This window comes from Dermacentor andersoni, chromosome 4 (genome assembly GCF_023375885.2).
Source record: "Dermacentor andersoni chromosome 4, qqDerAnde1_hic_scaffold, whole genome shotgun sequence".
NCBI classification, from domain to species: Eukaryota; Metazoa; Arthropoda; class Arachnida; order Ixodida; family Ixodidae; genus Dermacentor; species Dermacentor andersoni.
The window spans coordinates 115,058,742-115,129,902 of NC_092817.1; the positions used below are offsets into that span (position 1 = coordinate 115,058,742).

The 71,161-nt window shown below is 48.0% G+C and overlaps 2 protein-coding genes and 1 long non-coding RNA gene across 6 annotated transcripts; 1 reads left to right on the top strand and 2 right to left on the bottom strand.

Moving 5' to 3' along the window:
- Positions 1-14,043: 14,043 nt before the first annotated feature.
- Positions 14,044-27,788, bottom strand: LOC129380202 (uncharacterized). Its single transcript, XM_055074313.2, has 4 exons — positions 27,690-27,788; positions 27,450-27,568; positions 14,516-14,655; positions 14,044-14,368 (listed from the first exon to the last, which is right to left on the bottom strand). Exons 1-3 carry the CDS (start codon positions 27,784-27,786, stop codon positions 14,524-14,526), a joined length of 348 nt encoding a protein of 115 aa, XP_054930288.2. The 5' UTR covers positions 27,787-27,788; the 3' UTR covers positions 14,044-14,368; positions 14,516-14,523.
- Positions 27,789-39,806: 12,018 nt separating this feature from the next.
- Positions 39,807-43,086, top strand: LOC126537508 (uncharacterized). 4 transcript variants are annotated; one of them, XM_055074314.2, is made up of 5 exons: positions 39,807-40,633; positions 41,373-41,473; positions 41,608-41,726; positions 42,648-42,802; positions 42,961-43,086. In XM_055074314.2, the coding sequence occupies exons 1-5, from the start codon at positions 40,074-40,076 to the stop codon at positions 43,004-43,006; spliced, it is 981 nt and encodes a 326-aa protein (XP_054930289.1). In that variant the 5' UTR covers positions 39,807-40,073; the 3' UTR covers positions 43,007-43,086. The 4 variants fall into 4 exon arrangements, with proteins under 4 accessions (XP_054930289.1, XP_050040541.2, XP_072144006.1 ...); XM_050184584.3 differs by having other exon boundaries at positions 42,648-42,793; XM_072287905.1 differs by having other exon boundaries at positions 39,808-40,633; positions 42,899-43,086.
- A 12,642-nt stretch (positions 43,087-55,728) lies between these two features.
- Positions 55,729-56,153, bottom strand: LOC140217127 (uncharacterized). The gene is made up of 2 exons (XR_011893627.1): positions 56,006-56,153; positions 55,729-55,902 (listed from the first exon to the last, which is right to left on the bottom strand). It is a non-coding gene; the product is annotated as an uncharacterized lncRNA (long non-coding RNA).
- Positions 56,154-71,161: the final 15,008 nt, after the last annotated feature.

The window sequence follows — 71,161 nt, forward strand, 5'->3', positions numbered from 1 at the left end:
AATTTATTCCAAATGGATACGCCTTGCTACAATCCGTAAATTGCAATTATGTGCCGTTAAGTTATTAATTAAGACGCTAACTTGTGAATTCTTTAATTAGCTGAATATCTGTTTCGCTTTCAGCAGCGACTATGTCCGCCTCTCTGAATAATCCGGCTAAGGCACTACAATAATGTCAACTGCGACAGGCGAAAAAAAAAATTCCAGAAAACCTAAATATGACCATACCGTACGTTTGGTATGTGCTAGTTGTTGAGTAGCTTTAATGAGTGTGTCAGGTTTTCTATTTATACCATCTAATGCCAACAATACTTTTGGGAGCGTAAGCAACAGTAATGTCCAATTCGCAAAACTCATTTCTCGGAAGGATATAGAGATAATTTTGTATTTCTTTATGGATACGAATTTTGTCCCTCGTCGTTATGCTTAAGCCAATGGGTGATATTTCATGCTCGGTAGCCGGATAAAGAGGAGAGACATTTTCCTGAAGTTCTCCGGACTGGAAACGGTGATTCGCGAGCCTCGCTAATAAAAAGGCAGCTAGAAGTCGGGCGAGGAACTCCTATATGCGAAGACCTCTCGCTCACAGTCTTTGGAGCCGCGGGCTCTTCCCAAGTTCGGGAAAGTCCACGCTTTCATCATGGTGACCTCGAATGGAGACAGAAGAAATTTGATCCAGCGCGACTGTTGAGTGTGCAAGTGATGAGTGAGAATCATTTGTACTACATCGCGGCATCGACTCTGTCAACAATTGAACTCCTTCGTTTTTTGTTTCTTGAAGTGACATATGCCGGTAATGTGCAGGGATTCCTTTTACTATATTCTGTGACTTTCTTCTCATATTCACCACCGAAGACCGGCCGATCGTGGTGATAATGCAGGCGGATCGAAATAAGCAATGTAATTGGAATAGAATCATTGCTATAATTGGAATTATCATATATATGGAACAGAATCAAATTGCTAAAAGGAAATGCGATAACGGCAGAGATGTGGCGACTTAGCGCACGCACTGTCGAGATATCCAGAACGCTCCCTGTCCTCGTGTCGGTGTACGATATCTTTTTTGTCTGACAATGGATGACGAGCACATGCCCGACCCCAACGTGTGAAAGTGATCCGTCGCCGGCCGTCTGCGGCGGATGCTGACCACTGTTAGGGCTGGCGTCAAGCACCTCGTGCAGAAAGGAATTTCACCCGACCTTCACCCACCATACCTCGTGAAAATGAAGCGTGTCTTCCTAATTCGCCATGACCATCTCGAGCGTCTGCCGGTCTGCGGCGCAAGCTCCGCAGTGTTTACAGGCCTCTTTTGTGTGTTTGTGCGTGTGTGTGCGTGTGTGCGCGTGTGCGCGTGTGTGTTTGTGTGTGTGGGTGTGCATGCGTGTGTGCGCATGCGCGCGTGCGTGCGTGCGTGCGACGTTAGCGGGAGCCTTTATTCGAACGGTCAAACTCTACAGGAGAACTTCCACGAACCAGCAACGCGCAAAAGAGAAGGACCAGCGTCTACAATTCCAGGAGGCTCGGTATAAACCGAGGCGGGTATAACCGGAGGCGGGCCCCTCTTTCCGCCAATCAGACTCTGTTCCGGTCACGTGACGTCGACGGAAGCAAGATCCATTCCGCGATTGTAGATAGCCTATTTAAGGGGCTCTGAAATCTAACTTTTAAATCCCTTCATTCTCTTCTCATCATCTTTCATCAACCTTTGAATAAACCATGCAAGTTTCGCACTAGAAATCGTCTCGTCCTCGTTGGTCGCCGTGGTCTACCGCACGGGCCGTATGTTGAGAACGATCTGCGATGCAGACAGAGAGTGCTGACTACTAATCGCTCTCTGCGCTTGATTTCCGCAGATGCGCGCTAATGGGAACGTGCGGGTCCACGTCTTGAAAGTGATTTGCGAAAGGCGCAGGTTGCGGATTGTGCCGGGAGCTTCGCGAGCGCTGTGTTCTCGCCGTCTTGTTGACGTTGAAGCGACAGGCGGCTTGAAGATGCAATCGCTCGCTGCTGTGAGCTCTATCTTGAAAGCGGTCGTCAATTGATGCAAGGGAGGGACATTTTTCTCCTTGGGCAAGCATAGAAATGCTTACGCATTTAGAACATAATGGTACTTCTGCGCAGTTACTACTTCAATTGAATCAGATTAGGTTCGACGGCGACAGCGAATTCGCAGCCTTACCGACAGCTTCTTCGTGTTACAGGAAGCCAGTCTCGTAGGCCGTGCATTTGTGCGCTGCAATGGGCAACAGCTCTATAAGCAAGAAATAAATCATAGTGGCCATGTTTTAACGTCACTATCACTGGCGGCTGTCATCGGGGTGTCGCAGCTCGAGAATCAAACGTCTGTGCACATGAAATTTTGCCGATATTGTGTATGCTCGTGTAGAACAAGAAAGAAAGTAGTATGCACTAACCGTTTGGTATGTACTGAGCGACTACGGCTTAAGCGGTCAGCCAATACATGGGGTTCAATGGGTCTGGGTGGGAGAATCTTCGAGACTACGTCTAAACCTCAATTACGTATTAAGCAGGTACATACCGTATTTACTCGTATAATGATCACACTTTTTTTGTCGGAAAAATCAACGCAAATTCAGGGGTGCGATCATTACGCGGGTTAAATGTCCCGCGAAAAGAACAAACCTTTTTTCATGCCGCCTTTGCTGCGGGAATACAGCAGGTAAACAAACAGGCGGCTGCCGCTGTAACAGTGTGGGACACCAAAACAAGAATGGCAGCCGGCGGGGCAAGCCGAACGCACCCAGCGAGATTTTTTTTTCATCTCGTGAGTACATTAGCTGCATTGAAGTTTCTTCCGTGTCAGTAGTGAATAATATCGTTAATATCGGCAAGTTTGCGGCAATAACGTAGCCATGTCCACCTTGAGGGGACAGAAACGGAGATGGGCGCGCTTAGCTGCCAGTGACATAGAAACACATGGCGGGCATGCTTCGGAAACTGTGGGATTTGTCTGCACTACTATCCTAATAAGGCACATTTCCGCTAAGGGTGGGCGAATATATTAGCTGCGTTACAACTATCGGTGTATGGATAAGGTACACTTCTAACGTATCAGTGTAAACGTGGCTACTATCGTTGCCGCTCGTGATTTGTTGCGCGCCCAGTAGTGCAGCTAGATGAGAAGAATCCAAAGGCACTTTTTTGTTGTTGTTGCTGTTGTTGACCACAACCTTTATAAAGCCTACAAATAATAAAGCCAAGGCAAGTTTGGTTGTAGCTTCTTTTTTTCTTCATGAAACTGCGGAAAGTGACGAAAGGAATTAAATGGGGCATCTGCTTAAGAATGTTTAGTGCGTACAGACCGCTTGGTAGGTCTTGAAGAGTCATTCGCGTAGCACTTGACAGCATTCTACAGATGGTAAGCGCAATGATCATTAGCTAGACGTGGCACACGACATATCACTGCGGCATGTTCGGGGTTCGATCACTACACGGGAAAGAAAAAAAATCGAATTTTGATGACAAAACTCAGTGGTGCGATAATTACGCAAGTGCGATCATTATGCAAGTAAATACGGTATTAACGAGGTTTGACTGTATACAGTACGGTGTACTGTTGTTATTAGGAACTCCTAATTACTCCACCAGCACTGAGTACAGCTCAGTTCTAGCAGGGTGTCTACTAATCGGGAAAACCGGAATTCTCAACGATTTCGAATAGTCTGGAAATGCTCGGGGAAAACTCAGGGAATTAGTGCTTCTATCAGGGAAAATGAGCAGTAATGTTGTTGAAAGGGAACGAAAACCGTGGTAATGCTGGCTCGAGTAACAGAGAGGAATCGTAACGAATCCCCTTTGACGCCGTGTAATCGGCTGGAGTAGCTGCCAGTGTGCCGTCAACGGCAGACTTTTCTGACGCCTAATAATTCTGACGGCTTCGCGGCGCCACCACGTCCCCCTTAGATTCAATGTAGAAGAACGTCAGAAATTACGGATGTGAGAACCCTTCGCCGTCCTAGATTTCAGAATTTTTGCCCTGACCGCCGGTCCGAAACACCATTCATCAAAGCCACCACCATCGCCGCCATTTTGATTACATGAAATTGATTCCATACATTCTGCCTATCCTAGCATAGTGCTGGATATAGAAGTGATAGGTAGGGTAAAGTGCAGTTATCATAGGTTAGTGAGGGCTAGAATTTTCAGTTTCAACCTAAAAGAGTAAAATTGGTTAAGAAAAAACAGGTTAACTTAGAGGCAGTAAGCGTAAGGTAATAGCAGACAAATTTAGGCTCGTACTTGCAAGCAAATATGCAGCCTTAGAACTGAGAGGTGATGATGTTGGCATAGAGGTAATGAATGAAATCGTAACGAGGCTGGCTTCAGAGGCAGCAATTGAAGTGGGAGGCAAGGCACCGAGGCAACCAGTAGCCAAGCTCATCCAAGTAAGAAAGGACATCATAAAGAAACAAGAAAGAAATAAAGCGTCCAACTCAAGAGATAAGATAGAATTCGCGAAACTGTCAAAACTGATCAACAAAGTGAAAATAAGGGATACACGAAATTATAACGTGAGAAAGAGTGAACAAGCCTTAAAAAATGGACGCAGGCTGAAATCAGTGAGAAGGAAACTTGGCATAGGACAAACCAAGATGTATGCTTTAAAAGATAAGCAGGCTTATATCAGCAATCTCGGAGAGCCCGATGTTCGACTCCTGTGGGTGCGAGGAGACCATCGAGCACCTATTGTGTACCTGCCCTCGCTACGATGTCCAACGCCTCTCTCTGCGGGCAACATTACGCAGACTAGACTCGAGACCGTTCACCGAGTCAAAGATACTCGGACCGTGGCCACACCCGTCACTGGCTCGAAAAGCGATTCGTGCAATAGTGCGGTACTTGAAGTGCACGGGCTTAAGAGACCGCTTATAGTGTCATTGTGTACGGTGTCCCTCCCACACGTACTTAGTGCATACTCTCTCCCTTTCTTCCTCTTTCTATTCCCCTTTCCCCCACCCCCAGTGTAGGGTAGCAAACCGGATGCTGTTCTGGTTGACCTCCCTGCCTTTCCTACCCTTGCTTTCTCTCTCTCTCTCTCTCTCTCTCTCTCTCTCGGAGACATAGTAAAAGCAGCGGAAGTATTCTATAATGACATATACAATACCCAGAGGAGTCAGGAGTGCTCTATTCGAAACAATTATGAACAGTATACAGAAACTCTTCCTATAACTAGAGATGAGGTCAGAAGGGCCTTACAAGGCACGAAACTGGAAAAAGTGACAGGAGAGGATGGAATAACAGTCTATTTAATCAAAGATGGAGGAGACATAATGCTAGGAAAACTGGCTGCCCTCAATACGAAGTGTCTATCGACTGCAAGGGTCCCAGTAAACGGGAAGAATGCAACCATTATACTAATCCACAAAAAGGGAGACGTTAACGAAGTGAAAAATTATAGGCCCATTAGCTTACTCCCTGTATTATATAAAATATTTACGAAAATAACCTCCAATAGAATACGGGCGAAACGGGACATTAGTCAACCGAGGGAACAGGCTGGCTTCAGGAAAGGATACTCTACAATGGATCACATCCATGTCATTAATCAGGTTGTCGAGAAATTCGCAGAGTACAATAAGCCTCTCTATATGGCTTTCATAGATCACGAAAAAGCATTTCATTCAGTAGAGATACCAGCAGTCATAGAGGCATTGCGTAATCGAGGAGTACATAGCACAAAGATTCCACAGCCACCTTAATTCTACACAAGAAAATTAGGAAGATACCTATAAAGAAACGGGTCAGACAAGGAGACACAATCTCTCCAATGCTATCCACCGCGTGCTTGGATGAAGTATTCAAGCTATTACGCTGAGAAGGTTTAGGAGTAAGGATCGGTGGTGAATACCTTAGCAACCTTCTGTTTGCCGATGACATTGTTCTATTCGGCAACACTGCGGATGAGTTACAACAAATGGTTGAGAACCTTAAGAGGGAGAGTGTAAGAGTAGACCTGAAGATTAATATGCAGAAGACAAAGATAATGATAAGTAACCGGGCAAGGGAACAATACTTTAAGATCGCAAGTCAGCGTCTAGAATCTGTGAAGAAGTATGTTTACCTAGGTCAACTAATCACAGGGAACCCTGACCGTGAGAAGGAAATTCACAAAATAATAAAGATGGGTTGGATCGCATACGGCAGACATCGTGAGCTCCTGACTGGGAGCTTACCGTTATCATTGAAAAGGAAGGTATACAATCAGTGCATTTTACTGGTACTGACAGATGGGGCAGAGACTTGGAGACTGACAAAGAAGCTTGAGAACAAGTTAGGGACGGCACAAAGAGCGATGGAACGAAGAATGCTCGGCATAACGTTAAGAGACAGAAAGAGAGCGGCTTGGATCAGAGATCAAACGGGTATAGACAGACAGTTTTAGTTTAGCGTGTATTGACAAGCTAAAGCTTTTTACTATTCGTGAAAATGAATATTTCGCACTCAGCGCATAGTTATTGTGTTCTGCAAAGCCCCAATGTTAGCCGCTATCATCATTATCACATTACCGTACGCATCGAGCGGCCCACGCAGCGAAAACGTCTTCGGTCATCGCGTTAAGTTAGTACGGAACGGTTATACCGTACCGTATACCGCACTTACCGTACCGTAATACGGCACTGCTAAAACTATAGCGTACACTAAGCAGCGCACGCTTTCCACAATTTTAGCTGGCCGGCGATATCTCCGAATCTGAGAGGCCATATGCCGTCGTTGCAGCTATTTCGCGCTTGTAGCGATAGGTGGCGCTGACATCTCTAATGTTTCTTTCGTTAGGCTTCGACTCGTTCGAAACGAGAAGCGATCTCGAAAACACCACGAGGTTATCCATAATACTCTGTCGTCGAAGCGGCCCGAGTCTTTTTGACACAGTCATTTGCTACGAACGAAGTGCATTTTACAAAAGCAACGCCAAATTCAATTTGAAGCGGGCAGCCGGGACCGCCGCCATGTTTCCCGCAAACTCCGAAAACCACGCAAAAACGCTAACTCGTTTGCGTTGCATATGCGCGTTCAGCGCATGCGCAGTAACGACCCGCTATTCTTTAGCGTACGCAATGGTATAGCGTGCGCTATACTAAAACTAGAGTTTTAGAATAGGGGCCCCAATAGTTTGGGGCCCCAAAGAGCTTTGCGGGTGTTAGCGTTGGGGCACGAAGGAGTGAAGAGTTTTAGAATAGGGTTTTACGTTCGCAGATAGCGTCTTGCGCTGACAGCGCCAATACGGCGTCAAATAAAAGCTATTAGAAATAGTTAAATAAGATATACCATTTTATGATAGAAATAGTAATTTTGACTTGCGTGTATTCGCGTTTAATTACAATTTGGACGTTATTCTGTAAGCAGGAAACAATTGCGCTTAGTTTCGAGCAAACCAACTTTACGTGCCTTCACCAGCCAAGCTTAGCCGCGTTAGACCTACGAGCCATAAAATCCACAAGCAAATTCGAAATCAGCGCCGTCTAATGACTCAATATTCATAACACACGCTAGTTGATAGAATGCGATAACCGCAGTCACTTCTCTTAGCTTGCGAACTTCACGCGTTACCACGAATCGAACCTAGTTTAGTGCTAGGTTAGAGCCGTCGCTTCGATGGGTGCCGCCATGTTTGCTGACGCAAAGTTTTTGGGGCCGCCATTTGGGCTTCCGCTAAATCGGTAAAATAGCGTTCCCAACGCAAAACCCAAACGCAGTTAGCGTCTCGCGCATGCGCAGTGGCTTCGACGCTATTTCATTGGGGCCGCAAAACGTTTTGGGCCCCTATTATAAAACTCTCTACTGTCTGATGACATTCTAATAGACATTAAGCGAAAAAAATGGCACTAGGCAGGTCATGTAATGCGAAGATTAGATAAGCATTGGACCATTAGGGTGACAGAATGGGTACCAAGAGAAGGGAAGCGCACTGGAGGACGGCAGAAGACTAGGTGGTGCGACAAAATTGGGAAATTTGCGGATGCTACTTGGAATCGGTTGGCGCACGACAGGGGTAATTGGAGATTGCAGGGAGAGGCCTTCGTCCTGCAGTAGACATAAATAGCATGATGATGATGATGATGATGATGATGCCGCCTCAAACCGGCTCTCTCACAGGCGGATCTGCTGGCAGCCGTGGCCACAACCATGGCAAAGCTGGGCCTAGCTGCTTTGACGTTCGCTATTAGGCTTCTTGCCGTTCTGTGCCATGTTTTTCATTGAAAGAATTCGCCATTGTTAGCGACGGCACCCACTCCACATAAGAACTTCCAGCATATAGCCGAAATTTGATATGGGGCCTGGTGAAGGGCCCTTTAAGGGCAGTAAAAAACATGCATTTATTTTTTCTAACTGCCTCATTTTTCTGATGTTGTCGCGGCCCCTAGGGAGTCCAAAGAATCGGACGTTGACTGTACAACTGACCAATAGGAAGCTTCAAATGGTCCATGGGACAAACATGCAGTGGAAGGAGGATGAGAAAGGAGCTTGAGCTCAAAAAACAAAGAAACACCTGCATCCCGGCTAACGTCCCTCATTCAAACCAAAATAAACTCTTTAAAGCTGTGAAACACAACACTCAGATGTTTTGCTTGGGCATACCAATGAGCTTGCTATGAGTTTATAGAAATTGCTCATATTCGAAAATAGTTTCTTCTGTATGCATCTCCTTTTTATTCGCATTTGAGGATGTACGACCCAATTTGCAATGGTTTTTACCATTTTTTAAAAGCTACTTTATGCGCTGGGCATTTTATTAACTCCACCCTTCCGTTTTCTTATTGAATAAAATAAACATTAGTCCTTACTATTGAAAGTAAGGACTAAAGTTTTTTACATGCTTACTAGAGAGTGGCAGCATTGGGCGAGATGGTGTCAAGCCGTCTTGACATGAAACGAAGTTCTGTGTCACTCAGGGAATTTTGCAAGGGCACTCAGGGAAAGTGTGGAAAACTCAGCTAATTTGGAAATGTCAACTTGGTAGACACCCTGGTTCTAGTATACAAAGGTGCAGAAATTTTTTTTAGCGGTAGGATTCCTGTTGAATAGAATCAAAGGCTTCTTTTCCTCAGAAACGAATAACTTTTTGACATTCTGTCATAATGAACACAAACGAGCTTCTCAGGTAATGGTGGACCTGTGTTTTGTAGCAATTTTATTTATTGCACTGAAAGCTTTGTTTTCCAGTATTTCTCCAGAATAGGGAAGGGTAGTCCCAACTTTACGTCAGATTGGTTATCATCAGGAGAATCTAGGTCAATGATCAAACAGCCACGCATCACGTGAATCGCCCCGCGCATAGCCCACGCAGCCAGCGCTGAGGGTAAAGAACATGCGCCGTCCACACTCTTTCATTGGCAGGTTTAGGGTTATTGGACACCTGCCAAAGGTTTTGAATCTGGAGGGTCACTGGTTGCTCCCCCTCTCTTCTGTTCATAAATGCATGCAACCGGCTCTTGACGCTCGTTCTTGCAGCGTAAATGCAAAGCTAGTCTTGTGACTAGTTGCTCAAGGCTACGAAAAGAGACTGTGCGTCACAAACAGCATCAGAAACGAGAGGCCGCCGTAAGGTGAGTCGCAAGCAAAGTGGTGTCCGTGAACAGCTTTGTTGCCATACCATGCACTCGCCTTCCTTTGCGAGGCAGGTTGTCGGCAGGGTTGCCAGACTGCTCCAACCACAGGCCGCCAAATTGGCCTCCGCAGTAGCCCAAATGTAGCCAAAAGCGAAACTTTTGGGTAGCCCAAAAGTAGCCAAAAAGCTTTGCCTTTTTGTGAAGTCATTTCTTAAGCATACTGAATTATTTTCGGCAATAATACCTACATATTAATTTTTCCACCCATGACCACTCATGACTTCCGCGCGCATCGTCACGGAGGCCATGCGGCACGGACAAGAGATGCTGCACAAACGCAAGAAGTGCAGAAACGCAGGCACGCAGGCAAATTCATGATAAGGCAAATGCAGTCTTCATTGCAAATGCACTGTTTTATTTTTTCCAGAGCACCAAAATATCACGAAAAGAACAACACACAAATAGCACCGCGCAATAAACGCGCAAAGCAATGGCATGCATTCAGGTTTTCAGTATTATTACTTAAAGCTCATGATAATTTCGCTTAATACCACACAATGCACTAAATTAAGAACTACAAAAGATTGCAAGACAAAGTCTAACACAATAGATGGCGATTGGTACAAAATATAGTACGATATATATACATAAAGAGGTATGCTGATGTCACGTGGTAGTGACGTATACAGAACACCCCCCCAGTAGCAATACTGTCTACACAAAGACAACAAACAGGCTACACTTAAAGAACAGCGACAGCGGCGAACACAGTCGGCGATCGTCAAAATCTCATCAGCGGGTCAAGCGCGTCGGCTTTTATACATATCAGTCGTCGAATGTTCCAGACTAATAGCTGGGACTCACGTTTCCTGCACAAAATTCCATACTAATAGGCGTCGCGCGTACATGCAATCAGATTACGCAAGGTTCGGTGACAGACAGCGGATGGAACCATCGATAACATTCCAGAAACTTCCAATACATGCAGGCGCGTCCTGCGCTGTGCAATAAGAGTTGTTAGGCGGTGAAACGTGGTCGGCCGATAAACCTAAACGAGTACCCCTGTCAATACGATTAAGCATCACGAGCTTATTGCGAAGTGGAACAGCTTGGTTTGTACAAAATGTCAGAGCTGAAACGGGACAAAAATTCTTGGCTTGGTTTAAAATCCTAGCAGCAGCCTCCGTTCAAGGCCAGGCCAAACTTCATGTGGACGAGCGCTGCCCATGCCTCGTTCGACAATATATTTCGAAGGTCGGTTTTAATGAGCCAGACCTGGCTCAACACTCGTTCGACGGCGGCATTTGGTACGGGTAGTAGTGATAGCAAAGATAGGGGGAGGGTTTGGAGTTGTGTAGGGAACGCATGGCTGTGGTGGCTGTGGGGCAACGGAAGAGGATATGTTCTACGTTGGCGGTGGAGCAGGGGCAATTTGGGCAGGAAAAGTCCGAGCGAATTGCCACGTAGGCGCCACGCGGCAAGCATAAAATTCGGCAAATTTTGGTTAGGTTCAGCTCGGTGTTCGCCCTCCGGTCCGGCGCCGACGTCACCCGCGGCGCACCGTCCACGGGAGCTAGAAGCATCTCATGCTTAAAACGTAGGACGCCGAAAGCTCACATGTGGAGACAGCAACAGTTTATGTTTGCTGGCGCGCGCGCGGGTAGCGTTAGATCGCGGATGGAGACGGGATTCCTGAGGCCAGCTTTCTTAATTAATATTATCAAAAGGCCACCATCCTTGACCTTTTGACAGGCATATGTGTTCTTTAACATAGAACTTGCAAATTTTGATTTTGTAGCAGACGCGCTCAATTTCTTTAACCTGCTGTCGTCTGCATATTGATTTCAGCGTGCTTTTCATTTGTGCTTAACTATTTTTACTTTCTTTTTACACAGGAAATAGATGTAGCCAAAAATAGCCGCATAGGCAAAACGAAAATTCTGACGCCAACTCGCACAAAAAGTAGCCCGATTTGGCTATTAATAGCCCAATCTGGTAACCCTGTTTGTCGGCTTTCTAAATCTCGAGCAGCTGCTGCAAATAGATCTGTGTCGATTCAACACCGAACAGTAACTTTAGTCGCCGATGCCCGATGAAGCAGCGCCGAGTAGGCCTAATAGTCTAGGCAGTGTGGCCGTGACAAAAATTCCCTGTGGGCCGCTTTGGCAACAGGCTGCAAACCGTTGCAGAATGAGTGCCGCTAATATGTTAGTTCAGTTGGGACCGATGAGCCGAGTTTGCGTGTGCAGGTTAGATTGGCCACCTTTGAAGTTGTGTAACGTCTGTCCTGAACCTAACGTGACCGGCATTCCTATCATCATCTAAGTGGTCCGATTTACGGATGCTTTCAGAATTTACGAAATATGCACTTCTTTTCTTGCTGTTGCCTTTATCAGCATCTCGTTATCTTTGCGATTGGTTATGTAGATCGTTAGCAGAAGACATAAATAGAATTCTGTTAATTTGATTTTTCAGTTAGTTCGATCCCGACCAAAGGTTCCAGCCAGCATTCGTGCATGTCTGTTGGCCTAGACTCGTTATTTAGATTCTAAAATTGGCCTTCTCTGAATAATTCAAACTTGAGTGGTGAACATGCACGTGCCTGATCTCGATGGTGGTGCCAATAGCAATACACTTTAGCAGCAGCTTAGGAAGCGATGAATGCCTTGAACATGCATCATCCACCAGAAATGCCCATTGTCAGCCTGCCCTAGTAGGATTTTAAAGCAAAAACGATAGATCGCATTGAATGGTTACGCTGTTTACTCAATCCGGATTCTGTTTTTTTTCTTGGAAAATTGGTATGAAAATTGCCTGCACGTGGTGGAATCGGATACATTACAAAACCACACGCGATGGCAACAGCTATCATTCTCACGTGTGATGACGTTGGTGAGGTGGCACTTTGATTGCAAAAGCTCATTCTAAAGGTGTTTGTTATTGTTGCGAAGTAATTTTGGAAGTGTAGAATATCAAACGTAATGGATTGTATGAAAGACGTGTTGTGGTTTGTATCGATTAAGATTGAGTAACAGTTAATGATGGACGTTAAGTGTAAATTTCTATTCTCTGAAGGTAGAGTTTGCAGATTTCGTCTTTTCATATTGCCAAAACAGGAAGCATGCTACGCTTTTCTCGCTAAAAAAAATTCGGTGCACATTAGATTTCTACTTTGGACACGGAAAGGGGGTGCAAGTTAGAATTGTCCAATTACTGATGAATAAATCAACAGTTCTTGGGCTTTAGTTTTTTCTGCATCCTGTTAAATTAAGCTTGCTGCATAACTTCCTTTGTTCAGTTCCGTAAAGGTCGAAGGAACAGAAGTTATCTGTGTGTGTGGAAATGTTGCACAATTTTACTGGTAAACTTCTTTCGGTGAGGAGGAGGAGAAACATTTATTTTTAATAAAAAAGGAAAGGACAAGCAGGTGTCTTTCTGCTTGTGCGGGAGGCGCCCTTATTCCACGGCTCCGGCGGCTCCTGCTGTCTCCCGGGCCCGCCACCCCTGTTACTGCTGGTTACGAGGGTCCGAACTAGTCAGCACGGCCTCCCACTGCTCGGGTGTGGGGTTGGGTATTTGTGGGGCTGCCTTCACGTTGGGGCACGCCTATGTGGTGTGATATAGGGAGGCGTAATTGTTACAAAGGGGACATTTGTATGAATATAGTGTGGGGTGTGTGGCGTGTAGTCTGCTTAAATGGGGGTATACATCGGTTTGTAATTGTCGACATGTTACGGCGTCTTCACGTGAGAGGGTCTTCTTTGGAGGTGAGTATTTTCTGTTCAATCTGTGGTGTTGTAGTATTGCGTTGTACTGCAAAATGTACGGGCTCCATAGATGCGGTAGCATCCCTCTCTTGTAAACTTTTCCAGCCGAGAGTGCATGGCACATAGAACCTAATCAGCATCATGTCTAGGTGCACCACCTTTATTTTTTTCTCAACTGAACGAAAATTATTGCATGTGATTTCGCGAACGCCTTTCTCATGTGCATCTGTTGCGTGTTTTGCAATGCGCAACAGGGGGTAAGGACCGTCCGCGCTCCAGGGAGAGGGACCGGTCACGAGAGCGATTATCACGCCGAGAGAAGTCGAGTAGGCGTGACCGGTCGCGCAGCCATGAGCGGGACTACCGAGACCGCTACCATGAGGACCGCTACCGAGACAAGGAGAGGGAGCACCGCTGTCGCCACTAAGAGGCCCTCTTCACCACCGCATGGTAAGCATTTGCAGTGTTTCTTTTCCAACTTGAAATTCAGTTCAGTACGCGACAATTTACTTGGGTCTAACTCGCTAAAGCATGACATGGGCATTAGAATAAAAACCAAAACGGCCCATAGGTTGTGACCTAATCCCTCCCCCTTATCTTGAAACCTTCTTTCCAACTTCGGACGCTGTGCCTCGCCATACTGCAGGTTCTCCTGCACGCGCCAGATGCTTTTCATGACAAAATGAGGCGTGGGGCAACGGTAATTGGATGCAAAAATGTTTATTTTTTTCATGTGAAAACAAATCGCTATTTCTTTCTTAAATGCACCATGATAACCTGGTAAGGTAAGTGTACAAGTCATTGCAATTTCCGGTTATGGTCATAACAAAATCGTGCAAATGAAATTTGAATAAGTACATATATTGTAAAAACCACTTTTCTAAAGCAAACCATAGTTTTCAGCAGAAAGAAGCATCGTCTGTTAGCTAGAGCTTTGGTAAAATACCACGCACTGAGCTCACAGCATCAGAGGGAGGCTTTGCTTAGTGTGCCTCAGTCTTGAACCCTTTCTTGACTCGAGGCTTGAGACTAGAAGCAGAAAGAAAATTAAAATGAAAATAAAGTACGGAACGTGATTTCATCAGCTGTAGGAGGAAAAGAGAGAGCGAAAGAAGAGGACAGTGAAATGCACAGATTTGGAAAGGAAACAGCTATCATGCAAAGCACGACACCCACCTAGAATTTCAACTTGTGACGGCAATGAAGCGGGCACCAACAAATTGCCGGACGACCGATGCGCTGATGATGTGTCCGTAATCGTCCACAATTCCAACATTCACTTGGATACGGTAAGTGCGGTAACACCTCAGGCTGATCTGCAAGACAAAGGAGTGCAGTTTCTGGTGTTGAGCTTTTAGTTTGGAGTGGGGGAGGGAAGGCCTTGGTCTAGGGAACAGGTTGCATGCTCATTTTTCGTTATTCATATGACACATATTTACAAACAAACTGACTCTCCGTCCCAGCCTTGCAAAAGTATGTCCAGCAAAGGTGTTGAAAAGCACCACTGCAACTGCTGAGGGGGTTATGCGATGCTTTATTGCTTTAGAGTAATGCTAATTGTGACAGCACGCTGCTCCCCATAGCGGTGCTGCAACAACATTGAAGTCATTTGTTAGGCTGGCTCTTATATACGAAAGGCTAGGAACGTCGCTCCTCACGTTGCATGTTGCCATCACTGTGGCAGCTTGCGCAGCAACAATCGTTACCTGGAAATGTATACAGACAGCGCTACGTGCTTCGCATTGTTAACAGGAGCGCCTTATCAATTATGTGGTTTGGATGATTGCTGTATGCTTGTTCTTTATTGAAATGTATACTGTTATGTATACGTTGCATGAGCGATTACAGAGAATCCATGCACTGTTCACTTCGTTTTGCTAACTGCTTGAAGCCTGTGCCACACTGGGGTAAGGGCCACTGCTCTTGTCTTAGCACTGTCGCCAGGATCGGCCCACAATTTCGACGATAGATGCGAACATGAAAATGGTGACCAACTAGAGGCTAACAGCTTCGCTGCAAAATCAAAATCCAGCCTGCTTGAAGCACCAATACTTTAGTGTGCGACTGGGCAGCCTACTCGCCCCGAGTGGAGTGCCCACTTACCTATAAGGAAAGCAGGCTAAAATGCATCGAAGGAATCGATAGCATTCGCAGTGCACAATGGTGTGAACGGCACCAAACACTTCATGAATTAGTTCGGTACAAAACTGGCCTGGCACCTCCTGCACTCTAAACAGGCACCAAAAGCATGGGGATTCAATTTTTTCTTGTTTACCACTCGCTATTTTTTACCGGAATCTCGTCAAACCCACAACCTCGTGCTATCAAGCCATACTGCACAAACCCTGTACAGAATGAATCAAACGGCAGCACAAAGGCGCTTCAGTGTTCCACTGGTGAAGCAAATGGCAATGCAGGCCATCCTGAAACAAGCTAAGGGTGCATACACCTTGAACCTGCCGGTTCCATGCTGTCGGTAGTACTCATCGCTTTCTCTCTCTACTTAAGGACAAGGGTTCATTGAGCAGAATGCAATAGTGTATTTTTTCATTGAGTCATAATTGAGCAAAGCATATTGTTTCGGAAAGAATGGCTTGTGTCCTAAATGGGGAGAGGGGTTAGGGAGTGGGAGAAAGTGGGGAGAACTACTCGCCTACATAAGCACTGGGTGTCAAACAACTTGAGCCTGAATTTAGTGGGAACTGAACCAAAACCAATATTCTCGGGAAATACCTAAATAAGAAAAAGATTCACACACCTCTTTAGCAACTATTTGCGACTCACTGAAATCGTGTGTCAATGAGACCTTACCTAATTGTGAGACTGAAAGTTAAGAAACACTTGCACTTCTGAACTTTGTCTGCTAGAAGCCAAACTTACACATTTTTTTTATTCCACGCTAGAACTCCAGTGTCGCACATCAGTGTGACGTTACGGATTTAAATGCATTTATGTTGTGGTACAATGGAAATTCGTGAAACTTGCCAAGTTCACTCTTTGGCTCTGTTACAATACAATGTAGGCCCAGTTTACCGATAAAAATAAATAGATAAATAGACACGAGCAGGACACCGTCAAAATTTATGACTTGATGGTAATCTGGTGCAGGAACTTCACTCGAAATTTAAAGGAGCACCACACTTTACAGGCAACGGGACTCGTTGTCTAGGCAGATAGCCGAAATGTATTTCATGCACTGTAGTGGTAACACGCGCGTTAGTAGTACTTCTGTATTTTAACTGAAAGAAGAGATTGATTTCATTTACGCCTCGTGACGTTTTCGCCTCTTCTGTTCAAGTCATTAAGCTACAATGAAGAGGAAAATGATTTGTGTTGTGTTAGCAAATTAACCTCCGCCTATGCCAAGAATTGAAAAAAGAAGCCGCTCTTGCCGCGAGAACGCCAGCATGGTAAGCCAGTATACAGACACACAAACGAAAGACTGGTGGTGCCGTCGCCTTGAAGCGAAGCTCCTGTACCAGCTAGCAGTGACGTCTCCTCGAACCTAGTTGTACTTCTATATGTAAAATGGTCTGGGTTGTATCCTAGAAAAGTCAACTTTGGAAGTTTCAAGGACTTTTTCAAGGAACCGCAATGGCCGAAATGCACAAGAAAATTTTGCAGATCCCACGCACTGTGGGAATCGGTGTAAGTGAAGCTTACCGTGCTGGATGCCTTGATTGACGATAATTAGTGGTGATGTTGGCGGCTAAAGCTTAATTCCTTCATTGTTTAGGTTAACACGAGAGTGGCGAATTGTTAAGCGTTACCTTGCATGTACCACTGCTGTTCGTCTACGTAGTGCACAGAACGCACAGGGAGAGGTGTTTACTTGGGGCGTTGTTGTGTGCCTTATTTTATAACCTCTGATAGGGTTGAACGTTGTCATTTCCCCACATGGCACATCGCAGTGTGGCAGAACCATAAAACTTTAATTGTATTATGGGGCTGTACGTTCCGAAACCAGACTCGGGCAATGAGGCAAGCCGTAGTGGCGTACTCCGGTTTAATTTTGACACCGTGATGTTCATTAACGTGTCCCAAAATCTAAGTGCAGGTGCGTTTTCTATTTCTCCCCCGTCGAAATGCGGCTGCCTCGGTTTGGATGGAATCTACGACCTCTAGCAATGTCATAGCCGTAAAGCTATCGCGGCGGGCACAGAAGTGTTGATTTGACGGTCAACTGCTTCCGTAGTGTCTGCTGGACTCTGCGGTGCGCGTTAATTAACACGGCTCTGCTTCTGCATGGCCTGCTTAAGTTGCCCGCTTGACATATTTGCGTGCAGTTTATTTTTTAGAAATAGCAACAAGGTACTGTACCGTGCCAATTATTTAAGCTTGGCCTGTTTCCCTGAAACCACTCAGAACCCGACACAGCTGAAGCTCTGGTGAACGAATGTAAACGAATGTCTTTCTCTGGGCTTTTCGCTTCTGTTCTTGAAAAGCGTCAAAACGGCAAGTTGGGCCAGTTGGTTGGGATTTATAGTAAGGTTTGTTACAGTGCAACACACGACAAGGACAAAAGGAGGTATAAAACGACGACACGGCGCCGTGTCGTCGCTTTATACCTTCTTTCGTCCTTGTGTTGCGCTGTAACAAATCTCGAAAAGCAACTATACAAGTGGCGAGTAAAATGCCAACGATCTCGTCTTCTTCGTCTGAGCTCATCATTTTGCAGAAGTAGATAGCGGAAGGGAGCGCGCCAACCCACGACGAAAAAAAAAATATCGAAAGTGCGCGTACAAACCCAAAGTGCCGCGAGATGGCGGCACGTCCCTGAAATTTTTAAATATACTGCGAGATGCCCCGCCTTCCCGGCGGCGCGGACAGCCAGACAACGCGGCTGGTCTGAACAGGCGCGGGCGCTCGCCGCCTCGCCGCTTTGAAAATCCGCTTGTCCGCTTAGACGCTCCGCTTTCGGTGTGAATGTGCCGTTACTCGCGAATCTCATGCACGCTCTGCACCACCCCCTGACATGGTGTGCGTGACAGCAGCAGCAGTGGGAAAGTCGAAGGAAGAGGAAAAGAAAGCTTCGCTGTAAAACAAAAATCCGTGGACACCCAATCACTTAAGAGTTGTGAATGCGAAAGCACTAATAAGACAGCTTTAATTTAACATTAGCATAATAGCAGGGTTAAATGAAATGGCGTTACCGTTCCGCAAACGAACTTTGCAGAAAGCGAGTTCTGGTATAGCGTAGTTTACGCGTGGGACGCTATGCCATTCCGCTTTGAATCTCGCATGCATGGTGCACCTAAGTGAGTCTATCTGTCCGCGAGTCCGGAAAGCGCGAAAGTGGAAGCCAGGACCGCTTTATAATTGCGCTTTCTATGTCCGGAGATCTAGGGTGAACGGTACAACCAGCACAAGCTGTCTACCATAGCCTCCGAAATATTCCAATCTCGGAGGCCATGTGATATCTATTTATTTATTTATTTATTTATTAGGGCCATTACGGCATTATAGAGGGGAGTGGTTTGAAAATCCGCTTGTCCGCGCTTATCTCCCGACCCAAACGATAAGTGGCCGTTAAGGAAGAGGGGAAGAGAAAAAAATAGAAAGTCAACAAAAACAATCTGAATACCAGGTAATTTTTAAACTTCCCTTAACGAAAACAAAAATCTAAGCGGTTCGTCATTTTAGAATTTCAACATGCGCTAAATATTTCTGTCGGACAGCCTTTTGAATGATTTAGTCGAGTTAACAGGGGTTCAAGGCCTGCAAGCATTAGTCGTGAATGTATATATCGGCACTGCCAAAGACAAGAAGAATGGGTATATGTTAAGCCGAAGTATATCGCCGAACCATCTTTGAGCACTGGCAACCACGCACTATGCTCCGCTAAGTTCACCTTCTACTGATGACATACCAGTTTATATTAATTATGAGTGCGCCACTAGCGTTCCAATTCGGTTACGAAGGTTGCCCGTCCACGAAGACTAAAAGGAATGCCGGTTTCTTTCCCGGCGTGCACTTTCTGAATACTTCTTTAATGGCACGCGGAAGTCTACGGTCGCCTCCGTAGTCACCTCATGGAAATATGTGAATTCGTAATCAACCGTGATCTACATTGCCGAGTATTTACAGCTTCTTATCCCTTTCTTATACGAATTTATCACTGATGTAAAAAATTTATACTTCGTGCATTTATTTTAGAAAAGACAGTGAAAGAAGAATGACTACAGTCAACAGCTTTTAGCAACATATCAAAGCTTTATCACGAATGGCGGCCAAATCAAGGCGCGGGAAGCAGCGTGTGGTTCCTTCGAACTTTTGAATTCGCAGTCATAAACGATGAGAATTATGCCCACAGAATATTGGATGACTACACAAATTGTGCAACCCCAGACTACTGCTATGCATTACACAGCATGCTCCAGACACTACACACAGGCGACACATGGACATTTGCGAAATATTAGGGGGAACCACGCTTATCGGCGGTGCTCAGTTGAGGAGTGATGTAGATTATCTGACACTCAGAGTTCTAGGAATAGCGAGTATTTCTTGTAAAGCGTTACGATATCAGCACGAATAATCGTGCCAGAGGTTTAAAGTCGGCCGCCCGTGTTTAAACCCCCGCCAAAGGGAAACGGCAAATAAGTTTAAAGTTGTAACATATTCTCTCAAAACTTTACTTTCGCCGTATTAGAGTTGTTTATATAAGAAACTTTTTTTTTATGTATCAGTTTTTGAATGTCGCGACAGAGCCCCTGCAGTTAGTGACGTCACGCATTTCAAAATATTTTTCCACGTTTGGGCTGCTGCGGTTAAGTATACGATGTTGAAACACCTGAATTTCATTTTTTGGCTGTATTACAAGAGAGTGTAGTCCACCTTCACCGATAAAATCTAGGCCCAGGCAGATGCCGTCAAATTTCATTTTCAAAATCAAATCTGGTTCGGAAAGTTCAATGCGTCACCCACCCCTGTTTTGCTCTTTGCGTCTTTTCGGGTCCCCTCGCCTGACACGGTTTTTCTTTTAAATTACGGAAACGCAATTTTCTATTGCAGCTCAGATTTTTTTATCGTTGGTGCGCCTTTAAAACCACTCCGAAATTATTTTTGTGCAAACGCAATCAGTCGGTATGGCAGGTCATCATTGCGATCACCAAGAGGCAAATTCAAGTGCGCTGCGTAACGCGCCTAATATTAGGTTTTAATCATCTGCATCGCAGCATATCGCAGTAGCATCGGTCCGCACGTTTACATCCGTCTCTGCCCACTCTACGTGGAATATGTGAGCGATGTCACTCATTCGAGAGATCGATGTCTGACTGGCTTTCCACATGGGGTCATCGAGAGTGTTTGGAATAATGCCGCCTACATTAGGCTTATTTTCAATGGCACACATATACACACACAGTAACTAGTGCGCCTTCGAAAAGAAATACACAAAGGCAATATACGAAGAGGTTTCTTTAAAACAGTAGCGCGCTTCAACCTGAAAATGCATGAGGATCGATCGTCTGCTACAGCTTGCGACGAAAGGAGTGGCGACATATTCAGCTTTTGCAGCACGCTTGTACACAACGTAACAAACTCACGTAATATATAAATTGACATATCGAATTTGTCTACTTTCAATGATCTAATGGATGCCGCTTACACAGCCGTCATATCTGTTCTTGACGGAGAGATATTAAATTGTAAACGTCGTGCTTCTATTTTTTTCGAGCGTTCGAATTATTGAAAATTCTTTCGGCAAAATTCAGGCCCCATATCGAACTTAGAACGGCAGGAAGCTGAGCTAGTCGCTAAGGATTCATTATGCGAAAAAGAGGCGAGGCGTGCAAACAGGACACAAGAGTAGAGGAGTGGAAGCAGAAGCGGCGTTCGTGTTGTCCACTTCTCTACTCTTGTGTCCTGTTTGCACACCTCACCTCTCTTTTGCCTAAATCGAAATTCCGCTTCCAGCAGTGACTAGAATTTAACTTTATCACTCGGATGCATTAAATTTCATTAGAATCGGTCCAGAACTTATCACAGATAAAGTTTTTTTTTTTTTTTTCGTTGAACAGGCCGCGTCAGAGTTGGGCCCGAGCTAACGATAACGCTGGGTGCCTCCATGCGCGCCTCCTGCCCCGCTCCGTGCAGGGTGGCCGCATCGTTTCTGCGCCGTCCGTATTTTTCCATCTCACTTTCAACGGCCACCACGTTGCGAATTTTGCAAGATTACTAGATGCTGCGCGCTGCGGTTATCTAATACTTCGACAAATGGCTGGCGATTGTTTTCATGTTCGAGACATCGAAAAAGAATTAGGCTTCTATGAACGGTGAAGATTAAGCAGTACAATTACGTTGACGCCAATGACTGCCTCGTGTCTGTGGGCAGCGCGAGTAAGCCTTACAAAAATGCCTAATAACATTATTTAGAACTTCTACCAACTTTCTGTTTACTCTATTGACAGTCTGTTTACATTTACATTCTGGTAACATTTGTTCATACACTGTCAAAATACTTCTTTCTTACTTCTGTATAAAGAATACTTTCAATACGCCGTCAAAAGACTTCCTTCTTACTTTTGTATAACGAATACTTTAAATAAGCCATTAAAAGACTTCCTTCATACTTTTGCAAATAGAATATTATAAGTGGCCCGTCAACATGTCTTCTAGCTTTTGTCTATATAACAACTTTAGTACTGCGTCAAAAGGCTCGTTCCTTTTGTGTAAAGAATGTTTTACTATACATCACAAACTATCTTTTTTTTCTGAAGGACATATATCCTCAGTACGTCCACAGCTCGTACTGTTTGCCGAAAAATATTTAGAATGGGAAGTAACTTGAGGGTTTTTGATAATTTTTTCTAACACACAATAATGCCGATATATGACATACTCAGGAATCAAGCTCTTTGTTTTAAATCATATCCCCGATCCAAGTCGGTGGCGAATTGTTGACGGAGCGCTACTAAAATGTTTAAAGAAATATGTTCGTAAACTGTGAGAACTAATCTTTTTAAAGGTTCCACTGGACTACGTGAGCGTGCTGTGACGTCAGCAGACTCCGAGAAATTTGTTTGCGCTACACCACCTGACAGGTGTGATAGCGGAGTACTGTGCAGGCCGCGCACCAGTTGCACAGCTTTATCCCGGCCTCGGGACTGGTTAATTAAAAGCCGATTTACGCTTGACCCGTGCGGTCGTGCAGAAAACAGCACATTTCGCACACTGGTTCACAAATTTTGGTATACACTGGGCTCGCAATGCAGTGTAAACCGAAATGCGTGTACCAGTCTGCGAAATGCGCAAATTTTCACCCGACCACATGCGTGCGGGCAGGCGGGTGTTGTGGCGTGGGGCTCGAGCGTAAATCGGCCCTTACCACGCAGTGCTATTGCAAGGCCACCAATAAGCTTTGCAACAAGGTAATCAGATCAGTGCACTCCGGGATATAAACAGTACGCCCTAAGCTGGGACGTGTCACCACAGTAGCGTCACGATATTTGTTAAAAACAAGAAAAAGAGCCGGAACTCATGGTAACACGGCGCTGGAACGTCGCCGCTCAAATATCCAGAAGGCTGCAAAATGCAGCTGCTGCTGAGTGAGCGCGAGTTTCGACATGAGTAAGCGCGCAGGTCGAACAGACAGAAAAGCTGAACTCTGTGCAGGTAACACCTTTCTGTGAAAAAAGAATGAAAGAACCCTTACTGTATAAAACATGTAGCTTTGTACGCGTCCCTATTCGCACGCTTTCGTCCCTGCCTCCTACCGACGGCTTCTGCACATTAAAGGTAACTAATAGGACGTAGCATCAAAGTGAAGGCAAAGCAACTATGTCAACTGATCTGCTTTACGGTGATGGTAGCTTGCTGTGTGTGAAAACAGATTGAAAAGAAATTATGCACTCTTAATATTCCGTGATTTCGCTTCACAACACGGCGACAAAATTTTGAGCTCGAACCAGGGGTCACCATGACATCCGTAATTATGCCATTCCGGATACCAAGATCCAGGATATCAAAGGCCGTGATTTTGCAGTGCTTCGGGCGTCTGAAAACTGCTAACGTCATAGCCGCCACGCTTTGGACATGTATTTGACTATAAAAATACTACTACAATAGGCTTCAGCATTATCTTGCGCTGGGTGCCATGGAGCAAAATTTTGTCTTTGAAAGCGGCAAGCGCTAAAGGATGTGCTTGCGCAAAATAGGATAACCACATAATTTACCCAATATGACTATTTTTCTATGTTTATTACATTTGTAAAAAAAAAGCCGGTTTTCAGAACAATATTTGCCTCGAAATATGAAAATATACAGTCCCGAAATGCACAACAAAATTGAGCCGGCTGTCTTGTCAGGTTTTATTTTTTCAACCTCTGCCACGAGGTACATTCCTCCAAGTGCAGTTCCCAGAAAGGGGTGCGCACAAAAAAGCCGGCCACATCTTTCACCAAGAGGCGATGAATGTCTAGGTGTGAGTCAACCATCGGAATGTGGGAGGGAGGGGGTCATGTTTCGGCGTAAAAAGGGGCTTTAGTTCCGCGGCGGTCAAGTAGAAGCAGATGGATGGAAAGAATGCCACATGCCTATCTCGCGCATGCGCACAAATTTGACAGTGGCCCGAGTCGAGGCAAAGCAGGAGACCGTCGCAATCGACCCTACCACGCCGGCGTCGCAAAGGAACTGATGGCGAGTCTTCGTGATTTGGGAGAAGGAAAGTACGCTTAATTCTGTGCTGCAGAATTAAGCGTACTTTCCCTCTTCCAAATCACGAATAATCACCATCAGTTCTTTTGCGACGCCGGTCTGGTACGGTCGGAACGATGTAGGTGTTTCGTCGCGCATTGTAGCAGCAATCTAGCTATTTCTGCTGCTGTTTATGCTTATGCTGTGTTGTGGCTAATTCATCATTGCAAGCCAACCAGCAACGTGTTTGCGAAGCCCACGGTGCTTTCTTCGTTCCGTGATGTGAACGTTTCTGCAGTTTCTCTGCCACCTGCGATGCAGTGTCGTGTGAGGTGATTTAATATTGGCACTGTCCGTGTTTTAAACTGCACAGTGCGCAAATAGCGAACAGCGGTTCCTCAAGACAGCACTGCGTTGAAGTTTCATCTGTCTCCAAATTATAATAAAAGATATGTTCTTTTCTATCATTCTTCATAAACATATTATTTTGATGTTAATTTCAGTTTCTTATGCCGCATTTTGGCAGGTTATTATTGCGCGAACAGTAACGACGTGAAATGTTTTAAGAATGATTTTCTTACCTACTATGTAAGTATCGTAACTATGCCGCGTCATGCGGTTCGCTTGAAGTTGCTATAAACACGAAGCGTACAAATACTTCGTTTTCACAGCACTCGTAATGACTTAATGTCTGGTAAATATTGTCTGATCATGAACTCATTATATGTTCTTTCCTACACTGGCTGTACAGGATGAGAGATAGTCAAATATTGAGCGTATAGTTTCACGGTTCACAATGACATAGGTTGCACTGGTTAGACAAGTGCGAATGGGAAAGAAAATCGTTCGCACTTGTCTAACCACTGCAACCTATGTCATTCTGAACCGGTATTTTTTGACACTGATATTTTGTATACGAGTAAATATAAACGAACACGTCAAATTACAGAAGCGTTCCATATAATAAGACGGGCTTAAAAATGCATCAGTCAGCCATTGGTCGCTATCACTGACAAAGAATTCGTATTCTTGAATACTGCTTCAAGCTCTGTAATCTGTTTATATAAAAATGGATGACACGCACACGTTTTGCACATGCTCGGTGCAGCTAGCTGGCGCTTTTACGTTCTCTTTCCAAAAAAACAGTTGTGAGTAAGCGCTCGCGCGTCCACCTTCTCTGCGTCCGTGTATATTGTGCGCGCTACAAATTTCACCATGAATAAACCATGTAATTGACTTTTTGAGCGAGTAAATTATTTATGCATATAATTGGTTAATAAAACATTTTGGGAAACTGAATTCATTCAGGCCACAACATTGGGGGCTATAACAATAGCTTTAGGCCGTTCTCTTTTTTGCGGAAACGACCTTGCACACTTTCGTAATTTTAATAACACGTAGAAAATACAACGCAGCAAAGTATATGCATTGCAAGATGTGTCCCATCCTTGCTATCTCCTCTGCAAGCAAACAGGGATGACGGTTACAACTTTAGACCTCGTGTGAACCTTCTTAAAAGCTGTTCTATATCTGTCATGTGCTAACCTGAACATGATGTTAACACTGACCGTTTTGTTTCTATGCAGGCTTCACTCGGCGAACATTCTGAGTGACATCAGCTCTGAATGTAAAAATACATTATAATCGATGCTTGCTAGAGATTATGCGACAGCTGCTGTGCCGTAATCAACTAAGTCACAAATCATTTATTATTTTTTATTGATTTCTGTATTACTTCTCTCACAATTCTGTGTAAATAGTTTTGTGTGAATAAACTTCTTTTAGTGCAAACTTGCATTTGTTTCCCATGTACATGCACCTTCTAGGTTGCATACTGCCTTTTACCAACATGTTCACACATACTGACAAATTTTTACACTATGCTACTATGTCTTATGTGGGACAAATGTTACTAGGGGGGTAGTAAAACGTCAGTAGCAAGTACATGTAGTAGTAGCAAGCGACGCACTGTATATTCTGGGGACTCTTCAGCGGCGGTTACTCCATGCACGAACGTATGTACGCCCATATTGAGCGTTCCGCGTCAACGCGCTGTGGAAAATGGTGCCCGCCGTAGCAGACGACGCTGTTGTCGTGTCGGGCGAGGACGACTTCGATATACCAGTGGTCGCGCCCGTCCTGTTCGCGAATGATGACCATAAGCGCACCGCGTATACAAAGAAGTCGAGGAGGAATTTCAAGGAAGTCTTCCCGATTAGTATTCACCAAAAGGCATCGTCGCCCGCATACCATAGCCTTGGTCAAATTTCCAGTCGAGGTGTCTAGAGACCCCTTCAAGCATTCCGAAAAAAAAAGTTCATCAAAGCGCACTCCTCCGTCCCTACGGATTAACAATACACCTTGATTGCTGCAGCCTATTGCAGAACCTCGTAAAATGTCATTGCGGCCAGAGATTGAAGTAGGCCTTCCTGCCAAGCAAGGAATTTCTATCCACAGGGCCTACACTTGCGTATTTCTCTTTCCGGCAGGTCGCGTGGGCCTTTTTAGAAAAGGCATGCGTGGGTCCCACAAAACGGTATGCGGATACTGCGACATCACTACCGTTTCCGACTCCCTTCGAAAAAAAAAACCAGGTTGGACAACAGAGTATGCGGAAGAGCCACATTTTACTGAAATCGACAAAAGAAACTATTTCGTCCTTGAAAGAAGATCAGTATATATCACGCCATGGTCCTTTCTCCTTATTTTTCAGGGATCCATGCGTTAGGTGCAAGGAGGCGTTGCAAGTAACAAGGTAACTATCAGACAAGCTTCGACAAGTATAGACGTAATTTCCGTGCACCATTCAACCTATAGTCGTTACATCACCGCGTCCGTTAATTGATCCATATTCTATAACAGCGATAATTACGGTAATCCGAGTTTCTTAATCTTGGGGCATTCGGTCATGTGTGCCGCATTTTTTTTTAACAAGATATAGTGACCCGGCAGAAATCAGGAAAGGCGGAGTGTAGTATTCTGTAAGGGTCCAAATAGTGGACATGTCGATTTCGCCTACTGCTAAAGTTCTGCTTAGCTGGGCTGTAGTGCGAGTCAGAAGGAAACGGGCACCTTCAGCTAATTTAGCAGCATCCGAAATAGAAATGTCTACTAAGTGGCCACTTGTAGAAAAGCCCCCTCCCCCAGGTAGCGACGAGTATAAGTATAAGACCACGTTCCTCCCTCAGCTAACAAAAAATCGTACAGGCCAGTACGGTAACAAGTTAGTAGCACCCGCGCCGTCATGTCTTGTTGACAGACTCCCCGAATGTCGCCGGGCCAGTTTTGAACGATCGCACACTGCACTTGAACTGTATATTTACTGCACTTGACTTAAGTAAAACCCACGGCCTTCTGACCAAGGTGTTAGTCAAAGCATACGCTTCTTCAAACTCGCTAATTATTGTGCACGTTACGAACGGCGACCTAACTAGCAAGCGCGACTAAAATGGGGAAGCGGCGGACGAACTCTTACCGGAGGCGGGTTCGGGATGTTTTTCTCGTTGGAGAAGAGCTTGAGCTTGGAAAACGACAGCACCCGGCCCTTCAACCAAAAACCGGGCCGCGGTGAATCCGGGTGGCAGTACTGACCAACTGCGCAAGTCCAAGGATACACTTTAGGGCTTAAATTTACTTCGCCACAAATAGACAAACACAAAAATGTAATGAAAAACGCCTCTCTCAGGAGGCGGCGATAAGGCCAACTCAGACTGACCGCATTGGTGTCCAGTGGAATCCGTGAAGGTGAGCCAGGCCGTGTACTGCCACTTATCCACCAAGTTTGTAATCCGAAACTCAGGCGCTGGGTTCATGAACCTGCATGCGATGGAGATAGTAGAAGCACGGTCATTTTTGACGAACACCGTTGTCACGCGATGGATACGCATGCACGTGTCGATACGAGCAGCTAAATGACGATGATTGCACGACGCTATGCTGAGAAAGACATGAACAGACAGCAATATGCGTGGGTCGTGCATAGGCGATTGTTCCTCGTATCTCAATAACGCGCTGCCTGTAGGCACGAACATGGGCGACCCAACCAGCTTGCTCTCAGCACTGCTGAATCGGTTTAAACTGCAGGGATGCCTTCGGAAATGAGAGATTATTATTCGCGTCATTACTGTCCACTGTTTCTTTTTTCAGACCAGCATGTACACCACGATGTGGCATGTGAGGCTTCTCGGCAGGAACGCTAATGCGTGCTCGGAACGCTCATGCCAACAACGGAAGCCAGCACGCTGCCCTGTGGAGTGCGATATTGCAACGCTTCTGAATGCGAACCGTTTTGAGATCGCCCTCCTGCACTACGGCCCGAAAACACGTCGGCTGTGAAAAACACTCGCCTGCCCTGTGTGTGTATCGGCAGTTCCATCCTACGCAGCGGGAACTCGCGCTGGTTGACGAGGGTGACATGGGGAAGCTTGGCCGGCAGACGGTCCACGATCGCCCGATGCTGATTCGCGTTCTTTTTGGGAGGGAACTGGGGCCAATCGCTCCAGTCGTGAACCATGTCCCAGTGGTCACTAGGAAAGTCCGCCGGACGGACGAGGTTTGCCTGAATCCAGATATGTGGCTCGCTCCCAACGACGAAGGCTGCGGTGCCGGAGGTGGACGGCACGCTTTCGATGTCCTTCGACTGGGACGGGCCGGCCGGTGGCTCGCTCCCAACGACGACGGCCGCGGCGCCGGAGGTGGACGGCACGCTTTCGATGTCCTTCGACTGGGACGGGCCGGCCGGTGGCTCGCTCCCAACGACGACGGCTGCGGCGCTGGAAGTGGACGGCACGCTTTCGATGTCCTTTGACTTGGACGGGCCGGCCGGCGCGACGTCGCTGTTTCCGTTGTCACTGCTGGAAGAGCTGCTACTGCTGCTGTCGTCGCTGCTGCTATCGTCGCTGCTGCTGGTGCTCGTCGACAGCTTGGAACCGACTCCCATAAGCATGGCGTAGCCGTACAGACTAGGGTCGAGTCCAGGAGCAGCGGAGGTAGAAGCACGGCCCGAAGACGCCATCCTCGAGGCACAAGCGGAGTTGGCGGTGTATCGTAGGGAGCGCGACTTCAGTAGATCTTCGATGGTCGACTAGCTGCCGTTGGCTGTGCAGCGGCTTTTCTTATGGCGTGCTCGTGAAGTGTGCTACTGCAGAAGGCATGGGCATTGCTTTCTTTACAATGTTGACGACCTTGAAAGTATTTGGCACATGCCCACTCACGGTCATGCTTGGTTGGCTATTCAACGTAGGCGTGTCCTCGTTCTACGATTTTCTCCTCTCCCTCGAACCGCAGGAGGCAGATAAACTTTGTCGAAGTTTTCCTTTGTTCTGACATACTGGACGAACATTTACACCCTTCCCCTCCCTTTTCAATTCGCAGAAGGTATGACCGGCGCGAAACGACACTTCAATTTCGACGGGCTGCGGTATTGCAGGTTGAGTCATGGTGGTTCAGAAGGTGTATATTCTCGGAAAGAGCATGGATGGCGGAGAATAAAGGAGACCGAGACACGCTTCCGAACTTTGCACCGTGTCCAATGTGCAAAACACCATCTCGAGCTCCCCGGGCGAAATGGATCCGCGTGATCTCCCGCAAAAGCAGCGCCTGCATTTTTATGAATGTGTAAGGCCAGAGGGAAGCTAGATAGACTGGAAGAGAGGAGGGGAGGGAGAATATGGGTAGAACCGACGCAGTCACTGAACGAGTGAATTAACAAGGCCTCGCCCCCCTTCGCTTGCCTCTCCCATACAATAGAGGGGGCGGGAATAAATTAAATAAATCGTAAATAAAAAATAAAATAAAGAAAAAAGGGGTGAACAGTACAAGTGTACCCGAAGTCGTGGATAACAAGACGAGGTCAGAAGAACGAGTCTTCTGCGCTGGTGCTTGACATTTCCTTGGCCTTCGAACAAAATCATGTTTGCTGGCAGTACTCCCAAAGATCTTCGAAGCCATTGCTAAACTTTCAATCCAAGCATTCCAATGTAGTAAAAAATGGAATTGCTATGTTGTGCCTTAAGTCTTCTCTCACCAGAATCCTGCATGCACAAAATGAGCGCCAGTTTTAATGCGCAGGTCCGGCGCCTATTAGTGAAGCAGTGGCCACTGTGGCTGAGCGCCTAAAGAAATCGGTTTCGAGGGGGACGGACGTGATTACAAAAAGCAGCAATAGCAAAAAAAAAAAAAAAAGAGTAGTGGCTATTCCGTATATTCATTCAGGCTGTCGCACAGGCTTTTTTTAAAAAGTTGCAAGTAGAGGTGATGTTAATGTTGCTTTCACTGCTCCCAATAAGCTAGGTAAGACATGCGCTGCCGTACATAGGAAATAGGAGCAGGTAAAAGGCAAAAAACGAACACATATTTGTTCAATGAAGCACAATAAAAACAACAGTTTTACTGACTGTCGTATGGGTGTGGTTTATAATATTCCCCTTAGCTGTGGTTCCCCTTTGCTGTGGCTAGTTCTACCTAGGGCAAACAGGACGCTGTATCAATCAGAGGTTATTGGAACATAAAAGGTCGTTAACCGGTGGATCGCCTTGTAATCTTTCCTTACATTGCCAAGATTGTAACTGCACGCCGGAGTTAGATGAATGCGCGATATTGTACAGGCATAAGAATGAAGATACGCGTCTTATGGTAGAGGCCTGGCATATCTATAATGGTGGAAGCGCGTGTGTGAGTCAGCCTTCGATTACTTTAAAAAAGGAAGAGATTAAGTGCCTTAACATTTATCTCACACGTAGACCGGCACGTGTACCTGACTGACACGTGGTGTTACCATTCCTGAGCTTGCGCAGATGAGTTTTGTGTCTTCTTTCTTTTTCGCCTCAGTGCTCCACTCAGTTGATAGTCGGCGTTCGTGTTGTCCACTTCTCTTCTCTGGTGTCCTGTCTGCACGCCTCGCCTCTTTTTTGCATAATGAATCCTTACCAACTAGCTCAGCTTTCTGTCGTTCTTAGCCTGGGAGGCGATGAAAACTATCCTCTTTGGCGCCTCTCGTAAGGAAGTTATAAATATTCTCGCGCATAAGATAGCGAATAGTTCAGCCGGTAATTGTTGACGATGTTGCACGAGAGGATTGTTCGTTATTGAAGTATGGTATAACTCTCGCTGAAGTAGACGATTCTGTTGAGCTAGAGCCATCTGTATAGGCATGGTATGTATCCTAGAGGCCGCATATACGGAGTCATCATGTCTAAGCTTTCCGGAATGTTTTAAAATTATGCTAGTTGCAGATAGCGTAATTCTTGTACTTGAGCTGTATCATTCGAAGAGGCGGACAATACTGGAAGGAGACATCAAAACACACATATTAATATAATTAACACAAATTCACTAATAAACTTCATAAATATTTACGGAATCTAGTGCGATTTAGGAATTGTAGTCGGTGAATTTGCAAGGCCCATCCACTTGAAATGAATCTCCAGGATTGCATCAGTTTCGATATATAATTTCCCAAAGTGTGGGACGAAATACATGCACGTTCGAGTTGCTCTATTCTTCAACGCGTAAAAGTGCGTTTTGTTAAAAAGTCGGACAAAAGTGAATTCTCACTGCGAGCTTGATGGCGCATATCTCAAAACTAGTGTCATTCCAGAAATTTATTCCGAATGGACACACCTTGATGCAATCTGTCAATTGCAATTATATGCCGTTAAGTTAATAATTAAGAAGCTAACTTGTGATTTTTAAATTAGCAGATTATGTGTTTCGCTTTCAGCAGCGACTATGCCCGCCTCTGTGATTAATCCAGCTCAAGGACGGCAATTATGTCAACTGCAACAGGCGAGTAAAACAAATAAAAATTCCGCAAACCCTAAATATTATCATCCCGCATATTTGGTATAGTGCTAGTTGTTGCGTAGCTTTAATGAAACCTGCCTCGTTTTGTAGTTATACGATCTATTGCCAACTATATTTTTGAGAAGGTAAGCCCCGATTTGAGAAACTCATTTTTCTGAACGATGTAGAGATAGTCTTGGATTTTTTTATGGATACGACTTTCGCCCCTATTCATTAGTTTTAAAGCCGATGGGTGATTTTCCATGTTCGGATTAAGGAAAAAAAAGAGAAACACTTTTCTGAAGTTCTCCGAACTGGAAGCGGTGTTTCGCGAGCCTCTATAATAAAAAGGCAGCTACAAGTCGCGCGCGGAACTCCTAGGCGTATGCGAAGACAATTCACTCAAAGTCTTTGGAGTCGCTCTTACCAAGTTCGGGAGAGGCCGCAATTTCGTCATGGTGACCTCAAATCGAGACAGAAGCAATTTCACACCAGCGCGACTCTCGACTGTGCAAGTGATGAGTGAACATCATTTGTACTACATCGCAGCATCAACTCTGTCAATAATTGAGGTCCTTTTTTTTGTGTTTCTTGAAGTGACATGAGCCGGTAATGTGCAGGGATTCCTTTTACTCAACTCTGTGACTTTCTTATCATCTACACAACCGAAGACTGACCGATCGCGGTGATAATTAATGCGGGCGGATCGAAATAAGGAATATAATTGGAATAGAAACATCACATTATCGCGGCCCTCGACGCACTTCCTAACAGAAACTGCGATAACGGCAGAGATTTCGCGACTTAGCGCACGCACTGTCAAGATGTCCAGAACGCTCGCTGTCCTCGTGTCGGTGTACGATATGTTATTATTATTTTTTTTTGTCTGCGAATGGTGACCCGAACATGCACAACCAACGTGTGCAAATGAGCCCTCGCCGGCCGTCTGTGGCGGGAACTGATCACCTGCTGTGGCTGCGTTCAGGGCCTTAAAGACCACGAGAGAAAAAGTGCTTAGAGGTGTACGGTTATACGGACAGACCAACCCACAGACTCTACGAACGGTTGATTCGGGCAGTGGTCTCGTCAAGCGGTTGATTTCGTTTGTTACCCATAATTCATTCCGCGAAGTTTTCCATGAAATAATTTGAATTGAAATTATTTATCCGTCATGGGTCCCACAGGGAACTTACGCTGCTTCTTGTCGAGGAACGACGGCACGCATTTATTGACCGTAATATTTTGTATGACAAACCGTACGATTAAAAACAACAAGGTGAGGCGCCAGTAACGTTCCGTTTCCAATGCAACGCTTGCCATAGGTACAAATTTATTCCCGCGCAATGTGGTGGAGATTTACTGGTTCCGAGAGTCCTTTTCTTCAGGAAATAACGATCTCCTCATCTGGTTCTTCGGCATTAACTTCTACAGAGACTGGCACGTTAGCACTTGCTGTGCATCGTACGTTCATTCGTATACACCATTCGATAGCATTTATGGCGTGCCGAGCAGGTTGTGTTGCTGGTGCGCACGCGCCCTTTATTCCGGTGACCATTGTCGGCCGCGAATTTCCTGCGCTGCTGGACACGGGCGCAAGCGCTTCGTTGTTCGGCGAACAGGTGTTATCCCACCTGCAGAAGCACGCAGTGCGCTTGCGGGATTGCCGAACGACATTCAGCGAAAGGCGTGGTACATTCGGCGGGCGCCGCAAGGCCGACTGTCAGGTGGGGGGAGCGAATGAGACGCACGCGTTTCGTTCATCTCCCCGGGCTCAGTGTTCCGATGATTCTCGGAAGGGACTTTCACCTCAAAACAGGAATCCCGCCGGCGTCCGATCTTGCCTGTGCAGATGGGGCGTCGGAAACGTGCCGCGCGCAGAGTTCGGGGGCAAGCCCTCGAGCTGTGCGCTCGCCCGGTTGCACTAACGTGGTAGCTGACGCGCTATCCCGTGCCCCATTGTCCACCAAGAGCGTTCCTCCAGGTGTTACAGCCGCTGCCGGTGCCTTCGCGCCAGCAGGCGTCGGGGGCAAAACGAGCGCAGAGAGAGGCGAGTCCGCAAGCGGGCAAACCTGTCATTCCGCTCTCCAGGCAAGCAGCGCGCCGCAAAACGAGCGAGCGGGGGAGCTTCTCGAAAGCGAACCCACGACGCCGTTGGCTGCAGTCCTGAATGGGGACGAGACCAGACTCCCCTTTCGCATTCAGCACGCAAGAGCTACTGAAGGCCCAGCAAATTGATCCGTTTTGGCGCGGAGTGAGTGACGTACGGTCTCGGAGACGGAGCGCCGAGACGCTGCTGGTAGTGCGGCGGGCGCAGGGGGGCCGGAACCAGCGTGTGTCGCTGGGTCGCCCGCGGATTCATATTTGCTGGATCACGATGGGCTCCTGCTGAAATACATAGCTACCGATGACGAGGGTGTGGACCCGTTTAAAGTGGTTATCCCCAAGATTCTGAAAAGCGCACTGTTGTGATCATCTAATGACGAACCCTTGGCGGGTCATTTGAGTGGCTCCAAAGTTTTTGCGAAACTAAGCCAAACTGTGACCTGGCCTGGCATAAAGCGTGACATCTTTCGCTATTGCCGTTCCTGCCATGTCTGTCAAACGGTGAAATCAACGGGTGGCAAGCCACCCGGGTTGATGAAACCAATTGACAGTGAGCGCCCGTGGCAAGTGGCCACCTGCGATCTTATGGGGCCTTTCCCCAGGAGTAAACAGGGGTTCACACACCTGATGGTAGTCGTCGATCATTTTTCGAAGTGGGTGGAGTTGTTCCCGCTTCGAAAAGTGACCGCGCGAGCGGTGCTGGAGAGGCTACAGGAAGTTTTTTGTCGGTTCGGCTTTCCGAAAAGACTAATTACGGACAACGCGTCCTATTTCGCCGCTCGGGTGTTTGGTGCTACGTGCCGTTCCCTGGGAATTAATCACTACACCACGTCGCCCTACCACCCCCAGTCCAATTTTACGGAGAGGGTCAATAGAACCCTCAAACCAATGTTGGCAGCCTTTGCCGTGAGTCAAAAGGATTGGGCAGACCACTTGAGTGAGCTCGCGTTCGCAATCCGAACCGCCGAAAATCGCTCGACTGGTTTCTCTCCCGCCTTCCTCAATTTTGAAAGGGAGCTGGCAAATCCGGTGACCAGTGCCATTCAATGTCAGCTCGGGGACGAGGAGGCGCCGGCAGACTGTACTGCGTACGCTTCAGCACTTCGGAACAGGCTTTGTCGGGCTCTCTGCAGAGCAAGGCAGGGTTTTACTTCGGCCATGGGGCCCAGCAGAAGGCTCAGTACGACCGGAAGCATCGCCATCTTTCATCTAAGGTAGGTGATTTGGTCCTGAAGCGCTACCAGGCTCTTAGCGACGCGAGCAAGGGGTTCTCAGCCTCGCTCGCTCCTAAGTGGCTTGGTCCGTACCGAGTAGAGAAAGTTTGGTCTCCGCTCGCGTACTTGCTACATTATCCTTATTATCATTATTATTTTCCATTATCAAGGATTCCCCTTCGGGAAAACTCAGCCGTGCCCATATCGCCCACCTGAAGGCCTTTGCGTCGCGGTCTGACGAGCTCGCGCCGGTGCCCGGCGGCACCACGCGCAAGCAACAGGGCAAACCCGGGGCGAAGGACCGCATTCGGACCACGCACCGGTACAACCTGAGGAAACGGTCACCTGTGTGATATCGCGCCTGACGGCGGACTCTTTCCGCCACCGAAGGCCCTGAGTAATATTGCTTAGCCGCGGTGGGTTAGCTTCTTTGCGGCCAGTGCACGAAAAGAAGCTGGCCCCAGCGCAGCTTTCTGCTACTGTTAGCAGTGTGTAGTAGCAATGTGCATTTTTTAATTTTTATTTTTGGGTACGCATGCTGAGTGTAATTATTGTGTTAATGTTTTAAGTGTACAGCTATATAGTTCATCTTTTGTTACTTGTACATAGACTTTGAACATTCTTGTTTTTTTGTGCGTGTGTATTTTTTTTTCTCGTTTTCGTTTTTTTCCTTGCTCTTTTGCCAAGAAGGGAGTCGGTAATTGGCGTGTCGTGGGCTAGGGTCCCAGTGGTCCCTTTGACTCAGTGGTGCGGGGGAGAGGGAAGCTTCGCGCCTGGATCGGTGCCGCCCGCTGTGGACGACGGGCGGCATGGCGGACGGTGAGGAGTGATGCGCGGTACCACGAGGAGAGTGTGCGTGTGTGTGTGTGCGTGCGTGCGTGCGTGCGCGCGTGCGTGCGCTGTTGCTCGTTGAAGCATGCTGAAGGAGCCTCACCAACTCCATCGGATCGCCGCGGACACCGATGGTGGACGGGACCTTATGACATCACGCCAAGAGCTCGGCTCTCTGCAGTCGCCGACGCCGTGCGAAAGCCCTGCAGCCGCCGTTGTGGCTGCCCATCTATCCTGCATACGGCGGCGTGGCCAGCTAACCTGGCAGTGTCCTGCTCCATCCAGTTGGAGTTCGAGACCACCACCACCACGAAAGCGGCACTCATCGGTCTCGCCGGCAACTCCGATGGAACAACGGTGAGCCCGTTCCTGCGTTAATTGGCCTGCAATCAAGCCTACGATCCTAACTCCCGCGACTTCGGCCACCGCCCTAGCCACAGAACTTTACGCGTCGCGTTCTTTTCGCACCCCCGGACATTGTCCCGCGCTAGCAGCAGAATGTTTTGTCAATATTTCTTCCCCCCTTCGCGGCGTCATTTTCTTGTGTTTTAGAGTGTATTTATTATCTTTTATTATTTTTCCATTATCATTGTATGTATGTTTTTTTTTGTATGCATAGTGCTTGCTGGGCTGAGGTAGCAATTAGCTAGTGCATGAACGGCTCATTTGTCTTTGGTGCATTAGCCCCTACCAGCTTCTTCGCCAGAGTGGTAGGGGGGGGGGCAATTAAGGAGAGGAGGATGTGGGGATTTGGGGAATCCGACGCGCCAATGCGCGGGAGCATTTCACCTATGTTCTGCAATCCTTAAGCCACACCGTCCTCGCTCCGAACCAGTTGACAGCGGTGGCGCTCCCCTCGCGATGGTTCGCGGTGAGGGCGGAGCTAGTGACATCACGAAGCGGCCCCTAGTGGCTACTGCCGTGACGGTAGCGGCTCTCTTTCTCTTTGGGACGGCGCCCGGTACGTACATGCATCCTCTCGTCCGCCGACACCTTTGTGACTAGGACTGAGCTCACGCATGGTGCCTTTGCCCGTGCGGGGAGCGCGTACCTCGTGTTGTTCCTATCCCGACGCTAAGCCGAAGAACGGGTGCCTAGTGCTCGCGCGAGGTCGTACCACGCCGAGCCGCACTCATCGGAGGCCCAAGCCGAAGGAGATTGCCCGAGCTCTCGCGAGAGCAAGTAGCATAGCCGCTGGGACTTTTCCTAGCGGCGTGTCCCAGCTTGAGCCTGTGCTCTCGCAGCGACGTGCTACAGGCGCCCCTAACTGTATTTTTCGCCCTTGGCGCGGGACCCCTTTGGTTCCCCGTCGTCCCAGGACCGGACGTTCGTGCAGTGTTGGGTGCCATTGGAGACAATAAACGGTTTCCGGCAACTTATGGCAATACTGTGTTCTTGCGTGCGTCGCTCGGTAGCCCCTTGTGGCCTGAGCTCGCACGCAGCGGCGCTAGAGGCTGACGGCTGACGCGGCCCTGTGGCTCGCTAAGCTCGAAACCGCGGTGGTCGGTACTCCTGTGAGACCCCGCAGACCCCACAAGATGTAAGATACTACAGCAATTAGTGTATTGCAGACATTTCAGCGCTTACCTTGCTACTGACGTTCAAGTCCGGAGTTAAGCTAGACAGAATGCTAAAGAGAGGTGGGCGGGGAGGAGGCGGAGAACGGGTAGCACCGACGCAGTCGCGAAACGAGTGAATAACAGCCTTGCCCCTCTTCGCTTGCAGTTCCCAGACAAGAAGGGGTGGGATAGGGATAAGGTGGCGTGAGAAGGAAAGGAAACGCTACTTCTACGGACACGACATCAGTTGCGGGCAAATGGGATAAAGTCATATATATTTCTGGAAAATAAACACCATGCAAATGTGTCGAGCAGACAACTTACGTAGGGCGTGCAGAAGCAGAGCCGCATTAAAGCACTACGGAAGCGATCACACGTCAAATCAACACTTCTGTGCCTCCCAGCCCCGGCGGCCACATTTTGACGGGGACGAAATAAAAAGGCCGGTGCACTTAGATTTAGGGACACGTTGAAGAACGCTACGCGGTGTTAAAATTGATCCGGAGGCCGCCACTACAGTGAGCCTCAAGACCCGATTGTAGTTTCGGCACGCACAGCCCCGTAATTAAATTAAAGTTTAATACTTCTGTAACGATGCGATGTGCCCCGTAAGGGACTTAATATGCTCGAGACCCTGTCAGAGGTTATGAAGTATGGCGCACAACAACGCCTGAAGCAAACGCCTGCACACGTGTGTTACTGTGTATACGCAGACAAACAGCTGTGGTACACGCAAGGTAACTTGCCACTCTTCTGTTGGACTAAACGTTGAAGAAAGTAAACATTGGCCGTCGACATCACCGCTAATTATTAATTGTCTTCAATCCAAGCAGCCAACACAGAAAGCTTCGCTTACATCGATTCCCACGGTGCGTGGGATCCACATAAATTTTGTGCTGTTGTTGTTTTTGACACTCTGTTAAATCCTGAAGGCAACACCTCCACGAAAGTGGGTGAAGTAACCGCTTCCTCATTGTCCTTGTCGTGAAAACAGTTTTTGTTGACCTAAATACAACGATGAAGATGTTAAAGATGCGGGCGACTAACACCAGCGCGGAAGACTCGTTTTTCGGACCTCGTCTTGTTATCCACGAACTGCTGTATATATATATATATATATATATATATATATATATATATATATATATATATATATATAGAGAGAGAGAGAGAGAGAGAGAGTCAGCCCTTCTGCGCGTCCATGTGACGAGCATGTGGGTGGCGGGAAATAGCGCACGAATCGACAAGATTGCCTAACAGCTAGGCAGACTAGTTTATGCACTACCGGAGACGAAACAAAAAGCGCGATTGGAAGGAGAGCAAAACGCTTGCTCGCGAGCTATCCCGAACTATCCTGACGACATTCATGGGCAATAAATGCCAGAAAATGAATTAATATATTTATTAGGAGGGCTGAAACTTGGGCCTGTAAGGGGAATGGGAAAATTATAGAATGTACTTTACATCTTCCAAAGAATAATACCAAAAACAATGGTATGTGAGTGAGGGTTTGAAAGACAAACGCGAGCTTATACATATCGGTGTTGGGGTGTGGTATCAAGTAAACACCTGCGAGAGATAGTTAAAGAAAAAGATAAATAGGAAGAACTTTGGCAAAAACAAAACTGAGTTTGTGCTTTCCCGTGATATTAAAATGCAAATAGATAAATAAAATACCCTAATAAAAAAGATTGAAAGCGTCGCCATATCATTCGCCAAACTAAAATTAAGCACACGGAGTTAAATCATGCGAAATTTCATGCCACTTGGTGCGTATAATCATTCGTTCGGTGCAAGGTGTTTTCATGCAGCTTGCGCAATATAATTGGTTTAATATGGTGTACTGCACCCAGTGGCGTAGCCAGGAGGTGGCTACGGCACTGCGGCAATTTACAAAGTAATTAACGAATAGAATTGCGCTATAGGTGTTTATTACTTTTCTTTCGATGCTATTTGAATGGGGTACTATGGCGCGGGAAAGGCGAGTGCACAAAAAACGAAAAACAGGCGCAGGAGCCGCCACTTCGGCGTCTCTAACCAACTTGTTCGAGCCCCTGTGAAATTGTGGTTTAGCGCATCACGTGCATTTTCGTTCGCGTTTGCCCCACGAAAAGTGCGAGGCCACGCGCCGCTGCAAGAGAGCCAGTTCGCGAACCACGATGAAGACACAGCCAGGAAACCAGCCGCGATAATCTCGCAAATTTCCTCTGGTGCATTATCACTTCCTACTAAAAAACATGACCAAGCCGAACGCATTTGTAGCGTGGTTTCCCGCCGCTCATACTTTCTTCGATTTGATAAGAGGTGGGGGGGGGGGGGGGGGGGGGGGGCATGCTCTTCCAGAATATCGGGCCAAGCAAAAAAAATCCTTGACACAAGTTTTTCGGCCTCCTGCGGCTCGAGGGGGAGAAGAAAATAGTAGAAGACAAGAACGAGAACGCGTCCACGTTGGAGATGAAACGCCATACGTCGGCGTTCTGGAGTCGCACGCTTTCCGAGCACGCCATAAAACGAGTCACTGCACAGCAAACGGCAGCTACTCAACAGTCGCAGATCCACTAAGTTGCGCTCGCTGCGACGCACTTCGCAAAAGCCGCTTGTGCCTCGAGGATGGCGGCGTCGGGCCGTGCCGCTGGCTCCGCTGGCCTCGACGCCGGTCTCTCCAGAGACGACGACGGCCGGATGAGCGCTTACAACGGCTACGCCACGCTACAGAGGGACGATTGCGAGCTGTCGGCGAGCAGCAGCAGCAGCAGCGGCGGGGACGACGACTGCAGCAGCAGCGGCGACAGCAGCAGTAGCAGCAGTTCTAGCAGTGACAGCGGAAACAGCGACGTGGCGCAGGCCGGCGCGTCCCAGTCGGAGGACATCGACATCGAAGATGTGCCGACTGCCTCCAGCGTCGCAGCCGTTGCCGCCTTCATGGCGAGCGAGCCACAGATGGGAATCTGGATCCAGGCGATAGTCGAACGACCGGGGGACCTTCCCAGTGACCACCCGGACGAAGTTCACGACTGGAGCGGTTGGCCCAAGTTCGCTCCCAAGAAGAACGCGGACCAACAGCGTGCGATCGTGCCGAGCCTGCCGGCCAAGGTTCCTCACGTAGCGCTCGTCAACCAGCACGAGTTCCTGCTGCCCAAGATGGAACTGCTGGTCCACACACAGGGCAGGCGAGTGTTCTTTCATCTTTCTTTATTTTATTTTTTGATTTTTCCGGAGCCTGCTGCTCGAGTGGGACAGTTGTTGGCGCGTGCTTGCCTGGATCGTATGCGCGCGCCATTTACGTTCGATAGCCCTGACATACCAGAGAGCAGCGCTTGAATGGAAAGCACGCTGCGCGCGTTCTTATTTTTGGTGCACGCGTGGACGCTACTTTCCTTTGCGGAGATTGCGTATAGTTGAAGCATCGTCGCGCTTCCCGAGATCTTTATTTTTGCGATTCCAACTGCACGAGCACTCGACGTGTGTTCGCGCCGTGGTGCGGCGCCGATCTCGTAACGGTTCTTTCAGAAACCGTTGCAATATCGCACTCCAGGACAGCGTTTTGGCTTCCGTTGTTGACATGAGCGTTCCGAGCACGCATTACTGTTCCTGTCGAGAAGCTGCATGTATTCAAATGCCTCAGAGTGGTGTATATGCTGGGCTTAGTGAAGGGAACAGTATACTCGTCTAGCCAGCTATTTATCATTCGGATGATAATCACTTTCGTTTTGCGAATGTATCTCTGCTTTGAACCGTTTCAGCAGTCTTTATAGCTTTTTGAGTGCTCAATGTCCTGTACATGGTCTACATATATCCACCACGTGTTTTAGCTGCTCCTTTTGAAACGGGCGTGCCTAAATATCTCCATCGCGTGACCACTGTGTTATTCAAGAATGATCGTGCCGCGTCGTTCTATTTCGCATGCAGGTTGATGCAGCCAGCGCCTTCGTTCCGCTGTACCAACTTGGTGGACGACCTGCAGTACACGGCTTGGCTCACCTTCACTAATTCCGTTGGGGGCGAATGCGGTCAGTGTGAACGAGGCCCTACCGGTGTCGGCCTTATCCCCGCCTCCTAAAAGAGGCGTCTTTCTTTACGTTTCTGTCCTCGTGTGTGGTGAAGTGAATTTAAGCCCAAAATTGGTATCCTTGGGCTGGTGCAGTTGGTCAATACTCCCACCCGGATTCACCGCATCCCGGTTCTTCGTGGAACGGCCGGGTGCTGTCGTTTTCTCGGTTAAAGCTCTTCTCCTACGACGGCTTCACCTCGAAACTGCCTCCGGTAAGAGTTTGTTCGCCGGTTCCCCAGTTTAGTCGCGCTTGCGAGTTAGGTCGCCGTTCATAAGTTGCACTAAACTTTGCAGGTTTGAACGTGCGCACACTTTGCGTTAAAACCCCTGGCAGAAGTGTGGTCAATTGCAGCATGCGCCCGTTCAAATCTGATCTAGCGATATTTGGGGAAGTCATCAACAAACCGTGACGGCGCGGATGGTACAAGTTGTTACGTGCCGTGCTTTCCTATCTCGTGTCTTGGTGCGTGCCTGCGATGGCTTCCCCAAGTCGATTTCTTGTGAGCAACGTGGTCTTAAAGATATACTCTTCGCCACCTGTTTTCTTCCTTGTCATTGTGGTTTCTTGTTGAAACAAAAGTAGCATAAATGACCGTATACCTTGAGGAGACCGAAACACAATTAGGTCATTTTGGCGGTCGTGACGCATGAATCAACGGTCGCCGAGATGTGTCAATTAGGTTGAACTGTGTATGGAACTGTGTATGCCTGATCAAAATTGAACCACTCTAAGGTAACATTGTGACGCCAGATGCCTTACTTTAAAGTCTGCCTTCATAGGATAGCTAGTGCACGAGGTGCCATGCCAGTTCTATATTCAACTGATTCGCGCAGTGCTTTGCGCCATTCATGCTGCTGTGCACTACGATTGTTATCAATACCCTTCAATGCACTTTAGCCTTGTGATAATGAAGTTGAATACCTTCCTTATAAACCGACAGTTCATTCAGGGCAAGTGGGCTGCAGTCGCACCCTACAGCACTGGTGCTTCACGCGGGCTCGATTTTGATTTTTGTAAATATGTAAAGTATATGAATAAAAGAAATGATTAAGCATGCATTCTATTGACTAGCCGATGATTTAAGACATTCCCCTCTTCAAAGCTCAGCACCGGAAACTCTTCCGTCTTGCAGGTCACTCTGAAGTGTAACAACAGTTACCGCATCCAAGTGAACGTTGGAATCGTGGACAACAGCGGACACATCTTGAGCAGGTCGGTCGTCCGCCGCTTTGTCGGTGCCCACTTCATTGCCGTCACCCAGTTCAGCAAAAAAGCTAGGTGGGTGTTGTACGTATTTTGCGTGCCGGCTATTTACTTTCCTTTCCAAATCGGTACACTTAACATTTCACTGTCATCTTCTTTCTCTTTCTTTTCATTCTACAGCTGAGGGAACCACGGCCAGAGCTTCATCTTCATGTTCTTTCTTTTTTTGTTTCTTTGCCTAGTCTCGCCCATCCAAGCAACAAGGAATTCAAGACTAAGGCACGCTAATTTAATGTTATATACACTGCACTGTTTTCCCGACTTTCATTGTTTCTGTGATAAAAGTAATAAAGACACATTTGCCGGTACGAAGAGGTCCTTTTTTTTTCTTTGTTTAATAACATTTTACACTACAAACAATGCACTGGTGGTGGTTCTACTGAGGAATACGAAAATAGACTTGCTGCACACATGATGATGCCAGGCCAGTAATTGCCGCACTGAAAAGAAAACGTAAATTTGAAGCGCTCTTCGCAGATAAATAAGAGCAGCCTAGTTCCCTTACATACTTCATAGAAAGCCCATTATGCACAGAATGTAACCTGAAGGTGCTGTTCCCACGAGAACTAAATTCGAATTCCCAGCATGCACATCATGATGGCCATCCAACAGTCGTACAGTGACCGCGTCCTCTGGAAATGCAAAGTGAGCATGCGATAGAATGGACCACAGTTTCATACATTTACTAGAGGGAACTGTGGCGCTAGTGTTTAAGGGATCTGCAAGCGGGGCAGTTCAGCCAGCATGTGAATGATGGCGAAGTGCATGAATTTGCCTAAACTTCGTCTTTGTGGCTTTGCAAAGTGGTCGTTTTGAGAAGGCACTGCATCGTATATATATGACTACATAAACATTAAAATTGTTGGACGGCAAGATGCAAACGCAGGACCTCTAACACATAAGCCCAATGATAGCATTACTCCATGGACGCATGGACGAGCGGAACCACTGCAGTTAGTAGCGGAGATGTGTGCTTGCGGAGTTTTATTACCTTCTGCATTAAAAAAGTATAAATTGCTTTGAAATTTAGGAGAATTCAGGCCCAGGTAAAACGAAAGAAACGAAGCCATAAGAATGTCTGAAGCCGCAAGCTCATGACTGTGGCAATGACTTGTACCGCATAGAATAAGCCTGGAAGTTGCTGCTCTACTACTGCACTAGCCTGTTTGTATGTGAGATTAAACCCGATATTACTTCCTTCTGGCGCCCTCTCCATCCTCACCATGTACATCTGTCACAGTTTGTCGACCCGTTCGCCGTCGGCGCGAAGTCGTCGACGGGGTATACACGCCGGTTGGTCGTTCCGTACTCAAGCGAACACAGTGAAAGAGTCAGAGTCGGGAGATACAGAGAAAAAAATATTTCTAGACTGACAACGACACACACTTTAAACGAAACACAAGAAAAAACAACACTAACAAACATTCACTTAATCTAGATTAGTGATGAAGACGAAAGCAATACAATGAACAGTTAACAGTGGATATAGAAATTAACACTACGCAAAACACACTAAACGGCGGTCAACTAAACAGAGTTACAAAGAAAACAAATGATGGCACACGCATGGCCGCGCAGCAGCAGCAGCATGCAAGTCCATCAATCGTTGAGTAGACGGCAGAGCTTTCCCGCAGAACACTAGTAAGCCGATCTCGTTGAGGTGGATGCGATTGCTGGGCTAGGTTTCCTGGGAATCTAGGTCTGACGTATTCCCTCTAGCAGGTGGAGCTAACTTGAGGGAACTACCGTGAGCTTCGTTGCAGACGTTGGTTTGTCGTCTCTTACGTCAACCAGTAACTCGCAGTTCAGACGCGGCTAGGCGGCCCAGGCGATACTGGACGGCACTAGCTCCTCGACGCTTCTCAGCAGATTGTAGGCTCAGCTTCTACATTGCTTAGCGCGGTCTGAAACCTGCGTTTAAATAACTTCTCCTTTCCCTAGTTCCCTGTGTTGGGTAATGGCAGATATTAGTGACGATCCAATCAAGTTCACCCAATTGTATCCCGGCTCCTCCCAAGGTCTTGGTCGCGCCCCTTTTAATTAGGGGCGAGGGAACGTGTGATTCCCGCCTGCTGTAGAGGTCGCGCACTTGTATTGCACCACACACGCCCACCCTTGAATCCGTGGCGGGCCTCTATTGTTCGTTCACAAACACAGGAAAACGACGGCCGTTGGCCATACGGCGCTGTCGGCACACATACACTGTCAGCAATTCGTGGAGACAGGATTGCACAGAGACACCACATATTTGGGAGTATTCGCACCCCCGCCTTCTTAACCCCTTACCGCATAGCTTCTCAATGCACGCGCGGGGCAGATAATACACAGGGGTTTCTACAAAAAGCCGTCGCGGCGTCACGGTCGCGCCGACGACAAAAATACAGTAATCTCTAAACCTGCCTTTGACTTCTTTCGGCCGCTTGCCCTAAAACCCCTGCATCTACGCGCCACCGCCGCTTTCTTAAGTAGCGACAACCTTTGTTGTGCGCCGCCTTTTCCCCTCACACCAAATCCGGTTCCGGTATTTCCGGTTCCGGCATTTCCGGTTTAAAAATGTCCGGTTCCGGCGTTTCCGCTTCCTGGAGTTGCGCTGCGGGAATTTCCGCTTTGACTGCTGTTAGACGATGGTGAGACGCCCGCGCGTGCTTAGCAGGGCTGTGGCAGTCACCATAAGAAGAATGCAAAGGGGACAAGCTGTTGTATTCCGCTGAAGTAGTAGTTCGCGGTCGCTGTTGTCCAAATGCACGATAAATGGCAGTGGTCTACAAGCGCCCAGGCACTACATTCCACTGTACGTTGTCGCTCGTGCCACAACCCGTCGCAGGTTGACGCGAAGCAGCGAACACGAGCAGATCGCTGGTTACAGTAGGCGGTGGTTCTTGGATGGAATCGCATTCGCAGTTTCAACCGCAGCTCGTGCAATTAAAGCCTCTCCAGCGGCGCGAAAGTAAACAACGCTAAAAAACGAAGCGTCACTTCCACTCGGAACAGGAAGCTGCAGCTACGTAACTTCCGCTTGACGCCGGAAGCTAAGGGGGTGAGTGGGAGAGGAGCATGGAGGAGGAGGGCAGGTTGGCGGTACTTAACCTGGTCGGCGGAAACGTGTATGGAGGGGCTTTAGCTTGCCCAAGTGGCTGGCAATATCCGTCTTGCTCGCCGGTCCCTATTTCCACGACCTTTTGGCGCCCGTTGATCGGTGATGCTTCGCCGAATCGAATAATGCCGCACCGGGACAACATCATAAGCAGCAGTGGGGATAAAGGGCACCCCTGGCTCAGTTGCTCCTCATCCCTTCCCGGATGCGCAGAAGTGAGCGCCATCTGGTGGTGCTGCAAGAAACCTAGCGGCGCACGCGGCGCGCGCCTCCCGCTGCGATTGGTTGAGTTTTCGCCCACTGTTACGTTTCGCCTACAACGCGCGGTAATGCCGGCGCGGATGCAACGGACGCCGGGGCGTCGTTCAAAGCGGCGGACATTTTGGCCCGTTCGACGCCGCCGCAACGCCTCCCCGTCAAGCGTGTCCAGGCGTGTTTCAGTGCCACGTGTCTTCGTATGTGCGTGTGTGTGTGTGTGCCCACGCTTGTCAAAGCGCGGCAGCCGGGGAGCGGAGCTCCCCAAGTGAGGAGCCAGGAGGTCTGTCCGTCGGCGAGTTGGCGATGCGTCACTACACTCGTCTCAACATGTCTCTCGGCTCGACCGTGCTCCGCCGTCGCGTGGGCTCATGCTCCGCCGTCGCGTGGGCTCATGCTCCGCCGTCGCGTGGGCTCATCCCGTGACCTTCCTTCTGGCCCGCGACGCCGAGAGTATAAGAGCAGCTGCCCCCGGACGCCAGGAGAGAGGCTCCGATTTCTTCTGTTGAGTTACGTGCTCTCCCGTCTCTCCACTTCGGTCGACCTGACCGGCCGCTCTTTTGCGATGTTAGAATAAACAAGTTGTTCTGTTACCAGTCTTCTCATGCTTTGCCGGGACCTTCGGATGCTTCCAGTGCCCCAGGCCGCCAGGCCAACGCTACCCTTGGGGCTTGCGACCCATTTGCAATAACGGGCGTCAGCACCGAGACCCCAACAGCTGGTTGCCAGCGGTGAGATCGCGACAACGGAGGCCAGCAGCGAAGAGATGCGGTTGAATGTATGCTGAGCAGCACAACGACCATCCGGGAGCAGTGCAACGAGCCCTGTGTGATGACTGGTTGCCTGCAGCGGAACGACTGCGCTGAATTCTTGGCTGCGAGGTTTGGTGAGTGCGGGACTTTCTTCTTCTGAGTTTTGCCAGGCTTTTGTTAGTGTCAGAAACAGAGCTGGTAATTGTGGTTGTCGTTGCTGCCGGGTTAGTTTGCGGCAAGACAATAGTAGGCAGTAGAGAAAGCAGCATTCAGAGCAGCCATGGATTTGAAGTCGTTGCGCAAACCAAAATTGCTGGAGCTTGCAAGAGAGTTGGGTCTGGATGTCTCAGACAAACTCAGAAAACCAGAACTGCTAAGGGCTATTCTTGAGTTAGAAGCTGAGGATGACGAGCTGTCGGAATGCCTTGAGACCATTGAGGAGAAGGAGACGGCAAAAAGACAGGAGCGCGAACTTAAAGAGCAAAAAGAGAAACAGGAGCGCGAACTAAAAGAACAAAAAGAGAAAGAAAAAGAAGAGCGCGACCGTCAACACGCTTTGGAAATGAAGCGTCTCGAGTTAGAGATGGAACGCGCTCGTAATGGAAGTCAGGCACACGGTGCAGGAGAACGAGTATTGTTCAAAATGACTGACCTGATGCGGCCGTTTAAGCTTGGAGAGGACATTGGTTTGTTCCTGGTTAACTTTGAGCGAACGTGCGAGAAGCAGGGGTTCTCTCGGGAAACGTGGCCACAGCGCTTGCTCACTTTGCTACCCGGCGAGGCGGCCGACGTAGTCGCTCGCTTGGAGAGAGAGGAGGCAGAGGATTTCGACAAAGTGAAATCGAGTCTGCTAAAAAAGTACAGGCTGTCAGCGGAGGCGTTCCGTCGGAAGTTTCGGGAAAACGAGAAAGGCAGAAGTGAGTCATATACAGAGTTTGCCTACAGGCTTATGTCAAACATGCAGGAGTGGCTCAAAGAAGAGAAAGCGTTTGGTGACCACGAGAAAGTTCTGCAGTGTTTCGGGCTAGAACAGTTTTATAGTCGGTTACCTGAGAACGTGCGGTACTGGGTCTTGGATAGGCCAGACGTTAGTACGGTGGCTCGAGCCGCTGAGCTAGCCGAGGAGTTTGTGACGCGTCGGGCTCGTGGAGCTAAGGACGGTCAAAAGGGTGAATTTGGCTCCAAGTTTGAGAGGCCAAAGTTCACGCCCATGAGAGCAAAGGGGGACACACGTAGTTCGGATGCGAGTGAAAGCAGTCCGACCGAACGTAAGGAGACGGCGGCAACCGAAGCCGAACGCAGAAAGCGGTTCGAGACGAGGCAAGCGCGCGTTTGTTATACGTGCCAGAAGCCGAGTCACTTTTCGGCGCAGTGTCCAGAAACAAAAACAAAAGTCGTGTTTTTGTCTTTATGCAGCACTGACGAGAACATGAAGCTTCTCGAGCCTTACATGCGAGACCTCCTCGTGAACGGGAAAGAGTGCCGAGTGCTTCGCGATTCCGCAGCTACAATGGATGTAGTTCACCCCTCTTACGTAGAACCCGATATGTTCACGGGCGAGTGCGCATGGATCAAGCAAGCAGTGGAAGCTCATAGCGTGTGTCTGCCGGTAGCAAAAGTGCTTATTGAAGGACCTTTCGGAGCACTTGAGACGGAGGCCGCAGTGTCATCTATGCTGCCCCCCCAGTACCCGTACCTATTTTCGAACAGGTCCGATCACCTCCTGCGCGAGAAGGGGCTTTTGTTTGGTGAGGCTAGCGTTCAGGCCTTAACCAGATCAAAGGTTCGGGAGCTCGCTGCAAAGGTGGTAGTTGCGGGACCGACGTTGTTGAACGATGAGAAAGGGTCAGAGGCGCAGCAAGCTGGTATTCAGAGCACGCCCGAACTGAATAAAATTGAGCCTGTAGCGTTAAAGGCAGCAGATACTGGAGAGGAAATTCCCGACACGGGAAAGTTAGAAGAGCTATCTACAGATTTGCTCATCGCGCCTACGTCAGACGGACTTAACAGGTTGCTGAAAGTCAGCCGGTCGGCTTTGATAGCCGAGCAAAAGAAGGATGGCAGCCTAGAAAACATACGCTGCATTATCAAGGAAGGTATCGCCAAGAAAAATGCTCGCTTTGTGGAAAGAGGTGGGGTCCTGTACCGGAAGTATCTAGACCGCAGGGGAGTGGAGTTCGATCAGCTGATCGTGCCTCAATGCTATCGTCAGGATCTGTTGCGCTTGTCGCATGGGGGTTCGTGGTCCGGACACCTAGGAGTTAAGAAAACTAAGGACCGTCTCTTGCAAGAGTACTATTGGCCAGGGTGTTTTCGGGACGCAGACCACTTTGTGAAGACATGCGACACCTGTCAGCGGGTGGGCAAGCCAGGGGACAAATCGAGGGCGCCGTTGAAGTTGGTACCTATCATTACGGAGCCTTTTAGACGGCTCGTTATTGATACAGTGGGACCTCTGCCGGTAACAGCCACAGGGTACCGACACATTTTGACTGTGATCTGCCCAGCGACAAAGTTCCCTGAAGCAGTGCCGCTTAAAGAACTCAGCTCAGTTGAGATAGTCAATGCACTACTGTCCATATTTGCGCGAGTTGGTTTTCCTGCGGAAATCCAGTCAGATCAGGGCACAGTGTTTACTAGCGCTTTGACGACAGCCTTTCTCGAAAGGTGCGGGGTAAGGCTGTTACACAGCTCAGTGCACCACCCCCAGTCGAATTCCGTTGAGAAGCTCCACTCCGTCATGAAGCGCGTGTTGAGAGCATTGTGTTTTGAACATCAAACTGACTGGGAGCTGTGTCTGCCTGGAGTGATGTTTGCATTAAGGACCGCGCCGCATGCGGCTACGGGGTTTTCGCCAGCTGAGCTGGTGTACGGTCGCTCGCTGCGATCTCCGCTTCGCATGCTTCGAGAATCATGGGAAGGCAGGGGCGACGACCCAGTCGTGGTATAGTACGTGCTTAAGCTCCTCGAACGCTTAAGAAGGGCACAGGAGTTGTCAGGTGAAGCAATGGCAAAGGCCCAGCAGAGGGCCAAGGTTTATTATGATCGGACAGCCAGGGCCCGTCGTTTTGAGGTGGGCGATGAGGTCATGATATTGCGCACTTCGCTAAAGAACAAACTCGACGTGCAGTGGGAGGGCCCAGCACGGATTGTTCAAAAACTGTCGGACGTTAACTACGTGGTGAGTCTGCCAGGAAAGCGGAAAGCACAGCAAGTTTACCACTGTAATCTGCTCAAACCCTATAAGCAACGGGAAGCAGTGGTGTGCATGATGGTAAACGTTCCCGAAGAGCTTCCGGTCGAGCTTCCGGGACTAGGCTCAGTGACGAACAGGAAAGACACCGATCAAGTCATTAGTGACTTAATAAGTAAAGCATCGCTGTCGCCTGAGCAGAAAACCGAACTACCCCAGCTCTTACAAGAGTTTCAAGGTCTGTTCTCTGAGAGGCCTGGTAGGACTTCTGTCCTTACTCATGACATAGAACTTACCTCCCCAGAGCCAGTACGATCCAAGGCGTACCGGGTGTCACCCCGCCAGAGCGATATTATGGAGGCTGAGGTAAAGAAAATGCTACAGCTCGGTGTTATTGAAGCAGGTGAGAGTGATTATACCTCCCCTTTGATTTTAGTTGAGGTACCGGGCAAGGAACCTCGTCCTTGCGTCGACTACCGCAGGCTTAATTCCATCACTAAGGATCAAATTTATCCGATCCCTAACATCGAGGAGCGCCTTGAGAGAGTGAGTAGCGCTCAGTTTATTTCCACCCTAGATCTTGTCAGGGGTTATTGGCAGGTTCCACTTACAGAAGAGGCTAGTAGGTATGCGGCGTTCATTTCACCAATGGGGACATTCCGTCCTAAAGTTTTGAGTTTTGGTTTGAAGAACGCGCCATACTGCTTTTCAAGCCTCATGGATAAAGTGTTGCGGGGACAGCAAGAATTCGCTTTACCGTATCTAGACGACGTAGCGATATTCTCCGCATCCTGGCCTGAGCATATGGCCCACTTGCGGGCAGTGCTAACCCGCCTGCGCGATGCGGGCTTGACAGTCAAGGCTCCCAAGTGCCAGTTAGCACAGGCCGAGGTTGTCTACCTCGGACACGTGATTGGTCGGGGTCGTCGCCGCCCCTCTGAAATAAAGGTGGCCGCTGTGCGAGACTTCCCGCAACCGCGCACGAAGACCGATATTCGGTCGTTCTTAGGTGTCGCCGGCTACTATCAGAGGTACATCCCCAGGTACTCTGATATCGCGGCTCCCCTAACGGATGCTCTAAGAAAGACAGAGCCGCAAACAGTCGTCTGGGACGAGACAAAGGAAAGAGCTTTTAGCGCCCTAAAGAGCGCCCTAACAAGCCAGCCTGTGCTACGATCGCCCGACTACACAAAAGGGTTCGTTGTTCAGTGTGATGCTAGTGAGCGAGGCATGGGCGTTGTACTGTGCCAACGGGAAAATGGAGAAGTAGAACACCCCGTCCTGTATGCTAGTCGTAAGCTGACGAGTCGTGAACAGGCGTATAGCGCCACCGAGAAAGAGTGTGCGTGTATCGTGTGGGCCGTTCAGAAATTGTCATGTTACCTAGCCGGCTCGAGGTTTATCATTGAAACGGATCACTGCCCTCTCCAATGGCTGCAGACCATCTCTCCCAAAAATGGCCGCCTCCTGCGCTGGAGCCTCGCTTTGCAACAATATTCCTTTGAGGTGCGTTACAAAAAGGGGAGTCTCAACGGTAACGCCGATGGCTTAAGTCGAAGCCCCTAACGTGGGAATCAGCCTCAAAATTGCTTGTTACGGATGTTTTTCTTCCTGAGGCAGGATTTTTAACCTATTGCTTTTGTGTAGTGTTTCAAAGTGATGATGTGCTTTCTAGTGCAATTTTCCGATTTGTGGACGCGTTCTGAGTGCTGCTAAACTACTGTAAGGAACTAGGCAGCAGTATAAAAGGGGAAAGAGCCTGGCAGGGCTTAGTGAGGGTTGTGCCATGCTTGCTGACTGAGCGGTTGACTTTCGGCGTAGTTCTAACGCTTGCCGGAAACGAGAACAAAAATGTCAACTCTCCCGAAGTCACTTTGCAGTGTCCTGTGTGCACCTGAACGTGAGAACGAGGCCTTCTCTGTGCGCTGCGCTCAAGAAACGCCAAAGGACGCCCAACTTCGGTTATGAGCATCATCGAGCGACATCCCTCCGGACAGCGGATGCAGTCCCCTGACCATCGGGATCTCCTTCCCCCGGCGGGGCGGTCTGTTACGTTTCGCCTACAACGCGCGGTAATGCCGGCGCGGATGCAACGGACGCCGGGGCGTCGTTCAAAGCGGCGGACATTTTGGCCCGTTCGACGCCGCCGCAACGCCTCCCCGCCAAGCGTGTCCAGGCGTGTTTCAGTGCCACGTGTCTTCGTATGTGCGTGTGTGTGTGTGTGCCCACGCTTGTCAAAGCGCGGCAGCCGGGGAGCGGAGCTCCCCAAGTGAGGAGCCAGGAGGTCTGTCCGTCGGCGGGTTGGCGATGCGTCACTACACTCGTCTCAACATGTCTCTCGGCTCGACCGTGCTCCGCCGTCGCGTGGGCTCATGCTCCGCCGTCGCGTGGGCTCATGCTCCGCCGTCGCGTGGGCTCATCCCGTGACCTTCCTTCTGGCCCGCGACGCCGAGAGTATAAGAGCAGCTGCCCCCGGACGCCAGGAGAGAGGCTCCGATTTCTTCTGTTGAGTTACGTGCTCTCCCGTCTCTCCACTTCGGTCGACCTGACCGGCCGCTCCTTTGCGATGTTAGAATAAACAAGTTGTTCTGTTACCAGTCTTCTCATGCTTTGCCGGGACCTTCGGATGCTTCCAGTGCCCCAGGCCGCCAGGCCAACGCTACCCTTGGGGCTTGCGACCCATTTGCAGTAACGGGCGTCAGCACCGAGACCCCAACACCACAGACACGACAAATGCATTGAGGGGTAGAAGTTTATACAGCTTTGCTGTAAAGAAAGCTCGTTGAACCGAACAGCATGCAAATAAGCACTGGGGCAGACACGAAAGCATTTTTCACGGGCAAGAAATGTTAACTGGGACAATGTGCAAGAATCTCGCCATCGTATCGCAAAACGTTGGAAACCTTAAAACCGAGTGGTATAGAGAACACAGCTTTCTACACGTTAACCCTGTTGCTCCACATCTATACCACATCGGACATATAATTAAGGGAATTTGAATTTAGCTTGTCCTATTAGCACGGTGTGAAAAAAAAAAAACAGCGAATCTTCTTTCTTAAAGCATTAAAAGACACGGCGTAAATTGTGAGTATTGAAACCAATGTTGATGGTAGTTTAAAAAAAAGATGCAAGTATTTTACGTGCTTGTGTGGAACGGGTCTCTTAATACGGCTTCTTTAAACAGGGCTGAAATATTCATTTTAACCTTTGGTAATCCCAGCATCATAAATACATTTGCGGGTTATCTTAAGACCAACAAGAAAACAGCAATGCTTCTCATCCTAGGCTTAAGAGCATTTTCTGGCGCATCAAATGACACACTGCCGTATATAGCGCTGTGATGAGAGCGAAGTACAGAAATTGGGCCGTCAGCTATCGCAGCTGTTTCTGCAAACGTCACTGTCACACTCCCTTTGCCCATGACCTGGCGCAACGTGGCGCTGTAAGGCTTGTACATTGTTGATCCAATCAGCAGTCTGCAAAATCGATGCGAATGATACTGCGGTTGTAGGAAATTTTCGTCGGACAGTTCGGAATTTCTTTCAATACTGAAAGAAAAAAAATTCACGACGATTACGATACTCCCCATCGCGAAATTTGAGCGCAGCTGTATAGGTGTTTTCATTTCGCGATATATTGACTGGCGCTGACAATGTCTCGTGCGGCACGTTGCAAACGGACCGAAGTGTGGCGCGACTGCATCGCCAATCGGGAGATCGCGAGAGGCAGCGCGTAGGTGACGCGTGGACGCGATTCACAGCAGCCGCCGCAGACAGACCTCCGCTCATGCAGCGCTTGGTTTCCATATATATGGTATCGGTGAACGTGCTCGCCACGTGCCATCGGTGAAGAGATTAAGGGCGGTAAAGGGGGCGCTAGGGCCATCTCGTAGCGGTCGTCGCCGCAGAGCGCGTCTTGCGCGGCACTACGCTTTTCTTCTCACCCTTTCGCCATACCCTCCTCCGCCGCTTTCTACCTCATGGTTTCGCTGCGCCCTCCTCCCCCGCTTTCCGCCTCGCGCTCTCTTCGCTATCGCAGTCTTGTATCCGCGCTCCGCGATCGGTCTTTCATTCTTCGCTGTGCTCGCTCGGTTGCGAGGTCGCCGAGGCACGATGTCGACGCAGGAACGGGCGCATAAGAGCTTAGCCCTGAAAATTAGGCGCATACTTTACTTTTTGTGCCCTCTTTTTTTTATTTGTCATCCACTTGGAAGCAAGAGCAACAAATTGGTGAACACACCTCCAGCACTAAACGCGAGAGTAAACAGTACACATGAAGGCACGGCCGTCTCGGCTCGCACCTTTGCATCCGCCACAGATGTCTTCATGGAGAGCGGGTTGGGGCCCTGCCTCGCGACAGCCATGGGCAGACTAGAAGAGAAGCGCGGTCACCTGCCCCCATTCAGACAGACGCAAACGCATGCGCGCTTGAGCATATTTACCACGCGCTGGCCTCCCCCTTCCCTTGATCGCGCGGGAAGATGATGCGCATCAAGCCCCTAACCCTCTCGTCACACCCTCGCACGCTTCCCTACGCACCCACAGCATACAGCGCGCGATATAGGGTCTTATCGCACTTGAACTTCGTACGGGACATGACGGTGAGAGGGTCTTGCTGCTGCGCTTCGGGGGCCGCTCTCTGTCTCGCGGTTAGAGGTGCGTAAACGGCAACATGTCATCCCACCTGGGCCCAAAGCGGCAGTTAAGTTTCGTTATGTCGAGCTTTAACTGTACTGCTGTTCTATTCTCTGTCCAAGTGGACACCCTCAAAATCCTTCACATCATGACAAGCTGGTGCAAAAAGTAGAGCTGCGCTTGAAGGGCTGGATGTCGTCTAAGCCATATAGTTTCCTAGAAGTACTGCAGGGAACTTTGGCGCTGGGATCGTTCAGCCACCACTGGAATGATAGGTAGTACGCGGATTGGTCTGATCTTCGTGCTGGTGGATTCGGACCTTCTTGTAGCGTCGTTGATTACGCTTTACCTGGACCTAAATTCTCCTAAATTTCAAAGCAATTTGTACTTTAACGCAGAGGTAATGAGACTCCGCAGGCATGCATAATCGCTGCTAATTGCAGTGGTTCGCTTGTCCGTGCGTACGTGGCACAATCATATCAATATTGGGCTTCTGGGCTAGAGGTCCTGTGCTTGAATCCTGCCGTCAGCCAATTTTTGTGTTTAATTATTTATAATGTAGTGCCTCGTAAGACGATCACTTTGCTTAGTCACAAAGACTAAGTTTAGGCAAATTCATGTCCGGTAGACAGGGCCACAGTTCTCTCTAGTAAATTGTCTATGGTTCAAGCCATCACATCTGCACTAAGCTTTTCCAGAGGGCGCTATCGCTATGCACCTGTTGAATGGCCTCCATGACGTGCACGTTGGGAATTCTAACTTTGTTCTCGTGGGAACTACATCTCCAGGTTGCATTCTGTGCACAATGCACTTTCTGTGAGCTGTTTCAATGCTGTTCATATTTATGAGCTGGGAGCGCTTCCATTTTTCTTTCGTTCTTTTTAGGGCGGGAAATGGCCTGCGGCATGACCATGTGTGCAGCAGGTCTATTTTTCTATTCCTCAGTAGCCACACCACAATTACATTGTTTGTCTTTGTTGTACTGTAGAATGTTATTGAACAAGTAAAAAGGAGAAAAGACCTTTATGTAGCGACAAATATGTTTTTATTACTGTTATCACAGAAACAATGGAAGTCGTGAAAAAGTATTTGACATTAAATTATCGTGCCTTAGTCTTCAACCCCTTGTTGCTTGGACGCGAGAGACTAGAAGCAAAAAAAAAATGAAAATAAAGCTCTGATTGTGGTTTCATCAGCTGTAGAAGGAAAAGAGAGAATGAAAGAAGAGGAGAGTGAAATGTTAAGTGCACCGATTTGGAAAGGGAAGATAACAGCCCGCGTGGAAAGCACAATACCCACCTAGATTTTTTGCTGTACTGGGTGACGGCGACAAAGTAGGCACCGAAAAACTGTCGGACGACCGACGTGCTCAGGATGTGTCCGCTGTCTTCCACGATTCCAACGTTCACTTGGATACGGTAACTATTGTTACACGTTAGAGTGATCTGCAAGACATACAAAAGAGGGCGGTTTCTGTATTGAGTGTTTAGTTTGGAGTGGGGAAGGTGTGAAATCGCGGTTTATTAAGTAGAATGCATGCATGCCTTTTTCTTTTTATTCGTATGATATTGTACATATGTACAAAAATCAAAATCCAGCCCGCGTGAAGCACCAATGCTGTAGTGTGCAACTGGGAAGCCCACTTACCCTGAATGAACTGTCCACTTATAATGAAGGTATTCAAATCCATTATCACAAGGCTGAACTGCATTGATGGAAGTTATAACAATCGCAAAGCACAGCAGCATGACTGGCACAAAGCACTTCGTTATTTAGTTCAAGACAAAACTGGCCTGGCACCTCCTGCACTAGCTATCCTATGAAGGCAAATCTTAAAATAAGGCTTTGGGTGTCACAGTGTTGGCTGAGAGTGGCTGAATTTCGGTCACCCATCCACAGTTCAACCTAATTGACAATTCTCGGCGTCCGTTGATCGACGAGTTGTAACAGCGAAAATTACCAAAATAAGTGTTTCAGTCTCCTTGGGGTACATGGTCATTTGTGCTATCTTTCGGTGTGACGAGAAACCACAATGACCAGAAAGAAAACAGGTATCGACGAGTATCGTGGTAAGACTGCGTGTTGCGAGCTGGGCTCGGAAGAATGTGGCTTGTGAAAGCCATTGCAGGCACGCATCAAGACACGAGACAGGACAGCACGGCAAGCACTTCTAGCACCCGCGCTGTCATAAATTCCTGATATGCTTCCCCAAGTGACGTTGGGCCAGCTTTGAACAAGCGCACACTGCAAACTTGACAGTCCTGCCCTGCGTCTTAGTGCAACGTGTGCGCTCGTTCAAAGCTCTGAAGTAAAAAGGTCCAGGGTTTTAAATATGCCTGGTAGCGAAGCTTCGATAGGAGCCGATACGTTCAAAACATGGCGGTTCACCGGCGATTCATAGGATCACGGGAAAAAATTTCAGAGTACCGCATTCGTTTTCTTCGCGCCGCCGACGCGTTCATTGGTCCAACCGTACCACGTGACTTTGGGGCGCCATATACCTTCCAAGCGCCGGGCAGGCCGGCTGAGTTAGAGCGCAGGCAGCGCAGGTTCCCTACGTTTTTTGTGTTCCGATTGTCGCGCTCGCATTTGACTGCAAGGAAATCATGCCTGCCTGCTGCGCCTTCGGATGCAGCAACAGAACAGAGTCTGGAAAGACTTTTTCCCTAGATTCCGACCGGGCGAAATGACCGAGAGCGTCGTTCTGCGTGGTTACACAGAATCGGCCGGGAGAACTTCAAGCCTACAAAAAACTCGCGCGTGTGCGAGGTATAGGTACATCGTGCTTGTGCTTTTCGGCACTGTTTTAGAAGATATTTAAGCGAAGTGCACGCGGTGTCAGCGATGCTACGTCTACAAAAACGTGGGTAATAAGCTCGCGAGACGACCGCAACGACGGCACGCGTGTCCAAAGAAGCCGCTTTATCTTGTGCGTCCACAAACCTGCTGACTTGGACAGCGAAATGGATCATCTGCACGTTGTTATGGAACTGATAGAATCTGAGAGCGAAGGCGAGCAACTCGATGCACTGTACGCGTTTGTTGCTCAAGCTCAACACACGTGGTTATTCCGTGCTCGTGGCACGCGAAGGCACACTTGTCGCGCGAGAATCCCGCGTCCTCACGTGCACCAGCTGGGTACTCCCATGATTTCTCCGCGCACGTGAGCGCGCTCTCGCCTCGAGTCACTCGACCCATATATGGCGCTTGTTTTTCGCAGATCGTGACGATCGCAGTCAATAAAAACATGGTCAATGCGAGGCCCATGATACTTTCTTTTTTCCACTTATCCTTTGCTCATTTATACATCGCATTTCGAGCTTGAAACCAATGGCCAGGTGATATCCACAACACATGCTTTAAATTTTGAGCTTGTAAGCCGAGCACATGCAATGAACTGAAGTCAGCATACATATTATGTTTTATGTTGAAATGCTACGGTGCATACCCAAATAATGTTGTGCTTAATGCATAACAAGAAATACAAAACAACAGAACACCCAGTAACTTTAGTTTGACTCTGTCACTATGCATGTTACATAAACCGCTTAAAAGCACAAGAATTTTATACATCGCCTATGTAACTTAGAAAAAAAAAAGTACTGCGTCACCAGCGGGAGTTCCTGCTTTTTTTTTTTTACACAGGCAGCAAATCTTGGCGGTCTAAGAAAACAGTCATAAATAAGTTGAGAAGAGTAGCCGCTCATGCACGCACTAGGCAGCCGCATTCATAAATCGCAATGTCGCAAACTCTCGCTCATTATTAGCGTACAGAAGTACACATACGTAGCTGTATTCACACAAATGTCTCATATTGGCCTTCCACAAGATTTAGTGCACAAAATGGTCATCGAAGTTGATTTTTACGCCTGCTGTGCACAGATCATCTTACGCGATCACGGCCAAACGCCGGTGCGCACTGTTACGTTTCGCCTACAACGCGCGGTAATGCCGGCGCGGATGCAACGGACGCCGGGGCTTCGTTCAAAGCGGCGGACATTTTGGCCCGTTCAACGCCGCCGCAACGCCTCCCCGCCAAGCGTGTCCAGGCGTGTTTCAGTGCCACGTGTCTTCGTGTGTGCGTGTGTGTGTGTGTGCCCACGCTTGTCAATGCGCGGCAGCCGGGGAGCGGAGCTCCCCAAGTGAGGTGCCAGGAGGTCTGTCCGTCGGCGGGTTGGCGATGCGTCACTACACTCGGCTCAACATGTCTCTCGGCTCGACCGTGCGCGCCGTCGCGTGGGCTCATGCTCCGCCGTCGCGTGGGCTCATCCCGTGACCTTCCTTCTGGCCCGCGACGCCGAGAGTATAAGAGCAGCTGCCCCCGGACGCCAGGAGAGAGGCTCCGATTTGTACTGTTGAGTTACGTGCTCTCCCGTCTCTCCACTTCGGTCGACCTGACCGGCCGCTCTTTTGCTATGTTAGAATAAACAAGTTGTTCTGTTACCAGTCTACTCTTGCTTTGCCGGGACCTTCGGATGCTTCCAGTGCCCCAGGCCGCCAGGCCAACGCTACCCTTGGGGCTTGCGACCCATTCGCAATAACGGGCGCCAGCACCGAGACCCCAACAGCACAGGGAATTGCAGTCGCAGTGTCTCGTGCGTATACGGCGGAGGACGAAGTCGCCCGGCAGAATCGAGAACGCGCGGTATCCGTTTACAAACTAAATGAAATGTATCCGTTTAGCTTGTGAAATTACACAATGAACGTACGTGCCTGTGACAGTGTCAGTTGTTAGATTCGTCCTTGGAAACATTCAATAGAACGGTCCACGATGTTCATGCCAAAAAGCACAAGCTTGCCTCATTCCGGCTCGAAGTGACGAAATGTTTCCTTCGTAGCCCGCTCCGCGGAAGGGGGAAACAAATGCGTGCACAAGCACCCGATAGCAGCGCTAAGCTGCTGCCCACAATCGTAGCACAGTTCCAGCAGTAAACACGATATGCGTGCAAAACAACCACCTGCTGCATTACTTCGCACAAAATAACATTTTATTTTCGTTCTTAGCAACCATTATCTCCGGGTGCAAAGTAGATGTACTTCAGTAAACACTCAATCCGATGTGCACCGAATATAAAGCTCTTCCAACACGGCGGCCTTCCCGCGACGCAGTCGGCTTGGAAGGTATATATGGCGGTGGCCGCTCAGTGTTGCCAGTCAAATCGTACTCTGAAATTTTTTCCAGTGACTCTAGTTCCATCTTGCGACCTCGCACAAGGTGCCGAGAACTTCTGCACCGTGTATCGGCACCACTTGCACCTTTTCGTTTCCGGTGCCGTGCACCTTTTCTGAATCGAACACACCTTCTGCTTCATCGGTCACTCAGTACATGGGGTTCAATGGTCTGGGTGGGGGAATCTTCGTGACTTATGTTTAAACCGCAATTACATATTATGGGGAGACGTGGGTGTCAAAACCAATTTTGTTAATTTTAGTGTGAACTGGGTCATATTTAACAGTATCAGTATTTTTTTTCTGCTGATTGCAAATATCTAATTAGGTTTTGTATATCGGCATTAGAACAAATGATGCAAGGTTTTTAATATAGAAATTTAGTCAATATTTTACGAGAGTTTTCAAAAGCTTAACTTTGTCAAAAGCGAAAACAACGTATACGGCCAGAACGCCAGAGAGTAGCTCTAGCCGGTGATCGTATTTTTGTTGTTCTCAGTTCACTTATAATGAAAAAAACCACTGATGTAAACCTAATTGCAATATTGTTGCGAATGTTCATTTGTATTTAGTGGTAATCAATATTTAGCCGACAACTTTAGAAATAAATAACATCCCTGGCTAGATAGATACATCCCACACGAATATATTGGTACCAAACATTTTGCTGGTACTTAGAAAGAACATATGAAGAACCCGCCCCCCCCCCCCCCCCCCCCCCCCGTAAGGCAGTGTGTGGTGCACACTGCCTTGCGGGGGCGGGGGAGGTTTTCATATGGTTTAAGTACCAGCAAAATGTCTGGTATCAATATATTCATATATTTGTGTCAAATGGATCTAGCTGGTGATGCTCTTTATTTATTTGTAATGTTGTCGGCTAAACTTTAATTACCACTAAATACAAATGAACATTAGCAAAAATATTGCAATTATGTTTACATCAGCTTTTTTGGACATTTCCAATAAAATGAAGCTGAGAAAAACGAATTTGAACATTCAGTTCACAGTAATTTCGAATGGCCTAATAGTATGTAAATATGAATTGCATAACTGTGTAGCCCTGTCTTTCAGCAACAAGTCCATGACATACATTTGGCCATTGTGCAAAAATAACACAGAGATATTGGTTGCAACATCATGCATAGTCATTGAAAGCAATGTCACAAAGCTAGCACCCCGAGCCTCACATTTCTATTTTAGTTCCTTGTTTGACAGAAGGCACACAAATGGCATCCCTATGCAAATAAAGTTGCAGAGTTCATGGTCACAACAAAATATGTCCTTTTCACAAAGTTTTTGGCTGCAATTAAAAATCTGGATCAAATATCAGTGGTGGGCGCCACATTTCAATGGAGCCGAAATGCAAGAAAGTTCATGTGCTTGTGTTGTAGCCCTTCCCAAGTGGTCAAAATTAATCCAGAATCATATCATGGTTTTGGAACGTAAAATCCCAGAATTCAGATTTTAAAAAAAAATGTATATCTCTTGCACACTCACACAATTGTGCATTCAACACATCCCGCCTACACCTATAAAAGCCCAGGACTGCAGGCAGAGTCTGTTGCATGGCTTGTGCCTCTTCGCAAGCTTGTTTGTGAAAGCATTTCTGTTTGTGTGATTTTTGTTGGACATGTGAAGCCTCCGGCGATCCTTTCGCGCATGCCACACGCGAAGCACTCCAGCACAAGCTTGGCACAGCGCCCGTACTCCTCGGTGGGGTCCTTCGAAAGCATCAGCGTTTTCTTGCCGCACGGGACACGGCATAAGTCCTAAAAAGTCTTGCAGCACGGATAAATCCACGATCGCAAATTCCGTTCCGCTGTCGTTGACGTCCTCTTTCGTGTCAACACCCAGCAGCGCAAACTTTCGCTCCGTTGCAGACTGCGACGACATGCGCGGTTTCACCTCATCGGCGATCGCTGCGCGCTTGCTACTTTCTTCGGTCGTGCAGAAAACGGTATCTACCCGGTGTCTGCTAACACGCGAGGCGTGGGTGGACGAAGTGTTAATACTAGAGGTACCCAGTTGCAGCTCGGAACTCGATCCGGCAGAACCTTCAGGCAAACCAGCAACCGCCGACTCCAGGTGCATGCCTATTCGTCTTCTGTGGCGCATTCCACGGCCGCCTTCGCGCCTTGCCGAACGCTTGACGCGTAGTGGTCTTCAGACGACGATCTGCTCCAGCCATTCGGGCGGCGAAAAGACACCTCATCGATCGTTGTCGAGAAGCGCACGGCTGAACAAACGTTCACAGCGGCGCAAGAAAACCACAGAGAAAAACACGCAGCGCACACGGGAGCGACCAACCTGTCGGGCACGCGAGAATCGGCACCCAAACGGCGCCAGACCAATAGGAGCGAGGCGCGCGGGGGGCGTGCGTGCTTTGGCCAATCAGCGGCACCGGCGCATCCCTCAGAAATGACGCGTAGCGTCGGTTCCTCCTCACCTACGCCATTTTGAACCGGCGCAATATACGCACGAAGAAAGCAGCTTCCAAACAAGCTCAAGGTGGCGCCCGCCGCCCACCGCATTTAAAGCCCCTTAAACTTAGCAACGTAGCGGCACTCTCCTCCTCCGTCTTCACTCCTCCTCGTTTCTCCTCTCTTTCATGCTCCCTCCTCGACCGTGGCGCGGGCTAAACTGCTCGAGCGTAGCAACGGCGCCAACATGTGCTCCCCGCCATTCCGTAGACTTTTCTCGAGCAAAAATGGCGCTGATGCAAGGCTCGATGACCCTGGTGACGCTATTAGGCCATTAGCGACGCGGCATAGGCCTCGGCCAGAGCGCACGAGGAGGAGACGGCATTCTTAAAAGCGTGGCACTACTTAATGAAGTTTAAGGGGTTTTAACCGCGTTCGCAAATGACGACGGCGCGAAGTTCGAATATTTTTAGCAATCCTGTTATAATTCCGCGGCCACCCTGGCCCGTATGTTTCTTTAATATTTTCGGATTAAATTTAGGTTCAAGATTTCGCGGAGGGATTCATGAATGTACAAACGTAGCGAAAATACACTTTCTTGAAAATCGACTTTTTTGCGATTTTTTGTCATTTCAAGACACGCGTCTCCCCTTATGCGGGTACATATTAACGAGGTTTGACTGTATACAGTACGGTCTACTCTTGTTATTGGGAACTCCTAATTACTACACCAGATCTAAGTACAGCTCAGTTCTAGTGCGCGACAGATTTAGCAGTAGGATTTCTGTTGAATAGAATCAAGTGCTTCTTTTCCTCTGAAACTAATAAATTATTGACATCCCGTCATAATGAATGAAAACGAGGGTCTTACGGAATGTTTTCGGAATTTGGGAAATATGCACTTCTTTTCTTGCTGTTGCCTTTACCAGCATCTCGTTATCATTGCGATCGGTCATGTAGACCGTTAGCAGAAGATCGTTAATAGAATTGCGTTAATTTGATTTTTCAGTTAGTTTGATCCCGACCGAAGGTTCCAGCCAGCGTCCGTGCCTGTTCGCTGGCCTAGACTCGTTATTTCCATCCTTAAATTGGCCTTCGCTAAATAATTCCAACTTGAGTGGTCAACATGCACGTGCCTGACCTCGAAGGCGGCGCCAATAGCAAGCTCCTTTCGCGGCAGCTTAGGAAGCGGTGAATGACTTGAACACAGATCATCATCCACCAGAAATCCCTATTGTCAGCCTTCCCTAGGATTTTAAAGTAAAAGCAATAGAGCGGAATAAATAGTTACGGTGTTTACTCAATCCGGATCAGCACGCGGTGCAATCGGAATCACTACAAAACCACATGCGATGGCAGCGGTTATCATTCTCACGTATCATGACGACGTTGGTGACGTTCCACTTTGTCTTTGAATGGAAAAGCTCATTCTAAAGGTGTTTGTTATTGTTGCGAAGTCATTTCGTAAGCGTAGAATATCAAACGTAATGGATTGTATGAAAGACGTGTTGTGGTTTGTATCGATTCAGATTGAGTAACACTTAATGATGGACGTTAAGTGTAAATTTCTATACTCTAAAGCTATACTTTGCTGATTTCGTCTTTTTATATTGTCAAAATAGAAGGCATCCTACCCTTTTCTTGCTAAAAAATATTGGGTTCGCATTAGATTTCTACTTTGAACACAGAAAGTGGGTGCGAGTTAGAATTGACCAATACTGATCAATAAATCAGCAGTTATTTGGCTTTTCTTTTTTCTGCATCTTGTTAAATTAAGCTTGCTGGATAACCTGATTTTTTCACTTCCGTAAAGGTCGCATCAACAGAAGTTAACTGTATATGTGGACATGTTGCACGATCTTACTCGTAAACTTCTGTCGGTAAGCTTTTGCAACCGAGAGTACATGGCACATACCACCTAATCAGCATCATGTGTAGGTGCACCACTTTTAAGCGGCTGTTGGAATCTCGGCGCTGACTCCCGTTATTGCAATCGCACCGCTAGCACGAGTTGTTGCAAATGGGTCGCAAGCCCCAAGGGTAGCGTTGGCCTGGCGGCCTGGGGCACAACTGGAAGCATTCGAAGGTCCCGGCAAAGCATGAGTCGACTGGAAACAGAACAACTTGTTTATTCTAGCATCGCAAAAGAGCGGGCGGTCAGGTCGACCGAAGTGGAGAGACGGGAGAGCACGTTACTCAACGGAAAAAATCGGAGCCTCTCCCTTGGCGTCCGGGGGCAGCTGCTCTTATACTCTCGGAGTTGAGGGCAAGAGGAAGGCCTCGTGACGAGACCACGTGACGGCGGGGCACGGACAGGCTGAGAGACACGTTGAGACGAGTGTAGTGACGCATCCGCCAAGCCGGCGCCGGTCAGACCTCCTCGCTTTACACTTGGGGAGCTCCTCTCCCCGGCTGCCGCGCTTTGACAAGCGTGGGCACCAACATGTACACACACACACACACGAAGACACGTGGCACTGAAACACGCCTGGACGCGCTTGGCGGGGAGGCTTTGCGGCAGCTCCGAACGGGCCAAAATGTCCGCCGCTTTGAACGAAGCCCAGGCGTCCGTTGCATCCGCGCCGGCTATACCGCGCGTCGTAGGCGAAACGTAACATGGCCCTCTTCACCACCGCATGGTAAGCATTTGCCGTGTTTCTTTTCATACTTCAATTTCAGTTCAGTTTGCAACTATTTACTTGGGTCTAACTCGCTAAAGCATGACATGGGCATTAGAATAAAAATCAAAACGTCCCATAGGTTGTGACCAAATCCCTCCCCCCATATCTTGAAACCTTCTTTCTAACATCGGAAGCTGTGCCTCGCCATACTGAGGTGCTCTGCAAGCGCCAGATGTTTGTCGTGACAAAATGAGGCTTGGTGCAATGGCAATTGGATACAATAAATTTTATTTTTTCATGTGAAAACTTATCACCATTTCCTTTTTAAATGTACCATGATAACCTGGTACGGTAACTGTCCCAACCCAAGGTAACTTTTCTAAGCAAATAAGGGGGGGGAAGGGGATTGTAACCAGGGTGTCTACCAACCGGGAAAACCAGGAATTCTCTGGAATTTTGTATAGTCTGCAAATACTCATCGAAAACTCATGGAATTTGTGCTCCTATCAGGGAAAATTAGCTGTAATTTCATTGAAAGGGAACGAAAGCCGCACTGATGCTGGCTGGCGTAACAGAGAGGGTTTACAGTCGGTGGCCGACTTTCCGGACGCCCGAGGGCTCCGCGGCACCATCACGTACCCCGCAGAATCAACGTCTAAGAACGTCCGAAATTTCGGACACAAGAGCCCTTCGCAGTCCGGTTTCCCGGACTTTTTGCCATGGCCGCAGGTCCGAAACGGCATTGCTCAAAGCCACGATTGCCGCCGTTTGGATTACGTCGCCAAAGTGGCAAACGCTAGGCCTAGCTGCTTCAACGTTCTTTACAAAGCTTCTTGCCGTTCGGCGCCGTGTTTTTCATTGAACGAATTAGCCGCTGTAAGCAGTGGCACTGACTCCGTCTTTGTGGTCCTCGCGATTGGCTTCGAAGCTCGGAAAGTACGACGCGCTGCATAAAGCCGGTTTCCAAAAGTTAGCTTTGCCTCGATACAATGTTGTTAGGCGGCGATGCATAAAAAGTGTGGGAAGGGGCAATTGTAACAGGACACAATATCTATTCCGTAAAGGGACCCTGAAACGATTTTGACAAGTTTCTACAAACGTACTGTGTCGTTAGCGTAGGTCTTTCTGATCATTATTTGACGCATCTAAGTGTTCTGCGTAAAGCGTGTAATTTATTATAAGGTTTTAAAAATGCACATCACTGCCGATCGCAGCACACTGCTCGGCGGAATTTTAAGCCGCCTCTACCCATATGACGCAAATCACCCATATGACGTACGTAGGACCAGCTATCCGATTGGCTGACTACGGCGCGTGATCGTTAATTTTACCAACTTTATGGTAAACAAATGTTGTTCGTAATAGTTGGAATGTTAGTTCATTTGCTTTTATAAAAAGAAAGTAGCATGAAGGGAATGCACAAGGAAAATATTTCAGTAAACTTAAGACCTTCGGGCACAAAGCAAGTGTCGTCTGCTTGTGTTACAACGTGCTCCGTCTTTGACGAGAGCTCCGCTGTCAGTGTCGGTCTGTCTTTTCGCGAGCGCTATGATTCGACTTTGTTGCGTTGTGGGCTGCAAACGTAGCGACTGGCAATATGTCAAGCTGCAACAGCGTGTCCCTCTGTAAGCCAGTACACGAGCGGACTGGCTGCAGCGCATCGGACTGCCGCTATTCGATTGGCGCCAGGATTTGCGCGATTGCAGCCGTCACTTTACACCGGAAGATTACTAACGCAATAGCGTTTCGCGAGTCCCGTATTAGGGTAAACGCACAGGGCCTGGCCGTGTCCCCTTGCCGGTCGTTTCATGGGATGAACAGAAGCGCAAATGTGAGTGGTCTGGAGGGTGCAGCCACCGGGTGGCATAGAGCTGAACCACACACAGTAGCAGTAACAAAATGTATTCTTTGCTGCTGGTGTAAATTTTTCGCAGGAGTGTAATTGTTAACACGTTGTTTTTGCTAATGTTTAAAATGTTTTACACTTGGTAAGAGCAATATTAGCTCTTTCTTTCGCTGGTTCAGCTCTGCGCTAAAGGGTGGTTGGACCATGGAGACTGGTCAGGCAGCTCACGTACGTCCACGCTAGTGTTCCTTCATCAGCTTGAGTTTATGCCTCCACCTTTCCACCGAAACGCCCAGCTAGCCTGTGGTTATCGGAATACCAGACACATTCGACGCTGCTACATAATGCTCGCAACGCACGCTGCTTCGATAGCTCGCGTTTGGGGTAGACGGCCACGCGGCTTGCGGAGAGGTTTCGCGCGGGCGGGCTCCAAAAAAACCGGAAGTAGACGATCTGACGTCGCGTCGTGACGCAAACCAGTGAAGGCGGAGCTTAGCCCCAATCCCTCGGCGAACGTGTTTAGGAGGAAAAGCATCGCTCGGGAGGAGGGTAAATTGCAATCGTTTGTAGCTTTATTAATACGTAACGCTTCACTTAAATTGTGGTGCGAACGTTCTACTTAAGCTGTACCCTACGCGTCTACCAAATTTGTCCGAACCGTTTCAGGGGCCCTTTAATTATACACGCGTCCACCCACGATCTCCTGTCCCAGTAGGGGCACAAATATGCCTAATGAGCATGGTACTAGGCCTGTTCGGATGTGCCTGTGGCGATTTGAGCCTTTAATGGCAGTAAAAGACCTGCATTCATTTTTACGGTCTGCTCTATTTCACGGACGTTTTCGCGGCCCTTACGGACTCCGAAAAAGCGGAAGTTGACTGGACAGCTGACGAAGAGGATGCTTCGAATGGTCCGTGGGGCGAAAGCGCGCTAGGAGGACGAGAACACAAATCCGTGACTACGCGTCACGGATTTGTGCCGTCCGCGCGTCGTCCGCGACCCCCACGGACGGAAAATGCCGAGCTATTTTTCGCATCCGGATTTTGGGGGTCGAATGCTGCGGATTTAGCCTAGCATGCTCTGCAGTCTGGCAACAAGCGCGGCTTTGGGATCTTTCTGAAACAGCTTCATCGCTGCTGACACCATTCGTGTTCAATTCGGACAAAACAACAGTCATTGCGGCCAACCGTCGTTTCCTTTCGATCTCCATTTTCATTCAGAGTGAAAACACCTATGACAAAATCTGTTACACTGATGGCGCCATCTAGAGTGAGTAAAAACAACAATTATAGTAACTTACGGCCACTGAGATCCGCTCGGGCCGCCGCAACATCTTCGAGGCCATGTTCAGCCACTCTAAGCCTACACGCCGAGAATCTGAGTATCTCTTTCGGAAACGGTGTTCACTCATCACGAATACATTGCTGTCGAAGCTTCTGGACACAAATTTAAACCACATACAATCCTCAGTTTGAAAGTTACGGGCCACACAGTGGACGACGACGACTTGTCAGGTTCGAGGCGGACGGCAGTCGCTTCAGGCGTAGCCGCCATCTTTATTTTTCCGGCGCGGTCGTCTACTCAGTCCGTCCGTCGTCTGGATGCGCTTCGCAGCCGGACGGGCGGCGGAATAAGCGTCCGCGGCACGGATTTGCGTGGAGCCGTCCGTCGTGTGGATACACCATAACGGAGTGCGAAAAATTGGATGTTGACTGTACAACTGACGAAGAGGATGCTTCGAATGGTCCGTGGGGCGAAAGCGCGCTAGGAGGACGAGAACAGAAATGACCTATGCCTTGAGGAATGAACGGGAAAGGAAGCCTGCCGCCACTTTTTTCAAGGAGCTTGAGCTCAAAAAACAAAGTGTTGGCTGACCCTGGTGTTCCTCATCCAAACCAAAATAAAGTCGCTAAAGCAGTGAAATGCAATACATAGGTGTTGTGCGCGGGCTGAGAGTATGTCAGGAGAGGTGAGTTTGACACACCAGTTTGAGAATCTCATTTGTGACAAAGTTCGGTACTCACACCGATGAGCTTGCTATAAATTTATAAAAGTAACTAATATCATCTTCAGTCACGGTGTGCACATTTGTAGAAGCGACCTATTTTTGCCATTTCTGCGCAGTGGTAGCAAGGAATACTGCATAAACTTTAAGCTTACAGCAAATTGAACGTTCTGTTTTAACCTAAATTACTTCCATTTGGCTTCTGAGTGATAATATCATTACAGAGTATCGCTTGGGTGAAGGCACTACCATGTTTTAGGCGACGCTTGATGTAGGGTTGTCGGTAGCAACCTGCAAATATAATTTTTATTTATTTCTTGATATGCTTGAGGCTAATAAATACCTTGTGCATGTAGTTCGAGCGGGGGGTTTAATCCTTTTTATGAAGAAGCGTAGCATGACTGACTTTGCGATATTCAAATATTTAGTTACTCTATAATGACTCATCATAAAATGCTCAAGTCATTCGATCACCTTGATTTGCTTTCAGTGGAGTCTCAAGCACCATCTGTATTTCGCACATATGTATCGACAGTTGATCATAATTCGTGACTCAAGTGGATATTCGAAAACATTTGTTTATGTATGCATCTCATTTTTATTCGTATTTGAGAATGTTCCACTCGATTTGCAATGAGATTTACCATTTTTTTTCAAGGTTATCTTATTCGCTGTGCATTTTACTAACCCGTCGCCACAGATTTTTTTTAAATGTAAAATAAATGATACCCCTTGCTATTCAAACTGGATTAAGTCATTTCTCCGCATGCTTACTAGAGAGTGAACGCATCGGGCAACATAGTGTCAGCCTGTCTTGACGTAAAACAAAATTCTGTGTGACTCAGGGAATTTTGCAAAGGCACTCAGGGAAAACCTGGAAAACACAGGGAATTTGGAAATGTCAACTTGGTAGACACCCTGGTACCTTTAGTAATAGAAATGTTAATAACGCCCAACATTCACCATAAAGATGCTTAAACCCGCAAAAGATAAATGAGATAAGGTGTATCTTGCAGGTACGCCTGTGAGATACACCTCTTTTACTTGGCGAACAGGGCAACACGTCAAATGGACTCACGCAGAAAAGAAGCACAAAAGAACGATGACTATAGTAGAATACACCTTCGAAAAACAGCAGTTGGCAACCAAGGCACACGGACCGCGCAGGGTTTTGTTATTCTGCCAGCCAATTACAGAAGCAAACAAAATCGTCGTCGTGTGGCCTTTTCAAAATGGCGTTGTACTTGATACCTCCGGAGAGTCTGCTTTTTTTCAACAGCCTTTTCATCGGCGGACGCAATGAGGTGTGCAAAAGACATGGACAAAATGTATGAAGTCTGGGCATTTAATTCTTCAAAAGTCTCCGGTACTGTTCATTTGACTGCTGAACCCGTTTTACTCAAGAAAGTTCACTTCCCATTGAAGTGAAACTTGACAGTAAATAGTTGCAGCTAAGCAAGCTTTTTATTTCAGTTCAATGAAGAATTAGGCTTTCGCCATTGCACTATAATTTTGCACTATTGCACTACCGCCTTATTTGGGTAACAGGAAAACTTTTGAAGTATGAATTATTTGCAACCTCGCGGAGGAACCGTGGCTGGCGGTTATGAGGGCGTGGGCGGGACTTCCGTGCACGCTTAAGTTGCATCCGACTATATAGTCGCGTATTTTAATCGGCTCTGAAATAATTATAGAGAAATAATAATTTGCGGAACAATCACAATTCTTTTGGATCCCTTGTTTAGTGATCTACCAAGTTAAGCACCCAAACCGACTCATACTGTTATTTGGGAAGTTGTATAACGGTGCGTGGCCACCAGTCCCATACAGCAAAGGACGCGGCAGTTTTAAACGCACTTCACCCACATAAGCACAGTAGAGAAGTGGCTATACTGATGCCTGTAGAAGCGTGATTCAATACACACTGAACTATTTTCACTTCCGGCGCCGTTTTCTCTACTTTCTTTTAAAATAAATAGATGTTGATCCATAAATATTTTAATAAACAATTGTTAACTTTCTTACTTTTCGCTTTGCCTTCCTGCAGCTGTTGCCTTGTCTCTCTGCCTTAGTATATCACTTAACTTCTCAACTCTTTGCGACCCCTGTTTTCAGTTTCCTTTGCACGAAAAGTGCTGTACAATTAGAGAAAACCAGACTACGAAACAGCTGACGGTCATATTGCTTATAGGTTTAAGGGTTATTGCATGGTTTTATGATGGACGCTGCCTCGCATTATTTTATTTTCCACTTTATGTAACCCATATCACGGGTATGCGGTTCCGAGGATCTGCCATCACGTGGCAAGCAGTCGCTCGAGGAAACAATGAAGCGAAAGGAAAAGTTAAGCGTAGCTGGGGTTTTCTCCCGCTGCGATTTGTTTCACAAGCATAC

Excerpts from the sequence above, each read along its gene's own strand:
- LOC129380202 (XM_055074313.2), bottom strand. The coding sequence starts at position 27,786 with ATGAACCCAGCGCCTGAGTTTCGGATTACAAACTTGGTGGATAAGTGG. Across the intron at positions 27,569-27,689 it reads TTCCACTGGACACCAATGCG|TTGGTCAGTACTGCCACCCG; the intron begins GTCAGTCTGAGT and ends GGACTTGCGCAG. Across the intron at positions 14,656-27,449 it reads ACATCCCGAACCCGCCTCCG|ATCAGCCTGAGGTGTTACCG; the intron begins GTAAGAGTTCGT and ends TTTGTCTTGCAG.
- LOC126537508 (XM_055074314.2), top strand. The coding sequence starts at position 40,074 with ATGGCGGCGTCGGGCCGTGCCGCTGGCTCCGCTGGCCTCGACGCCGGT. Across the intron at positions 41,727-42,647 it reads TCACCTCGAAACTGCCTCCG|GTCACTCTGAAGTGTAACAA; the intron begins GTAAGAGTTTGT and ends TCCGTCTTGCAG. Across the intron at positions 42,803-42,960 it reads AAAAAAGCTAGGTGGGTGTT|TCTCGCCCATCCAAGCAACA; the intron begins GTACGTATTTTG and ends TTCTTTGCCTAG.